The sequence below is a fragment of the Solanum dulcamara genome, chromosome 8, assembly GCF_947179165.1.
Source record: "Solanum dulcamara chromosome 8, daSolDulc1.2, whole genome shotgun sequence".
Lineage (NCBI taxonomy): Eukaryota > Viridiplantae > Streptophyta > Magnoliopsida > Solanales > Solanaceae > Solanum > Solanum dulcamara.
In genome coordinates this window covers 3,589,008-3,661,096 of record NC_077244.1, presented here as the reverse complement: position 1 = coordinate 3,661,096, position 72,089 = coordinate 3,589,008, and the positions used below count along the sequence as shown (strand labels likewise).

Sequence of the window (72,089 nt, the reverse complement as noted above, 5' to 3'; positions counted from 1 at the left end):
GACTACGATTTGTTTAAACTATTGTTATGATTCCTCTGAGTGGAAGTGATGTCTGTTGTGAAATGTTATATGTGATACATCTAAGACTAATTCTTAACTTAGCGCGTTGAATTACGGACTTGTTGAAGAAGCTATGTAACTCTTTAATAAATTGGAAACAAAGACAGAAAATATTGATATTGTATCTTACAATATTATCATTAATGGATTGTGTAAAAATGGTGAACTCGATAAAGCTCATACTATTTTTGAGAAGCTTTATTCAATGGGATTGCTTCCGGATGCGATAACATACAATACAATGATAACTGGATTTTATCTAAAAGGGTTGTTAGATGAAGCTAAAGATATGCTTAGAAAAATGGAGGGGAACAATTGTCTTCCAAACAATGTCACTTACAATGTTATTGTGCAAGGATATCTTAGGTGCAGGAAAATAAATGAAATGGTAACCTTTTTGAAGGAAATGACTGGAAGGGGCTTCTCATTTGATGCAACTACAGCAAAGTTACTGGTAAACTCTATAAGTGAGAATCCTTCCGTCCTTGACATGATACCAGAGCTTCATGCGAAAAACAAGAAGTGAATATTTCTTTCGCTTGGTTTATTTGGCTATGTTATAACTTTGATACAATTTTGGTTTATCACTTCACATGAAAAGGAATCCAATGCAATTGTGGAAGATGAAAAATGAAAATCAAAACGTTGCTTGGGTTTTCATGCTGGCTTATCGAGGAGGTACATCACTTCTGATATTTTGATTGTTTTTCCACTATTCTTTATCTTGAAAATCTGGTATTACTGGTCTCTTGATATGATAAATAGTGTGAGTTACCCTTATGTGTACACATTATAAGTTTAGGAATAGCATTTCCAATGCTATTTGTTATCTTCTGTATTGTCATTTTCTATCTATTTGAGTAGTATATCTCAGATAGGCATTCCATTAAATGATGTCAATTTAATTAGTGTGTGGTTTGCAGAACAGGTTCATCACGGTCATGCCTGAAACTGAAGTTCTGAAAGCGAAGCAACTGATGATAGGTACTACTTTCTGCTTCATTTCTTTTTTGAATGCCCTTTTTTAGTGTATTTGCTTTATACACAATAAGATTTGGAATAATGTACTATATGATGGACTTGAGGAGTAACATATGATATTCAAACAATTTAAGCCACGCCAAAAGGAAAAGAGAGTATACAAGAACAACAATTTTGAAAGAACAAATTTTGGAATACTTAGCAAGACTACTGGTTTTTAACTATAAGAGCCCATTTGGGAGTCTCGACAGGTAGCCGTGGCCGGCACCGAGGGGACTGGTGGTGGAATGGAGAAGTGCAAGGGAAGGTGGAAGCGAAGAAGATAGCGTATGCGAAGCTGATAGAAAGCAAGGATGAGGTGGAGAAGTGGACGAATAGGGAATTTTATAAGATAGCGAGGAAGGAGGCGAAGTCGGCGGTTTTGATGGCAAAAACGACAGTTTTTGAACGCCTTTATGCTGAACTAGAAGAAAAAGGCGGGGATAGGAAATTGTTCAAGCTAGCCAGGATGCGGGAGCGAAGGGCACGCGATGTGGATCAAGTGAAGTGCATTAAGGACGAACATGGAAAAGTATTGGTAGAAGAGACCCTCATTAAACAGAGATGGCAGTTGTACTTCCATAAACTCTTGAACGAAGAAGGAGACAGAGAGATTATGTTGGGAGATTTGGAACACACAGGGAGGCTTCGCGTTGGTGAGTGTTGCAGGAGTATTTCGGTCGAAGAGCTTACGGGTGCTGTGCGTAGGATGCGCTGGGGAAGAGCGACCGGACCTGACGAGATCCCTGGTGAATTTTGGAAGAGCACGAGCCAGGTAGGTTTGGAGTGGCTGACTAGGTTATTTAATGTCATCTTTAGGACAGCAACGATGCCCGAAGAATGGAGGTCGAGCGTACTAATCCCTCTATACAAAAACAAGGGAGATATCCAGAGTTGCAACAACTATAGGGGTATCAAGCTTCTAAGCCATACTATGAAAGTGTGGGAAAGAGTGGTGGAGATGAGGGTTAGGAGAGGCGTGTCTATTTCAGAGAACCAGTTTGGATTTATGCCGGGACGCTCAACTACTGAAGCTATCCATCTTATGAGGAGACTGGTGGAGCGGTATAGGGAAAGAAAGAGAGACTTGCATATGGTATTCATTGATCTAGAAAAGGCTTACGATAAAGTTCCACGAGAAATACTATGGAGATGTTTGGAGGCTAAAGGTGTACCGGTGGCGTACATTAGAGTGATCAAGGATATGTACGAGGGCGCTAAAACTAGGGTAAGGACAGTAGGAGGAGACTCAGAGCACTTCCCAGTTGTGATGGGGTTACATCAAGGATTAGCCCTTAGTCTGTTTTTATTTGCCTTGGTGATGGATGTATTGACGCGACAAATTCAAGGGGAGGTGCCATGGTGTATGCTTTTTGCGGACGATATAGTCCTGATTGATGAGACTCGTAGCGGAGTTAACGCTAAGCTGGAGGATTGGAGACACACCCTGGAGTCTAAAGGGTTTAAGCTGAGTAGGACCAAGACAGAGTACTTAGAGTGCAAGTTCAGTGAGACACCCCATGAGGTTGGCGCAGAAGTTATGCTTGGTGACCAGGCTATCCAAAAGAAAGGTAGTTTCAAGTACCTGGGGTCTATCATGCAAGGCAGCGGGGAGATTGATGACGATGTCACACATCGTATTGGGGCAGGGTGGATGAAATGGAGGCTCGCTTCCGGGGTGCTCTGTGACAAGAAGGTGCCACCACAATTTAAGGGCAAGTTCTACAAAGTGGTTGTTAGACCGACTATGTTATATGGGGCGGAGTGTTGGCCAATTAAGGTCACTCACGTCCAAAAGATGAAAGTAGTCGAGATGAGAATGTTGAGATGGATGTGTGGGCATACCAGGAGCGACAGGATTAGAAACGAGGTTATTCGGGATAAGGTAGGAGTGGCCTCAGTGGAAGACAAGATGCGGGAAATGCGACTTAGGTGGTTTGGGCATGTGAAGAGGAGAGACACGGATGCTCCAGTGAGGAGGTGTGAGAGGTTGGCCATGGATGACTTCAAAAGAGGTAGGGGTAGGCCGAAGAAATATTGGGGAGAGGTGATTAGACAAGAAATGGCGCAGTTACAGCTTACCGAGGACATGACCTTAGATAGGAGTGTGTGGAGGACCCGCATTCGGGTAGAAGGCTAGTACATAGTCGCGTTACCCTACCCTACTAGTAGGCGCATTAGCGCACTATAACTTCCTTCGTGGAGGACCCAGATTAGGATTAAAGGCTAAGTGATTCATCTTTTGCACCATAGTAGTTGTAGTTCTATCCATTGTTTATTGCCTTTTGATTTCTGCATTGTATTGTTGTTTATAGTTGTAGCGCCGTTGTACTTTGACTGTCTTATCTATCTTATCTTATCTTATTTATTTATTTATTGTAGTTATGCCTCTTTCTTCCCGTACCACTCTACCACGACTTTCCCTTTTGTTATTTCTGTTTTCATCTTGTTTTCTATATGTTTGCTCCTATCTGACCTTTTATCTTGTCCTCTCTTAAAGCCGAGGGTCTTTCGGAAACAGCCGCCCTACCTTTCAAGGTGGGGGTTAGGTCTGCGTACACTCTACCCTCCCCAGACCCCACATTATGGGAATATACTGGGTTTGTTGTTGTTGTTGTTGTTGCTTAAAGCCATTTTCTTTGACAATGGAAATTACTTTTATATTCCTTATATTTTAATTAAATTCCCAAACTACCCTTTTTATTCTTTTAACCCTAAAATTCACATTATTTTCCTCATTTCTTCGGCATAAGCATTTTTATCCAAACACTCAACTGCTTATTTATAAAAATAACTTTCATCACTTCAAAGTTGTAAAAGCACTTCATACATAAAAGTTACTTTTTTTAAGCCCATCCAAACGGCTCTAAAGCACACAAAATGAAGAAAAAAAAAGGAGAAACTTGACTAGAGTACTTATTCACCACAACAGAGTTGTCTGAGGATTTATCTTTGCCCTCTAAGGCTGATGTACTGGCAAAGAAAATTGTATCTCGTATTCCTTACACGCCCTCTGCAGAGAAAATTACACTGGTTGAAGAAATCGGAATAAAAGAAGAAGAGAACTTACTCCATTTTATGTGGCACTCTTTTTCTTTTTAGCATGTTTTTAATAGTACAACGCCTTTCTATAATTGAAAATAATTTAATTATAAATTTCTCATTTTACCTTTAATGACATGCTTTTTATAGCCACAAATATGACATGGCATGTTTAAGACTAGAAGTTCCTTCCTTTTTCAAACTCGGTGTCCAGTCAAACTCTACCACATAAAGTTAAATGGAATATGTAATAAGTTCCGTCTATACTTGCATATTTCCCAAGGTAAGAGCGCTCACGCATGGTGCTTAAATAACGAGATATTATTCAGGCCAAGGACCTGAAGCTCGTCCCCTCCCCTAATATCTTCAGCATATTCCTTAATGTTCTTAGCGGAATATTCAAGTTTAGGGCTCTCTACAAGTCTTTCAATTTTAATGAATAAATATCGCCGAAACTAGGCAGAATCTCCTCAAGCTTACGACATCTCCACTGTACTAATTTCTGATGCACGGGAAAGGATTCCTCCCCAACCTCCCACTTGGCAAGAGTAAGTTGGCTCATATTAAACAAAATTGAGATTCATAAAGGTGTCTTCCTCCCCCATGTTCCATTTTTCTCCCTGGATAATTGAGTCAACAAGGGTCAGCTCTTCAAGGTTGGGCAGTCTCCCTATTGTTGATAGTGAATTGGATGTCAGAGGAAAGTCAAACGAACACAAATTTTTCAAACTCAATGGGAAGTGAAAATCCCATGGCTGATTTGTCTCTACACTGTCATTTGTGTTTGAACTTATAAAACCTACTGTAAGCGATTCTAGTTCATTACAGACATCCAATTTTGGGGACCAATATCGCTTTGTTGAATAATCCCATGCTTTCTTGAGACTCAATTGAAGATTGGAAAACCCTTTGAAAATATCTTCTGTATCTTTTGAATAGGAAACCACAAGTTTATCTAAACATCTCAAGTTCTCTAACTTTGTATCCTCTGCTAACAGTATTGGTTCATCTGTATCCATATCAAAAAAAGAACAAGCACTCAAGTATACGTGAAAGTCATGCACAAACAACTTTTCATTTCTTGCTTTTCTCAAACAGAAGTCTTGAAGTTGGAAAGTCGGGTATTTACCTATCTCGTTGAAAAGAACTACCAAGCTACTGGAAATTAAATTATCCAAATAAACGCCCATTACTTCTTCCACATTCCTCATCTCGGTCTGTTCCTCAGCACACCGTACCATTTTCAAAACATTGACTGAATTTTCTCTGTCCTTCTGGAAAGTTGCAAGGTATAGAAAGCATGGCTTTTGGTGATGTTGTAAATGGTCATAACTTAATTCTATAATCTTCACCACTTCCACTTCACTGTTGAAAATAAAGGAACTCAAATTATTTTGAACTTCAAGCCACACAAGTCTTTTTCTTTTCCAAACCTGCAATGACTCCAGCAATCAGATCAGCCACCAAAGGAAGACGATGAAATTTTGGGCTATTTTCTTTTCCAACACCCAATAGTTCATCAGGGCAACTCTCTTTTCCAGATGCCCTTTTCTCTAATAACTTCAAACTTTCATCTGGTCTGAGCAATTGAAGGTGAAGTCACGTGTTGATTTCCATGCAAAGCCACTTTCTTTTCTCGAGTAGTAAAAATAAATTCTACTACCTTCTCAACGTCTGGAAAAGGTCTTGTTAACTCATCCCCTGATGTGGTATCCCACAAGTCATCTAAGACAATAAGATACCACTTTCCATATAGTTGTTTCCGTAGCTTATCATCAACATCAATATTCTCACTCAATTTCGAACCAATCCAGTAACTTGATTAAAAAATTTATTCAACAACTCCTCCTAAAATATTCTTGGTGGATTGTGCACCATGCGCGAATGTCGAAATGACTAGAAACTGATTTATCATTGTATACTTTGTACGCCAAAGTAGTTTTACCCGAACCCGTCATACCAGCAATCGTAATAATATCTAGATCTGCCGGTCCACTCGTGAGCTTCCTCATTATCCAATTTGTCTCCTCCTCAAAACCTACAATTATGTAACTCACAATTTGCTGCAGGAATCTTCAGTGAACTGGACTTGGGAGAATGTGAATTGGAAGACCTCGGGGGTCATTGGCTTAAGTCATTTTCCTGATAGCTCTATGCACACTGCTTTTGTCACTTAACATTCCTTGTTCGGCTTCTGGGGGCAGCTTCTCAGCTTTGGAGCGTCTAGTTTCTCGCTCTCCTCATTTAAGCACTCTTCGGCTCAATTGTGCTGTGGCCATCGAGAAACTTCCATAGCTACTTTGGCATGCCTCCCGGTTGGTTGAATATGGTACCGGATCCTCACTGCTGACATACAGGCTGATGTTCCTGAAGTTTCTTAAACGTATCTCAAGCTTTTTCAGGCTGCAATCAACTCCAAAGCTTGAGTGAGGTTTGGGAGGCCATGCCAGCCTACTATTTATCCAGTCCACTCCAAACTCACCTCTTTTAATTTAAGCTATGCTGCCATTCAAATACCTGGTCTTGGCAAGCATTCATTGTTATGTTGATTCTGAAAACTGCCAGGGATAAATAAACAGCATAGATAAGCTTTGGTGTATACCGAATAACGTAGCTGAACGATTAATGTCGAGTAATTTCTCTGAATAATTTGCTGGTCAGCCATATGGAGAATAACTTACTGTTGCATAGTTGTTGTTATCTGGATTAAAGACTTCTCAGTTATTTGATTTTTGATCCTACACTTTGACAATGAGGCTCTGTTGTCCAATACTTCAAAGTTGGAGACAATGCGATCCCTTTTGGTGTGTAATTGTGCAGTAAGTTTTGAAGTATGTAAGCTGCTAGCTCAGAAGCTACCCAAGGCTTAATGTTGAAGTTATAGAGGGGAGGGGTCATCTGTATACGAGGCCAGAAAGTTGCCCTGTGTATCCTATTTTGTATTATTATGTATCAATTTAACTTTCTCTAGTGACTTGTTCATCTGGTGGAATGGTGTTGTCATGTACTTCTGGGCATGTATGGTTATCTTTGGTTGTAATTCTCTTTGAAGATTAATGTGAATCAAGACATTCATTTAACCTTGCAACATGATGCAAATGGAATCCCATTTAGTGTTTTACTTTTATTATTAGTGTGAATGCAAAGAAAAATAAATAGAGAATGACATAAACATCATAGCATAGAAAGTATACTGATACTGTACTATTATTTAGGTCAAACAAATAAAATAATATTTCTAATTTTTTTTATACCGACCATGTATCACATCAAATAAATAAAATAATATTTGTTTAACTAAATTTTTTTTATATACCAACCACGTATCGCACGAATACTAATATTATGAGATAAATAAAATAATATTTGTTATAACTAAATTTTTCTTCGATATTAATACTACAACCTGTTGGATCTTGTAGAAGTTGCACCTTTCTTGGCAACTAGCCAAACAAAAAGGGCTCTTGGAGTATGAAAGACACCTAAATATCTTGCTAAACTAATATATCAAAAGTTTTGTTTAACATAAAATAGATAATATTATCTAGCAAAATACTATGGAGTCGGAATGAGATAAAGAGTGTGAAATTGTGAATTGATCTCTAATCCTTTAAGTGAATAGTTTAATATTCAATTAAGTACATCATTTAGCATGTCGGCCAACATATCATATTATATCAATTTTAATATTTTTTTTGCATAAAATATTTTATTTTACCGAGAAACCATGAATTCACGAGATGATATAATAAACTTGAAATGCCACTAATTTTTCATATTTCCATTAAAAAGGTCATTTTCTAAACTTTAGAACTTTGTTTTTCTAAAATAATATTCATAATAACAGTTCCCACTTAAAAGTCTGTTACAAAATTAGGTCACACTGAAAATTATCTAAGAGAGAATTTCTCTGCGGAAGTGTAATGGTATTTATTCTCTTATCTTCCTTTCATATTTCACATTCTTATTCTTCTGCATGCCCTAGTAAAACTTTTAGAATTGAAACTTCTTACATTTATGATGGATTAAAAGGTATTTATTATTAATTTTCATAGAAGTGACAAAATAAACTCAATTTGAATAATCAAACATTGAAATTTCAAGAAAATACAATTAAAAAATTTCCATTTTTTCACATTTTAAAATATATTTTTTTGTCACAATTATGTAATGCAGTTTGACTAGGTACGAAATTTAAAAAATATGAGAAGATTTTATAATGTTACTTTTAACATATCAAGAAAATATAATTACTTTTTTTTTACTCTCAAAATTAATTACTTGTTGTCCAAAATATTTTTTGACGTTATAAGATTATCCAAAAAAAAATAAACAACATAGCTTATAATTAGGGCACGCTGAGTAGAGCAACACTCACACATCCATTTAGCCATTGAAGATGAAGAGAATTTCTCTGCGAAATGGAAATGCTATTCCCTTTATCTCTTTCTTCCCTAATTCACATTCTGCTTCCGCAATTTCAGGAAAGGGTAAAGTTGGGTTAAACAGTAGCAATTTTGACAAAGTAAAGAGTTTAGATGATGCTGTGAATCTCTTCAATCAAATGGTTAGAATGAAACCTCTTCCTTCACTTGTCCATTTCTCTAAATTGTTTAAGAATATGATAAGTATGAAGTATTACATTGCTGTCCTTTCTCTTTTTCGAGAAATGCAGAAATTGGGTATCCCAATTAGTGAATTCATCTTGAATATCGTGATTAATAGTTATTGTCTGATGCATCGTTCTGATTGTGCATTTTCGGTGTTACCCATTTACTTGAAGAGTGCCATTCCATTTGATGTTGTCACCTTTACCACCCTATTAAGAGGAATCTTTGCTGAAAATAAGACTAAAGATGCAGTTGAATTGTTCAAAAAATTGGTGAGAGAGAAGATTTGTGAGCCCAACGAAGTCATGTATGCAACCGTAATGAATGGGCTTAGCAAAAGGGGGCATACTGACAAGACTTTAAGTTTGCTCCGTTTAATGGAACAAGGGAACACTAAGCCCAACATATGCATCTACAACATTGTTATAGATTCCCTTTGCAAAGATAGAAACTTAGATGCTGCTATCACTCTTTTGAACGAGATGAAGCAGAGAGGCATTCCTCCAAACATAGTCACATATAGTTCATTAATTGATGGTTTGTGTAGGATTGGTCAGTGGGGAAAGGTTAAGATTTTTTTCTCTGAGATGGTGAACCACAATATTTATCCAAATGTGTGCAGCTTCAATATACTAACACATGGACTATGCAAAGAAGGGAACGTTGAAGATGCCGAGGAAGTAATGAAACACATGGTCGAAAAGGGTGTAGAGCCTAATATTATCACCTACAGTGCGATAATGGATGGATATTGTTTGCATGGTCAAATGGATAGTGCGAGGAGAATTTTTGATACCATGATAGATAAGGGCATTGAGCCTAGCATTTTTAGCTATAACATACTAATAAACGGATATTGTAAGAAAAAGAATTTGGCTAAGGCCATGCAATTGTTTTGTGAAATTTCTCAAAAGGGATCAAAACCTGATATTGTTACCTACACTACTATCTTGAAAGGTCTGTTTGAAGTTGGAAGAACTGGTGAAGCAAAACAAATTTACGCTGAGATGCTATCTGCGGGGACCAAGCCTGATATATACACTCATGTCACTTTGCTCAATGGTTATTTTAATTACGGACTCGTTGAAGAAGCTATGTCACTCTTTAATAAGTTAGAAAGAAAGAGAGAATATACTGATATTGCATTTTATAGTGTTGTCATTAATGGATTGTGCAAAAATGGTAAACTCGACGAAGCGCGTGCTGTTTTCAAGAAGCTTTCTTTTATTGGATTGCTTCCAGATGTGAGAACATACACCGTAATGATAAATGGATTTTGTCTTGAAGGGTTGTTTGATGAAGCTAAAGATATTCTAAGAAAAATGGAAGACAATGGTTGTTCTCCAAACAATGTCACTTATAATGTTATTTTGCAAGGATTTCTCAGGTGCAACAAAATTATTGAAATGACAGTTTTTATGAAGGAAATGGCTGGAAGGGGTTTCTCATTTGATGCAACTACAGCTGAGTTTTTGGTAAACATTGTAAGGGAGAATCCTTCTGTCATTGACATGATACCAGAGCTTCACTCGAAAAATAAGAAGTGAATATTTCTTTTGTTTGGTTCATTCGGCTACGCTATCACTGTGATACAGTTCCCTTTTTATCCCTGCAAAAAAATGACACCCAATGCATTTGCCAAATGTGATGGCAATTAGAGCATCGCTTGAGCTTTCCAGTCATCAGTTTTGATTTGAGAAAAAATGGTGACCATACTGATTTTCTTAAAAAAGAAATAATGGTAAGTTCCCGTTTTGTACAAATTATAAGTCTAGTAATATCATTTTCAGTGCTATTTGGTATGTTCAGAAACATCAAAATATTCATGTTTCTGCGTTAACCCTCCCAAAGAAAAAAAATATCTGTTATATTTTCTTTTGCCGATTTCACCAGCATTGCTTGTAATTGTCTTTCATCTTTCTAGGTTTGCCCTTTTTAATGATTTTCATATTATTTAGTGTATGTTAATTTGTCTGCAGGTTGATGCAGGGCAAGTTGCTAGTACCGGAATGGTTGCACCGAGTTACAACAAGCTTTGTTTATGATGACATCCTTCAGCAGGAAACCATTTGTTATTATTTTTTCCGAGAATCTACCTTGATTTCTTGCAGGCTAGTGTTGGTCTTGACACTTTTACTATGTGCATTTCCATTAGTTTTGGAGTTTCCTGTTGGCTTGGAAATCTTTTTTCCTAGTTTCTAACTTGGTGGTCTGATCTTGTGTAACTGTACTATTTGCTACAACTGTGCACAATCTAGTGAAAAATGAAAGCTCTAAATTTAAGGCAGATAATTGGGGGTCTTTTGTAGAGAATCATATCTTTTTTTTGAAACTTGTAGTGAATCATATCTCTGCGTGTGTTTCTATGGAATGACTAAAGTGCTGGTATAAATGGCATCAAGAAGATGCAGGTTAGATAGTTACAAAAGTAGTGAGATTGTAAGCTCATTTACAAGTGTCCTATGCAATGGATTTATCAGTATAATATCATTTTTAGTTCTATTTAGTTATCTTCGGGTATTTTTATTATTGTTGTCATCAGGTATTATCATTTTCTATTTTTTTTTTAGAATCAATAACAATTGATTTTAACTTACAAATTGCTACCAGAATAATAATCTTCTTGCTGGTTTCTGAAGTCGTAGTTACATCATTGGCAAACCGTATATGGAATGCTAGAACTGACAAGATCAACCCAATCCTTACCAAGGGGTGATTCATTAAAGGAGAACTTTGGTTGCATGGACGTAGATGTAATGTTAAAATTGTTCCATGATCATGTCTCCACATGTTAGCTTCATCATAGTTGTCTTTATTTTTTTTAATGACGGTGGTGTTCGGGCCCACCTGTGTGTACCTTCTACTATTCATCAAGTACATGCTACCTCCCACCAACACAAGTATCGGGTATCTTTGACTATCAGATATATTCAGTTGTCTATGAAATATTGAATCTGTTGGACAATTTAAGCTAGGAGTAACACTACAGCTGAGTTTTTGTTAAACATCGTAAGGGAGAATCCTTCTGTCCTTGACTTGATACCAGAGCTTCAATCGAAAAATAAGAAGTGAATATTTCTTTTGTTTGATTCATTCGACTACGCTATCACTGTCCTGCAAAAGAAATGACACCCAATGCATTTGCCAAATGTGATGGCAATTAGAACATTGCTTGAGCTTTCCAGACAACCTGTTGAGGAGGTACATCAGTTTTGATTTGAGAAAAAATGGTGACCATAGATCATTCTCTTAAAAAAGAAATAATGGTAAGTTCCCTTTTGTGTACACATTATAAGTCTAGTAATATCATTTTCAGTGCTATTTTGTATCTTCAGAAACATCGAAATATTCATGCTTCTGAGTAAACCCTCCCAAAGAAAAAAAAATATCTATTAATATTTTCTTTTGCCGATTTCTCCAGCATTGCTTGTAAATCAAGCAGCAAATTTTGTTGGCATAAAACTAGGCCAAGATATATCCTAGTAGATCCTGCTTTTGGTTTTTGAGGCTTAAGATAGCTTACATAGTGTGTAGATCTGCTCTTAGTTATCTCAGATTAGCTCATCTGCCTAAGACTAACGTAAAATTGAGTGATGATTTTTTCTTATATTGTCTAGTGTGAAATTCTATTGTATTGGAGCTCATTCAGTTAGTCCAGATTGTCTTACCTGGAGGGTTGATTTTGTAATCTAGAACACCTAGTTCTACGAACAGCTTCATCCTATGGAAGCAAATCGAAACAAAATTTTCCTTTGAGACTGATGTGTCCAAACACTTATCTGCTCTCTGTAATTCTTTCATACAGCAGCATTCAGAAAATCAAGATGAATAGCTTGAGTCTGCTATATTTTTGGTGTAAACAAGATTTGGTGGGGGAGGTAGAAAGTTTAGTGGACTTTATAGCTCAATTGTAAAGTTTTTGCCCAGTTTTTGGCTTTTGAAATTACCCCCTGGGGGCTGTAAATCCCACCTGATCAGGTTTTGCTGTTGAGTTTTGAAGTGAATATAAAGTTACCTTTATCCAAAAAAATATAAAATTATTTCATACTGTTATAAATTAACTAACTTACAATTTTATAAAGGAAGAACAACAAGAGAATATGTATATAGAAAGTATTAATAGAGAGAGTAGTAATATAGAGAGAGTAATAGTAATTCTCTTTTTTTATGTGTTTTGTGTGTTTTTACATTGAAATTTAATGCTATATTTATAGCCATATTTACAAGTGGAGGAAAATATTAGTGGGCAATTTACCCACTTAAAAAGTAAATGGACTATCCACCATTTTAAGTGGACAACCATTTTACTTGGTTGATAATACTCCCCCTTGGATGTCCACGAGAAATGTGCCTCGTTAAAATCTTATTAGGAAAAATCCAGTGGGAAAAAGCCTAATGAAAGAAAAAGAGTACACATATCTGATAATATGCCTTGAGTGCTGCCTCATTAAAAACCTTATCAGAAAAACCCAGTGGGACAAAACCTTGACTAGGGGAAAAAGAGTACAGCGCGTATTTTGCTCCCCCTGATGAAAATATCACTTAATATCTCGAAGACGACGCATTCCAATTTTGTATCTCATTTTCTCAAAGGTTGAAGTTGACAATGCTTTGGTGAACATATCCGCCAAATTGTCACTTGAACGAATTTGTTGGATATCTATTTCACCCTTCTTTTGAAGATCATGAGTGAAAAAGAATTTTGGTGAAATATGTTTTGTTCTGTCTCCTTTGATGTATCCTCCCTTCAGTTGAGCTATACATGCAGCATTGTCTTCATACAATATTGTTGGAGCATCTTTTGTCAAAGAAAGACCACATGTTTTTTGAATGTGTTGAGTTATTGATCTTAACCAAACACATTCTCGACTTGCTTCATAAATGGCTATTATCTGTGCATGATTTGAGGAAGTGGCAACCATAGTTTGCTTTATTGAACGCCATGATATAGCTGTACCACCACATGTAAATAAATAGCCTGTTTGCGATCGACCTTTATGGGGATCAGATAAATATCTTGTATCTGCATAACCGATCAATTGTGATGTGGAATCATTTGAGTAAAACAATCCCATATCAATGGTACCTCGAATGTATCTGAATATATGCTTAATTCCATTCCAATGTCTGCGTGTTGGTGAAGAACTAAATCTTGCTAACAAGTTTACTGAGAAAGCTATATCTGGTCTAGAATTATTGGCAAGATACATTAATGCACCAATTGCACTAAGGTATGGTATTTCAGCACCAATAAGTTCTTCATCATTTTCATAAGGCCGAAACGGATCTGTATTAATATCAAGAGATCTCACAACCATTGGAGTACTCAATGGGTGTGTTTTATCCATATAAATTCTCTTTAAAATATTTTCAGTATATGTTGATTGATGGACAAATATCCCATTTGTAAAATGTTCAATTTGTAGACCAAGACAAAATTTTGTCTTTCCAAGGTCTTTCATTTCAAACTCCTTTTTCAGACATTTTACTGCCTTTGAAAGTTCTTCTGGAGTTCCAATAATATTCAAATCATCAACATATACTGCTATTATGACAAATTCAGATCCAGACTTTCTCATAAAGACACAAGGGCAAATTGGATCATTTTTATATCATTCTTTTAGCAAATATTCGCTAAGACGGTTGTACCACATTCGCCCTGATTGTTTCAACCTGTACAAGGATTTCTGAAGCTTTATTGAGCAATTTTCTCGAGAATCCTTGTATGCTTCAGGCACTTTGAACCCTTCAGGAATTTTCATAAAAATATCGTGGTCCAATGAGCCATATAAATAGGCAGTGACCACGTCCATTAAGTGCATTTCAAGCTTTTCATGAACTGTCAAATTCATTAGATACCTGAAAGTAATTGCATCCACCACAGGGGAATATGTTTCCATATAGTCAATGACAGGTCTTTGCGAAAAACCTTGGGCTATAAGTCGTGCTTTATATCTTACGACTTCACCCTTTTCATTTCGTTTACGCACAAAAACCCATTTGTGCCCTACTGGCTTGACACCTTCAGGTGTTCGAACTATTGATCCAAAAACTTCACGTTTTTCAAGTGAAGTTAACTCTGCTTGAATTGCATCCTTCCATCTTGGCCAATCATTTCTCTGTCTGCATTCATCGACAGATTTTGGTTCAAGATCCTTATCTTGTTGCATTATTTCAATGGCAACATTATAAGCAAAAATATTATCGACCACAATATCATTTCGGTTCCACCGTTTTCCTGTCGAGACATAACTTATTGAGATTTCTTCATTCTCATTATTTTCAGGTACTTGGACCTCTTCGGTGGTATCACCATTTGTTATATCTATGGGCTCTTCTTGAGCACTCGCCTTCAAATTATGATCATCTTGATCATTTATTCCTTTCCTTTTTCGAGGATTTTTATCTTTGGAACCAAATGGTCTTCCACGTTTTAAGCGTGGTCTAGACTCATTTGCCTGAACAAGTTGTCCTACCGGGACATCAACTCGAACTTGAGCATTAGCAGCTGGGATATGTGATTTAGTAACCCGTGGAAGGTTAGTAAATGCATCCGGCAGTTGATTTGCAATATTCTGCAAATAAATCATCCTTTGAACTTCTTGCTCACATTGATTTGTTCGAGGATCTAAATGAGATAGTGACAATGAATTCCAATCTATCTCATTTTTCAACTGCTTATGTTCTCCCCCTAATGTTGGGTATACTGATTCATCAAAATGACAATCAGCGAATCTTGCCGTAAATAAATCTCCAGTCATAGGTTCCAGATATTTTATAATAGAAGGAGATTCATACCCAACATATATTTCCAACCTTCTTTAGGGACCCATCTTTGTGCGGTGCGGTGGAGCAATTGGGACATATACCGCACACCCAAATATTCTAAGATGGGATATATTTGGCTCTCCAAACGCCAACTGTAATGGGGAAAATTCATGATAATTTATTGGCCTTATGCGCACAAGTGCTGCTGCATGCAAAATCGCATGCCCTCATACTAAAATAGAAAGTTTTATCCTCATTAGCAATGGACTATCTATCAATTGGAGGCGTTTAATCAATGATTCTGCTAGACCATTTTGAGTATTTACATGAGCGACCGGATGCTCAACTTTTATTCCAACCGACATACAATAATCATTTAATGATTGAGATGTGAATTCACCAGCATTATCAAGACGAATTATTTTTATTGCATAATCTGGAAATTGTGCTCTTAACCTTATAATTTGAGCTAACAATCTCGCAAAAGCCATGTTGCGAGTTGATAATAAGCACACATGTGACCATCTTGTAGATGCATCTATCAAGACCATATAATATTTAAATGGTCCACATGAAGGGTGAATTGGCCTACATATATCACCCTGTATACGTTCCAGAAATGCAGGGAATTCAATCCCAACCTTAGTTGCTGATGGTTTGATAATCAGTTTTCCTTGAGAACAAGCAACACAAGAGAATTTCTTAGATTGAAGAATTTTCTGATTCTTCAAAGTGTGTCCATGTGAATTCTAAATAATTTTGCGCATCATATTATAACCGGGATGGCCCAACCGGTCATGTCAAATGATAAAATCATTAAAATCAGTAAACCTTTTGTTTATAATGGTATGTGATTCAACAGTACCAATATTTGTATGGTACAACCCAGAAGAAAGTGCAGGTACTTTTTCGTGCACAATTTTCATCTCCATATTTATTGTAATAATATAAAGGTATTCAACTTTTCCTTCATTTGCAGTCTCAATATGATAGCCATTTTGGCGAATAACCTTAAAACTTAACAAGTTTCTTTGAGACTTACTACAATATAATGCATTATCAATTACCAATATCGTTCCTCCAGATAGTAATAAGACTGCTTTTCCAGAGCCTTCAATTAATTTTGTACTACCAGATATTGTATTGACATAGACCTTTTTCATAATCAAATAACAGAAATATTTCTTTTCTTTTAATATCGTATGAGTTGTGGCACTATCCAAAATGCACATATCTCCATTATTCATCTTGAATTCAATTGAAGACTGATAAATTTATTTATCTTCATAAAATAAAAATGCATTGTAAGAAATAAAATAAGTAACAATTTTGCTAGAAAAACATAAGTCCCTTTTTTTAAAAAGTTAAATTATGGTTATTTAGAATTTAAAAAATTATATGATTCAATTATGATGAATATTATAATAATTTAGTTTATCGAATTATATACTTATTAATCTTAAATAAATATTATACGTAAGTATTAAAAATAAATATAAAATATTATAAAACATTAATATAATATTATTCATCATGTATAGATAATTTGTTTATTGACAAAAATAATACAATCATTATAAATTATTAATGTCTAAAACATCAGCAAGAATAAACAATTAGTATAATGACATTAAATAAGGCGAATATTATTTTTAGTAATAATATGATATTAAGATTAAATATAGCACCCTAATAGTAATTAATTACAACATTGTAAAATAGCATAATGTAATAAACAATATACAATTATCATAAAAATGTGGCCTTAATTTTTTTTCTTCAAATACATAAACGTAAAAACACAATAATTCGAAGTACATGACAACATATTGAAAAACATGAAATTAAACATCAATTAAGATCCTTAAAAAATCTTCAACCTCCAAATGAGTAATATCATTGAGGTCATTAAAATTATCATCCCTTAAAGTCAGATTTGCTTCAATATTATCATTATTCAAAGGTCTTGCCTCAATATTGTTTTCGAACGCCAAGTGACTCTATCCGAGCATTAGAAGAAGAAACACCACCTCTATTTACCTTTCTTTTAAAAGAATTTTGATAAAGTCTTACAAAATACTCATGCGTCCGACATTCATTTTTCCAGTGGCCTTTCATGCCACAACAATGACAGTTACTTTTTGAAGGGCCATTTTGAGAACTGATATTGTTCTCCCTTTTATGTTGACCACCACCTCGACGATTATTAAATCGTCTTCTGTCATTGCCACGTCCACGCACATTATTGTGGCCATAATTTTTATTTTATCTTCTTTCAGACTGGCCATGTGCCTTTACCATATTTACCTCCGGTAATGGAGTAGTTCCAGTGGGATGGGCTTCATGATTTTTCATTAAGAGGGCATTATGTTGTTCAGCCACCAGAAGGCATGATATCAATTCAGAGTATTTTTTAAAACCCTTTTCACGGTATTGCTGCTATAATATTACATTAGAGGCATGAAAAGTAGTTAGTGTCTTTTCTAACATGTCCTCATCATTTATAATTTCCCTACATAATTTTAATTGGGAAGTTATTCTAAATAAAGCAGAATTATACTCAATTACGATTTTAAAATCTTGAAACCGTAAGTGCATCCACTCATAACGAGCCCTTGGCAATACCGTTGCCCTGAGGTGGTCATACCTCCCTTTTAAATCTTTTCACAATTCAAGTGGATCTTTCACTGTCAAGTATTCCATTTTTAGGCTTTCATCTAGATGATGACGAAGGAAAATCATAATCTTTTGCTTTATTCTGACTTGATGTTGTATTTCCTTCAATTATAGCATCACCAAGACCCTTAGCGGTAAGGTGAATTTCAGCATCAAGTACCCATGACAAATAATTTTTACCAGAAATATCAAGTGCCACAAATTCCAATTTTGACAAGTTTGACATGATGAAATTTAATTTGAAAGTAACAAAGATAACTTAAAAATTAAATTTCTTTAGTAGATATACCTGATATAGAAGTTAATTTTCTGAAAGATTAGAGCTTCGTACTGATAACGTGTTATAAATTAACTAACTTGACAATTTTATAAAGGAAGAAGAACAAGAGAATATGTATATAGAAAGTATTAATAGAGAGAGTAGTAATATAAAGAGAGTAATAGTAATTCTCTTCTTTTATGTGTTTTGTGTGTTTTTACATTGAAGTTTAAGGCTATATTTATAGCCATATTTACAAGTGGAGAAAAATATTAGTGGGCAATTTACCCACTTAAAAAGTAAATGGATTATCCACCATTTTAATTGGACAACCATTTTACTTGGTTGATAATACATACAGTTTAGTGGTGTTATTTAAGATTTGAGTCTTTACTATGCTTTTGTGACAATCTTGCTGTCGTTTTCATTTCTTATGCCATCATATCAAGTTCCATCATTGTAGTTCTGTTATCTTAACTTGATGCTTTGACGTCTGACTTTAAACTTAAGAGAAATATCAGTGAAAGAATTGTTGACTACGATTTGTTTAAACTATTGTTATGATTCCTCTGAGTGGAAGTGATGTCTGTTGTGAAATGTTATATGTGATACATCTAAGACTAATTCTTAACTTAGCGCGTTGAATTACGGACTTGTTGAAGAAGCTATGTAACTCTTTAATAAGTTGGAAACAAAGACAGAAAATATTGATATTGTATCTTACAATATTATCATTAATGGATTGTGTAAAAATGGTGAACTCGATAAAGCTCATGCTATTTTTGAGAAGCTTTATTCAATGGGATTGCTTCCGGATGCGATAACATACAATACAATGATAACTGGATTTTATCTAAAAGGGTTGTTAGATGAAGCTAAAGATATGCTTAGAAAAATGGAGGGGAACAATTGTCTTCCAAACAATGTCACTTACAATGTTATTGTGCAAGGATATCTTAGGTGCAGGAAAATAAATGAAATGGTAACCTTTTTGAAGGAAATGACTGGAAGGGGCTTCTCATTTGATGCAACTACAACAAAGTTACTGGTAAACTCTATAAGTGAGAATCCTTCCGTCCTTGACATGATACCAGAGCTTCATGCGAAAAACAAGAAGTGAATATTTCTTTCGCTTGGTTTATTTGGCTATGTTATAACTTTGATACAATTTTGGTTTATCACTTCACATGAAAAGGAATCCAATGCAATTGTGGAAGATGAAAAATGAAAATCAAAACGTTGCTTGGGTTTTCATGCTGGCTTATCGAGGAGGTACATCACTTCTGATATTTTGATTGTTTTTCCACTATTCTTTATCTTGAAAATCTGGTATTACTGGTCTCTTGATATGATAAATAGTGTGAGTTACCCTTATGTGTACACATTATAAGTTTAGGAATAGCATTTCCAATGCTATTTGTTATCTTCTGTATTGTCATTTTCTATCTATTTGAGTAGTATATCTCAGATAGGCATTCTATTAAATGATGTCAATTTAATTAATGCGTGGTTTGCAGAACAGGTTCATCACGGTCACGCCTGAAACTGAAGTTCTGAAAGCGAAGCAACTGATGATAGATACTACTTTCTGCTTCATTTCTTTTTTGAATGCCCTTTTTTAGTGTATTTGCTTTATACACAATAAGATTTGCAATAATGTACTATATGATGGACTTGAGGAGTAACATATGATATTCAAACAATTTAAGCCACGCCAAAAAGAAAAGAGAGTATACAAGAACAACAATTTTGAAAGAACAAATTTTGGAATACTTAGCAAGACTACTGGTTTTTAACTATAAGAGCCCGTTTGAATGGACTTATAAGTTGGTCAAACCGTTAATGGAATGCTAGAACTGACAAGATCAATCCAATCCTTACCAAGGGGTGATTCATTAAAGGAGAACTTTGGTTGCATGGACGTAGATGTAATGTTAAAATTGTTCCATGATCATGTCTCCACATGTTAGCTTCATCATAGTTGTCTTTATTTTTTTTAATGACGGTGGTGTTCGGGCCCACCTGTGTGTACCTTCTACTATTCATCAAGTACATGCTACTTCCCATCAACACAAGTATCGGGTGTCTTTGACTACCAAATATATTTAGTTGTCTATGAAATATTGAATCTTTTGGACAATTTAAGCTAGGAGTAACACATATCTATTTCCTTCTAAGTTTAGTTTATCACGTGACGTGATCATATTCTGTCATAAATTTAATCTCGTGTAAAGCACGTACACTTAACTAGTTGTCAAATATAAGGGTAAGCATTTTTATCACAAATTCAAAATTTATTATTTTCTGTCACATATTACCGATTCACATTATTAAAAGGAGATAAATATAAAAAACACACATAAACTATTCCTTTTTTTTGAAGTTCATACCTAAACTATTGGGAGTGTGAATTTCATACTTAAACTAATACTTATTAGCTTGAGAAACACACCTCACCATGCCCCCCCCCCCAATTTTTTTAGTTTTATTTTTAATTTTTAAATTTCTTTTATAAAAAAAAAATTAAAAAATCTTACTCCATCCCCCCCCCTTCAAATAATAATTTAGATATTATTTTAATTTTTTTAAAAAAAATGTTCTAACTGCCCCACCTAACCCTCCGCTTTCAAATTTTTTCTCATTTTGTGTTAGACATATATATATATATGATTTTAGAAAAGTATTTTTTACTTACCGCAAGACTTTTCTTAAAATACAATTTTTATTTCTTTTATATTTGATACGCTAGTAGATTTTTTTTTTCCTAAAAATATATATACATATCTAACTCAAAACGAGAAAAATGTAAAAAATAAAATAAAAAAATAATAAAAAGCGGAGGGTTAGATGGGGTGAGTATAATTTTATTTTTTCCTAAAAAAAATAGGAAGGAGTGGGGGAGGGGGTGAAATATGAATTTTCTTTAAAATATTTTATAAAAGAAATTTTAAAAAATAAAAGGATGGGGATTGTCGCGGGGGGGGGGGGGGGAGGAAGAGGGGGAAGGTGGTGGAGTGGGTGAGAAAAATATTTTAAATTTATTTTTAAAAAAAAATAATTTCTCTTTTAAGAAATAATTATTTTTGGGGGATAAAAATGCTTTATTATTTATCTTTTAATTAATATTAATAGTTTATTTAATTTTTGTCAAGGTGAAATATTTTATTCATGTGGAATGTCATGTGGCAAGATTTTTGCAAAGAATAGAGAGAGTGTATTACACACACCACTGATAGTATTTATCTCAAACTAATAATTGATAGTTTATGTATGAAACTCACACTTCCACTAATTTAGGTATGAAAGTAAAAAAAAATAGTTTAGTTGTTATCACACTCTCTCGACATAAGTGTGCTACGTCGGGTAACATTAATATTCTGCCCATGACAAAAACTCAAGTGATGGCTGGAAATGGTCCGAGCCGAAATCATGATTAAACATGACACTTGTTTGATTGACTTGATTAATTAGAAATAATGTTTATATTTTTGGTGTCAACTATAACTTTTGACATGAAAATAAATGTTTGATCATAACAAGTGATATTAGGGTAAAGGTCCAAAATGAGATTTTCAAAATCAACATGCTACATGTGACATATGTTGAGAGGGCCGAAAATAATTAAGTAAAACCAACATCTTATCTATGACAAGACTCTAGTCAGCAAATGATCAGAATAACATGCACACATCTCAACTAAAAAGGGCAAAAGGCTACAAGAGAGTTACAATATGCCTACAAAAGAACAGATAAGGGTCATCATGCCACTGTTGCAATACAAAAATAATCTTCTTATGTCTAGCATTTTTCTGATTTTATAATCAACCATTTTAATTTTTACAATATGTGATATATATATATATATATTCTCAAACCCTCTTCCAAATCATTATGGTCCAAGACATTCCAATAATTGAACATTTATTAAGGGTTTAGGGGTCCATTAACAAGGAATGTGTCTATTATTGCACATGCTCCATTAATAGGGTATTCCTAAGATTATTATTTTGAAAAGTCATATTTTTTTATTTATAATTTTTTTAATAGAAAAATAATTTTATAAAATAATAATTATTAATTGAGTGATCATCAATTTTCTATTTATCTTAGAAATCATTTATTCTAAAAACAAGTTATGTCGCAGTACAATGGCTAATAATGCAGGAGTTGTATGCAAAGATTATTTTTTATTTTTTATCGGATGTTTGATTTTTTATATTTTAAAAAAATGGATATATAGTGCATAAGAAAAGGTTTAAGGATACCAACAAAATTAGTTTTGGTATTTTTAATATTTATCCATGTATAACAAAAGGGAAAAGAGCCAAATTTGAGACAAAAGATAACGTTAGAAGCATTTATGAATCAATAGTCTAACAAAGAGCAAATATGAGACAATTACAAATGTTAAAGGATATTTTGAAAATTACAAATGTTAAAGGATATTTTGACATCTTTTCATACTTTATATAATTATTTGTATATTCAATTCAGAGTAATGAACCAAATACCCAATTAAAAGTAATTTATGTATTATAGTCTCCATATTACTTGAAAAATGAAGATATTCAATACCAATACTTAAGAAGTTTTCCATGTTCTTTAGATAGTAAAGCAAAGAACATTAATCATTCACAAGTTTCCTTTTGATCCTTTTCCTTATCCTAATTATTTTAAAGGGGGTGGGGTAGAAGCAAATTCTAGGGCTCAAGTTTGGACATGACATATAGAATTAGGATTCGAAATCAGATTGATTTAAAATTGAAATTTTATTAGACATGTAATTGGATTTTTTAAATTTTATTTTTTCTCATAAATGCGATAACCCCACAAATTGTGAAAAATTATCAAAAAATTTAAGTTATTATACAATCTTATCAAATGAGCAACCAATAGTTTATAAAAAAGATATTGGATTATTTCAAGGCACCGCATTGATAAATAGCATATCTCCGTGTCATTTATTAATAAATGTACAAACTTTCAAATATACATAATTTTATAAGGATCCACTCAACAATAGTAGTAATTAGTTATTCTTTAATATAATCCTCTCATATGGTATAAACAATCTCTTCACGCCGATCAAGCAAGAGTTTTTTTTGCAATATATTTAAAATGATGATTTAAAATAAATAAATTATTATCGATCAAATTTTACATGTTAAAAAATTTGAAATAATGATTTAGAATCTCAAATTATACTTTTTAAGAATTTAAAATATCTAATCACATATTTAAATGTTGATTTAAAATCATATGATATAAAATGTTGAAATTACATTTCTAAACGCAAACTTAAAATTTATAGGTTCATACATCCAACTTTATGTTAAAATATGACCATAATTGAATGAAGAAATCCAAATTCTCCTTTATTTGTAATCATTATATTTCTTTCTTTTTTCCCTCTTTGGCTTCAAAACATTGAAATTTTGTCCAAATTTGAGACCCCATGCTTAGTTACAAGTTGCAACTTGTTGAGACAAGAGGTGGTCACACTTAAAACTTTTTAGTCCTTTGTTTTCTACCTACCCATCCCTATCTCTCTTGGTAAGGGATCTTAATCGATTAAAATTTAAATTTTATGCATTGACAATATATATAAAAAATAAAAATAAAATGAGCATATGAAGGTCGTTTAGATGGTAATCAACCTTCATTTTCAATTTTGAGATTGTAAATTTGAATTACTAAGAAGTAAAAAAGGCTGGGAGCTTCTAACGAAGGCAAAAAGTAAAATTAGTAGTTAATGTTAAAGGTAAAACAAGGACAAGAGGGGATTGCTCGATCAGATGTTAAAAATCCTTCACCTTTAACTCTAAGATAGTGAATTCGAGTCACCAAAAAAATAAAACAAAAAAATCTTTAATAAACGGAAAAAATAACGTTTACTCATAAAGATAAAAAAATTGTTCCCGACCAACATTTAAGTTTACCTAAATAAACATGCCCATTAATCACTAAATAAATACACTTGGCTTTTGCAAGTTGTGGTGCGTCTAGAGAGAACAGTTGGCAAGCCAGCTAACTGCTTTTTTAGTGAAGAAACGGAAAATGGTTTGATTTTATAAATCGATGATATAAAAAAATTATCATCAATATAATTTTATCTATTCAACTAATAATTTATCTTTTAACAAAAATAATAATTAATAATTCCACCTTCTTATGAGCTGCTAGTATCTCTGTCAGTTTAGAAAACTTTACTGGTAGTCCCGGGGCGGCGACCCCTACGAGTGAGCAGAAAAGGGAGGAGGAAAGAAAAACAAAAATACTTAATTTGGGAGTGACAATATATTTCTTCGTTTCAAAATAAATGGTATTTTAACACTTTTATTTATTTCAAAATAAGATGTCTTTTAGAATTTCAAGAAGGAGTTGATTTGATTCTTCCAAAATTACATTTGTTTTAATATATGAAATTTTACACCATTAAGGAATCATTTCTTTCTTCAAAGCATTTAATTAGCGGTAAGTTAGTTAAGAATAAGTAATTTTTTAAGGGATGTGTTCAAATTAAAAATATCACTTATTTTGAAATAAAGAAAATATTAATATAGTCATAAATTGGGGTGTGTATCGATCGGTTCTGTTCGATTTTTAAATACACTAAATCAATAATAAAATCAATAAGATATTTTTTATCGATTTTTGGTTTATCAATTTTGGTCCTTAACGGCTCAATTTTTTGGTTTAACCAATAAGAAAATGCTCATAAAATAATTATGCGACTTCTCCACTAATTTGACGCGACAATAATATAACTTTACAGAATGTTCATAAAATAGACTAGACATTGGAACTCGTGCCAGCACGGGCCTAATATATGTTACTCATTTTGTCCCAATTTATGTGACACAAATGAAATTTGGAGAGTCTATTAATTTTTTTTATGATTTGTAAATATTTTAAATTATTAATAGATTTATAGTATCTTTTACATAATTTTTAGATAATATATGTTATTCCTTTTGTCTCAATATATGTGGTAATGATAGAATTTCGAGAGTCAATCAAATTTTATGTCTTTTAAATATTTTAAGTTGGCAATTATTGTGATTTTATAATACTTTTTACGTTATTTTCAAATCAAAATATTACTCCTTCTATCTCAATTTACATGACACTGATAAATTTCGAGATTCAACTAAATTTTATGTCATTTAAAATTTTAAATTATTAATTATTGTGATTTATAGTATTTTTTAGTCATTTCAAATAATATATGGTACTTTCTTTGTCCCAATTTATGTGGCACCGATTTAATTTCGAAAGTTAATCAAGTTTTTTTATATACCTTTTAAATATTTTAAGTTGTTAATTATTGTGATTTATAATACCTTTTATGTAATTTTTAAATATATAACATACTAAAAAAAGAAAACAAGACAAATAAATTAAAATATAAAAAGTACAAAATGACTAAAATGCCCCTATCTAGGAAGCAGACATGTTGACGACTACCTGTTTCCATATGGAGTAATTATGCTTAAATTTTTTGCCATATATAAATTTTTTCTTGAATTAAATATATCTTAATGGAATATAGATTTATCCAATAACCCAATATTAAAAAACAAATATCAAATCAATAACCCAACAATTTTTTTATATAAAACCATTAAAAATTTATTAATCCAATAACAATAATTCAATAACATCTTTTTCAATTCAATTTTTTAATTGATTTGATTTTTGCACACCCTAATCATAACACACAAATTGATACAGATGATAGAGACAAAAAGACTAATCACGAGTAATTGTTAAAGTAGAGTTCATTAATTACTTAGAGGTTAAATCAAACCCAAGTGGCTAAAATAATGACAATAATTGGTCCAATTTTTCAAGATTTAATAATTGTGATGAAATAAATTGTAGTCACGAGTCCACCTCCACCAGCCGCCTCTAATTCACTTTTTAGGGTAGTAACACACGTGAAGCATGTAAATCATTTTTATAATATTAAGGCGAAACCCATCGGTGACCCCTAAAATTGACATCAATTTTTACTTAGATACCTAAATCACGAGATGTTTATTTTAGACACCTCAAGTAAGGATCGAATGTGTCATCCTGACACTTTTTTGACAGTTGACACCTCGCGTGTTTTCTACCTATCTGAGGCGCGTAGAAACTGTTTTTCTTTAAAAAAAAAAATTGTTGTTGTTGTTCTTCTTCATTTTTTAGCATTGTTTGAAGAGATATTCAACTGAGTTTCCAAGAAATACCTGCAAAATCAATTAGCACGAATTTATTTTGATTATTTAGCTCCATTTTTGTCAACCATACCTCTTACTTATTAATTAACCTTTCATTTTCTCTATTTACTGTTTCCGCCGTTAATTAATTGGAGCCATGTGAATGAGGAGAAAAAAAAAGAAAAAAAACTTAAATTCATAGCTTATGCAGTGCATTGTCTCTGTTGACCACTGCTTTGGATAATTACTTGAGCTCTTTCAAACTGACAAAAGTAACATCTATTACAACTCAAGGTGGCAAACCTGGATGGATTCCAAACAACTTGAATAGTGGGCATCTCGATTATTTTTTCTTGGCTCTTGGTTGTACTTAGGTGGGGTGGAGGAGGGGTTGGGGTTGGGGTTGGGGTGGGTGGGGTTGGGTGGGGTTGGAGAAGACGACTGCGGGGTGGGTGGTGTTGGAAGACCACTGATAAGGTGTGGGGATGGGGGTTAATTAGTGAGTAATTTTAGATTTGTATTAATCTTGCTGGAAAAAATGAAGGTTCATCGAATTTTTTGACCCAATTTGATTTATATTTTTGTTTGCCATTATAGCTCCATATTTTTCTCTTTAGATGATATGGATAGCGTTGGTGGGGTGTTGGAGGAGAAGAAGATCTGGTGGGATGGGGGAGGGTTGGGGTTGGGGTGGGTGGGGTTGGAGAAGATGACGGCGGGGTGGGGGAGGGGTTGGAGAAGATGACGGCGGGGTGGGTGGGTTAATAGTTGTTAATTTTTATTTTTGGGGATAAAAAGATGCCACGTGTCATCAAAATATTGGTTATTTTTTTCTATTCAAAAGTCATTATTTGATATATATGTCACGTGTCTTTATTTAATTCGCTATTTTTGACACGTCAGACGAATGCATTACACACACTTAATATATTTTGGTGATTGTCAAAAAAGTGTCAAAATGACACATCAGAGCCTTACTTGAGGTGTCTAAAATGAACATCTCCTGGTTTAGGTGTCTAAGTGAAAGTTGGTGTCAACTTTAGGGGGCCACCGATGCGTTTCACCTAATATTAATAATGTAATTTAACATACTCCTTCCATTCTAAAAAAATAATTTAATTTAACTAGACATAGAGTTCAAGAAAATAAATTTTAAAAAATCATCTTATGGTCGGTCCTAAATTAAAGTTATGTGAAATATACCAAAATTTCCTTTAATCTTGTGACCTTAAACATTTCACGTGGAAAATTGAAATTATAGTTTTGCCAAAAAAAAGAAAAAGGGATCATTCATTTTTTAAATAAATTAAAAAAAAAAGAACTCATTCTTTTTAAAATGGGGGAATTATTATAATTTAGGAACGGAGATAGAGTTTTAGTTAGAAGTTCAACATAATTTATCTTTGATAAAATCATGTATTCATATTTAAAAATTTATTTAATATCTAAATTTCAGTAAATCGTCTTTCCTAAAATACAAAAAAATTCTCTATCAGAATCTATTCGTCAAAAGATAATTATAGCATATTTGGATTGACTTATTTTTAAACAGCTTATAAGTTAAAAAAAAAGTAGGTGCAGGGCAACTTTTTTTTGTTTGACTTATAAGCCGTTTTCAACTTATAAACTACTTAAAATAAGTTCATCCAAATAAACCCAATTATTTATTGAGGCTTATTTTAAGCACAAAATGACTTTAAGTTGGTCAGCCAAACACTCAAAAAAGCTGAAAACAGCTTATAAGCCAATCCAAACGGCCTCTTATAGCCTGTTTGGATTGACTTATTTTTAAGCAGCTTATAAGTTGAAAACTGCTTAAGAGTTTTTTTAAAAAAAGTAGGTGCAGACCAACTTTTTTTTTGACTTATAAACTGTTTTCAATTTATAAACTGCTTAAAATAAGTTCATCCAAATAAACCCAACTATTTATTGGGGCTTATTTTAAGCACAAAATGACTTTAAATTGACCAGTCAAATAATTAAAAAAATTGAAAACATCTTATAAGTCAATCTAAACGGCCTGTTAGTTTCACTTATTAGGTGCACCATGCATGTTTTTATTTATTACCAAGGTACTTTTTTGAAATGTTGCCAAAAAAAAATTCATATATAGTCAAACACAATCACATAACAGAAGAAGTATATATTATTGTTGCCATGGGCAGATCTAGGTGAATCGAAAGGGTTCAATTCACTTTGGTTGTAAAATAACATTGTATATATAAGATTAATTTTTAGCTTTATATATATATATATATATATATATATATATATATATAATGATACTTGCAGGAGCGTAGCCATCTTATGATCAGGGGGGTCAACCCCTTTTGACGAAAAATTATACTATATGTACATGATTAAAATATTTCTTTTTATGTATATAATAATAGATGTCGAATCACTTTCTACTAATTTATATATTTACTTCTTCAAATTTTAAATCCCCTAATTAAAATTCTGACTCCAATATTAAATACTTGCATTTAAAATTCTGAATCCGACTCCATTATTTACTAAGAATCAAAGTTATCTTCACATGCACACTAAGCAACAAAAATTCCCATTCCCTCCCTTGCCCATATCCTTTTATATAATATGATACTAGTACATGCATTAATAGTAAGTAATATTCTTTCTACTTTCCCACTTTTCTTTTCTTCTCTCTGTTGTTTTCTATTACTTCCAATGAATCTTTTCTCTTCTCTAAAATTTTCTTCTTCCTCTTCTACTAAATCATTTTCCTTTAGATTTCTGTTATGTCTTTTTTTACTACATTTTTTTTATGTACTTTCATTAGCAAGTTTAAAGAACCACCAAAATCATAAAAAGCCAATTATGATTTTGGCAAATTTAACTTCATGTTCTTTGTTTATGGGTAGTTGGGTTTATGATGAAACTTATCCATTGTATCAATCTTCTTCTTGCCCAATTATTGATTCACAATTTAATTGTCAAATGTATGGAAGACCAGACACTGATTACCTCAAATATAGATGGAAACCAGCAAATTGTGAAATTTCCAGGTAGACTACAAAATTCTATGCAATTTCTATTATTATCTGTTGTTTCTTGTATTTTTTTTGTTGGACTGTTTTTCTTGAGTGGAGGGCCGGAGGGTCTACAAGAAGAAGTAGGGAGAATGTTTGACTTCATTTTGTAAAACTATACTGAATATATTATTATTGTTATTGCACTGGTGATAAAATAACTTTTTGCAATGTCAATGTAATTTAACTTGTTTATGTTGTTACATAAGCGAATTCAGAATATAAATTTAATTTGTTTAAACTTTAGTTCTTGAATAAAGTTTTAGGTACTTGCAACTCTGTTTTCTTTAATAAAGTTTGGATATTTGAATGCATTTTGTATCTAACTTTAAATTTAAGTTATGTGTACTAGTAAACTTTTTATGATATTAATGTAATTTAATTATGTTTTAGCATAGTTACCTTTTTTAAAATTATTAAATAAAAGCGGATTCAAAATTTGAATTTGATAGGTTGGACCTTTAGTTCTTGAATAAATTTTTATTCAAAATTTAAATATAATAAGTTCAATTATATATATATATATATATATATATATTTATTTTTTTTATTTTTTTTTTAGGTTTAATGGTGTAGACTTTTTGATGAGAATGAGAGGAAAGACAGTGATGTATGTTGGAGATTCATTAGGAAGAAACCAATGGCAGTCATTGATTTGTATGATTTCAGCAGCTGTCCCACGAGCTCAAACACAAATCATCACGGGTGACCCTATTTCTACTTTCAAATTCTTGGTTAGCCTTTTTTTATTCTCTCTATCTAGGTCGGATTTAAGTTATATACATTCACGATTCATATACTATTAATAAATATAGTTGAATTTATGATAGCAAATTATTAACGTGTGTTAGTAAATTACTTGTAAATCAGGTATTTTATAAGTGATTTGATTGTGTAAATATGATTCGTAGGATGTGTGTTGCACTTGAGCTCTTGAATATATATTAGGATTAACTATTATACACTGAGGGGGTCGTTTGGTAGATACAAGATAAGATAGATATTTCAGAATTAAGTTTGAGATTAAATTTATACTTTTTGGTTGAAGATATAACTAATGATAATATAAATTTATACCTTAAATTTGATGTTATGTTATCACTCCTAAGAGTCGGAATAAATTAATTTCAAGATTATAATCTCATGACTATAACCTCGGGACCTTAATTGTATACGAGAAATTCTTACATATCAAATCACCTAAGAGATAACCATGTGTAATTGTCCATGACCCGTATATTGAATAGTAACCTGAAAAATAGGACAAATAATATGCTACAATGTATTAATATATTATACAGAAAGTGTAAACATATTCTACATTGTGTTAATGTGTACACTCTTTGTAATACATACATATATAATCCATTCGTATCAATTTATGTGACACAATCCGATTCAATATAAAATTTTCCATGGCTATAAAAAAAACTTCTCATTAAGCGTAAAATGAAAAAATCAATAGTAATATGTGTCCATATGTAATAATATATTATATTTTTCTAAACGAACTAATAAAGATATAATGTTACATAAATCGAAACAGACTGGAGTATATGTTCCCATTGTTTGACAAATTGAGTGTTAGTATTCAATAATTTGACCTTAAATTTTGTGAATGATGACAGGATTATGGAGTGTCTGTGTCATTTTACAGAACACCATATCTAGTAGACATTGATTTAGTGCAAGGGAAGAGAATACTGAGATTGGATGATATAACTAAGAATTCCAATGCTTGGAGAGGTGTAGATGTCTTGTCTTTCAATACTGGCCATTGGTGGACTCACAAAGGGGCTCTCCAAGGGTAATATACACATGCCTCACATTCACTTTTTGACATTCCTTTGCTCAACTTTCTTCTGTTCTAATTTACGTGATATTATCAGATATTTACTATTTCTAAGCCACAATGTAATTTGAATCAAAAAGAGACTACATTTTTAGAATATAACTAAAATAGGCTCAGCAAAACTTTTTTTTTTTATAAATTTTGTTATAAAACAGAAAAATTCTATCATTTTACTAACATGCCCTACATCACTTTTTGACATTTATTGCTCAACTCTTTCTCTTTCTTTTAAAATCTCAATTGGATTAAACTTTGTCGGTCACACTCACAGTTTACCTATATATATTTTATTAGTTTGTTTCTTTTTTAGACATCACTAAATGTAATTGAAATCCCCACGTCTTTGAATGTCATGTTAGTCTCATCCAAATAAAGTTACTTCATCTGTTTCAATTTATTTCTCTAATTCTTTTTTATTTAAGAAAATGTTACTTCTTCGTCTTAGTTTATTTAAAAAAATATTACATAAATTAAAATAGAAAAAGTACTTTTCTTTTTGAAAAAGCAAAAAATGCTACATAAATTAATGTGATGGTTGTGAACTTTTGAAAAGATGTTAGTATTCCGCTTTTCTTTTTCAAACTATATTAAGTACTAGTTGTGAATCAAATGAAGTTAGGATAATGTGTGATAATGGTTGACATGACTTAAGGTTGAAATTAAATGTGGTAATACTTTTTTAGTTTGTTTTTTTATTCATTACTCGTATTAGAACTCAACTAAATTTAGATTCACGAAAATAAATTTTACACATCAAATATGCAGGTGGGACTACATGGATTTAGGAGGCAAATTGTATGAAGATATGGATAGGCTAGTGGCACTAGAGAAAGGCTTAAGGACATGGGCAAGATGGATTGATGCCAATATTGACAAAAGTAGAACTAAACTATTCTTTCAGGGTATTTCACCTACACATTACAAGTATGTCTACACACCCTCTCTCTTTTGTTATTTAATTATTTGGTATATATTTGAAACCTATCGATCTGACTAATACAAAATCGCATTAAATAAATAGTAAGACGATCTCTATCAGAAGTTTTTTCATTCTTAAGAGGCTGAGACATATGCTAAAGATTGAGGTTGAGACCCACTTTAATATTTCCTCCATTCTAAATGAAAATGATAGTATTTATTTATTAGTTTATTTAAAAGAGAACACTCTTCTGAATTTAGAAATAATTTAACGTGAAGTTTTTATTTTAGCCTTAATTAATGACAAAATTATTATGATTATATATATTTTTCAAAATAACATATTTAAGATCATAAGCTTTTGAAGTTTATAACTACACAAATTTTATTAAATATTTAAGATTATAAGATTTAAAAAATTCTTTTTGGATATATAAGTTTCGTGTCAAATTGAAAAAGGACATCTACATATATATATATATATATATATATATATATATATATATATATATATATATATATATATATATTATTTTATTTTTAAAAAAGGTGTAATTGTCAAGGTAAAAAACAAAAAACTTTTACTTACTACTATTAGTTAAAGCCACTTGCCCCATCATAGCTGTCATGAATCATCTTAGCTATGAAATTATTAGCACTCACAAGTTGGACAAAGCCAACATTAATTATTTGAAAAGTATTTTGGATAAGATGTGTAGGGGAAATTAATTGTTTTTTTTTAAAAAAATAATTATTTCTTCTATTCCATTTTATTTGTCATATTTTGATTTGATATAAAATTTAAGAAAGTAAATAATATTTTTAAATTTTATAATCTTAAATCAAAGATATATTAAATGTATCAAATATTCTTTAATTTTATAATTTTAAACATATTATGTGAAAAGTCAAAATTAAAAATTTACTAAAAAGTTTTTTTAAAATAGACTAAAAATAAAAGTAAGACAATTTGTTGTAAGAATTATTGTGAAAGTTAGCATTTTCTCGACAACTATGACACATTTCAAAAATTAATTACGTCAATAATCTTTAGTATTTCATTGATATTAGCAATTTTCACATGATAATGTCTCTTTAATAATTGAAACTTCAATGAATTTGTGTTAATTATCGATGAGTTCAATAATGCAATACTCCTAATATGTCTAAATTAAAACTTACTGATCTATTAATATCGTAATGAGGTGATGTATAATCACACAAATATTCATTACTTATTTAAGATTATAGATTATTTTTAAGAAAAAAAATTATTCTTTTTTAAACTTTGTATAGAATCCAATAAAATGAGATGGAGGAATTACTAAAAATAAATAAATCCAACACATGACCTTGAATTACAATGGTTGCCTTAATGATTTGCAAGAATAATAATTAAAAAAAAAAGGGATCCTTCAAATTATGTGTACGTCTAGAAACTCAAATTATATACACTACAGCAAAAAAATATTCAATGACAATAATATGTAATATTGTCGTCAAAATTTTTAGTGGTAATTGAGTTAATATCATTACACTCAAAATTACTAAAATCTTTAGCAATATTTATATAAAGTATTGCTATAATATTTATATTATATTATTGTCATTAAATCTAATATAATATATTATTATTCCAAATCATTTATTTGTTATAGCATTATTGTTCACGTTAGTGTGTACAACTCTGTATATAGTTGTCAAACTATTTTGTTGATTTAATTAGTTGAAACAAGACGATCTAATTAAATCAGTTGTCAAACCGTTTTGTTTAATAATAATATTAATAATTCAAAACATTATTATTGGCCTATTCTAGGAGTAGTTATTGACATGTTTTGTCACTTGTCTGGTTGGTGGCATATTGACATATGATTATGCACTATGCACTATAAAATAATACTATTGGTTACCTATTATGTTATTGTAAATTGGAAACAAATAAATAATTTAAACTTTTTAGGTTAACTAGTTAACACAATCTTATATGGTATCAAAATAAGTAAAGATGTTATAATTTGATCGATAAAATGGTTTTACGTGTTTGATTTATGAGAGAGAATTGAATCTGGACGTATGTTGCAGCTTTATAATAATATAATAAATAAACAACAACTTTCTATCTAAACAATTTGAAATTTTAATTGAGGTTGTTAACATAATATTATATTTAAAATAAAGGTAGATTGATGCATTAAGTTCTTATTAGATAGAATCGGAACATAAAGAGTTTATTGTAAATAGTTGTATCGTACATTTCTACAAAAGATTTTTTTAAACACAAATAATTGTATATGACATATTAGTCTATTAATTTTGACACTCTACTCAATACAATGAATAATATGATATACTAACGCAATAATAATGCCAACTAGACACTTTTTAGCCTCGTAACTATAAAATAGCCACTATCATAAAATTCCACTTACGGAATCTAAAATTTCATGACAATAGTTATTTGCAAATTGTGCTTTGTACTAACACTTTTTCGAATTATGTTAGCCCAAGTGATTGGACCACCGGCACGTCGACCACATCATCAGCGAGAAGTTGTTATGGCGAGACCGTGCCGATGACCGGCACGGCATATCCGGGCACGTTCCCGGATCAAATGGTGGTGTTGAAGGAGGTAATAAGAGACATGAACAACCCTCCATTTCTTTTGGACATAACATTTCTATCAGCTATGAGAAAAGATGCACACCCTTCTATCTATAGTGGTGCACTCACTTCAGAGCAAAGGGCAAATCCTGATCACTCTGCTGATTGTAGTCATTGGTGTCTTGCTGGATTGCCTGATACTTGGAATCAACTATTTTACACTGCCCTTTTCTTCTAGCTTTTAGTAGTTGTCACCAATCAATAGAAAAGACAATTCCTATTGGTGTAAATGCTTAAAAGAAATGTAATTATTTACTTTTTGTGGTCCATTTTATTTAACTTTGGTCATACGATCCATATCCATTAAGTTGGTGAGCTAATCCATCCAATGTTATTTTGACAATTGTTCTCTTTGTTAGCTTTCTTTGCTGAATTGTTGCCTTCTTGACAAGTGGTCCAAAAGAAAATGGGGCAGCCTTTACAAGTGTGAGTTTTATGGTATGTATGGCTAAATAGGTCTTTCGCCCTTACTCCTTTATATGGGTGGGATTGATGCATGAAGTAGTATTCTACATTCTTGCAAGATTCGAGAAAGAATCTCACCCCAAGGGGACACTACTAAGAAAATGTTAAAAATTGAGGATCAAAATTGACTGATGATTGTGGTTTTTTTATCTAAATCGATTCAAAACCGACAGATTCAACTAAATTAAAAAATGAAGGAAACTAACGGACTACCTCGAATTTCTTACATAAAAAAATTATAAAAAGGCAGTTTGTGTAGGTTTTGTCGGTTGTGTTTTCATAAATATATATAAAAAAAATGTAAAATTTGGAATCCAACTCAATTAATTTTTTGTGGCATTTGAACAATTCTTCCACTACATCATACATGTTCTTTGTTGAAATATTATCGTTATTTTTAATTATACTTCTCAATTGCAATTATACACTTAAAAAATCGCAAAAAAAAGAGGGACATCCGTCGAAAAATCATCAAAATACCTATATAATCCATTAATTTTGTCCGTCATTTTTTTAGTAAAGGGTGATGTAGATAATTCACCATAATGCAAGCATATATGATTTATATATGATAGAGAAATAACTTTATTGTTACTCCAAAACGCCTTTTTATGCCTTAGATAATTATATATTGAATTAACCAGATCATCTAAAGTATGAACATAATCACCTTTGTTCAGGGGAGGGGAGGGAGGGTCACATAGCAATATACATGAACTCCAAAAGTAGAAACAAGAAGGATTACTATAACCAGAATTATACATATACTTCCAAAGTCCAGGAGGACACTCTATATAGTGCCAATAGAGTTAAAGGGTAAAAGGAAAACAGTACAATTATACATAAGCAGCAACTAGGAATCCACTTAGAGCCCACAACTTAGAACATTAGTGATGCTCAAGATCTTCAAAACCTATATATGGTTTCTGATCTTTTTATTCTACTTTAACATTGACCCAATGGTCTTTTATGCAGCAGGATATCTAAAAGACATGCTGCTCCTTCCTATAATAATAATAATAACAACAACCACCATAACACTAATATTTCAAACATGAAGTCATGGATAACAAGAGTAGTGCTAGTTAGCTTCTTATTGTGAGCTCCGAAGCCACGCCCACGCCTACCATCCTTTGGACGTTATTGATGATTGTCGCGTCTAAATTCCCATTAGCAACTTTGGATAGATGATCATCATAAGCAGAGTTATGTACACCGATAGCAGCCCTACCGGAAGGATCAAGGTTGTTAGACCAAGAAGCATCCCACTCAATTGCTTTAGCCGTGCTGCAAGCTATACTCGGTCCTCCAGGAACGGTCAAGCTTGCTGAGTTCTGCAAATCCAACAACCGATATGGTATTAGTGTTTCGATTTAAGAAATAGACACTGCCTCTATTCCCTATTTCATTTTGTATGACACTCTTTGGTTGATAGTCTATTCCAAAAAGAACCAACGAACTCTATAACTTTAAACTTTTGATTTTACCCTTGATGAAATGTTTTCGTGTATGGTATAACATTTTGACTTTAAGATCTCGCCTGCCTAATATTACCTGTGGGAAGAACCTCTCGAAAATCATTCTGTAATAGTATCCTTCCTTTGTAGTCGGAGTGTTATGTGGAAAGATATTAGCAGCATTAAGCATCATCCTATCAGTCACCTAAGATACATGAATCGTTAACAAGATCAGCAGATAGAACAAACAAAAACGATGAAAATTGAACGATAACATTTGTAATAGTTCTAAGCTCACATGTTGTTCAGCATGCGCTTTGAGTCCATCAATCCAACTATAGCCTACGCCATCACTGAATTGTTCTTTCTGCCGGTACAGAATATGCTGCAGGGCACAAAACAGGACAGACATGTTAGTTGACAGACATGTTAGTTTTGATCCATAACTATTGGCAAATAAGTATGAAAAATATTAACTTTCCACCTTTGGGAGGTAGGGTTGCTCCTCATCATCAAATGCCTTCCTAAGAACCCATTTTTCGATCCTACCTTGATCGCGCTTAATCTGAAATGGACGAAAACAATTTACGTCAAACCTCTCTACAAAACATTCCAATATCTTTTGGTTGTTATAGCGAAATGCTGTTATAGAGAACATATAATATAACATAACAGAAAATCTGTTACACAAAAAACATAGTTGTTATAGTGAAATGTTGGTATAGAGGATGATTCTTATAGAGAGGTCTTGACTGTATAGAGAAAGCATATCGAGTTATACTACTAGTTATCAACAATTCTAGTTTAGTTTCTTACCATCTTCCATTCAGGATCGATACTCATGGCAACATTGATGAACTCTTTATCCAGAAACGGTACTCTAGCTTCTAAGCCCCATGCGGATGTAGCCTTGTTTGCTCTTAAACAGTCATACTGGTGAAGCGCTTTTATCTGCACGTATAAACAAAGAACAGGATCAGCATTTTTTTAACTTGTCCTGTCTCAACGAGGTTCGAAACAAGAAGGCAATATTCCAAAATTGATTTATTACCTTGCGACATGTTTCCTTGTGGAATTCTTCCTTGTTGGGGGCTTTGTGGAAGTACAAGTAGCCACCAAATATTTCGTCAGCGCCTTCCCCTGATATGACCATCTTCACTCCGAGTGATTTAATTTTACGTGACATAAGGAACATAGGAGTGCTTGCTCTTATCGTTGTTACATCATATGTCTCGATATGGTAAATAACATCTTCAATAGCATCAATTCCATCCTGCAGAAATGAAACACGCTGTTTGCCAGAACGAAAACAGAAGAGAATCCCGAGATCAAAATCAAAGTAACAACGCGATTTACAAACCTGAACAGTGAAGTGAAACTCATGGTGAACGGTTCCTAAGAAGTCAGCAACTTCTTTTGCAGCCTTGAGATCTGGTGAGCCCTGTTCAGTCATAAAACACACAAATTTATGAATGCAACGGGTACATATAGGTTGAAACCATCAAGTTTAAATTCTTGATCCGCTTCTGGACTGACTCACCTCGAGACCAACACAGAAGGAATGAAGTTGTGCTCCCCATTGCTTAGCTGCTTTCGTTCCAGCCAAGTATCGAGCAGTGACAGAGGCAACCAAAGATGAATCAAGTCCGCCCGAGAGCAGAACGCCAAAGGGGACATCAGTCATCAACCGTTTGATAACAGCCTACATATTAACAACCACTCATTAAGATCGTTTGTATAGACAAACTTCTCCAGTTCTAAGACCCAAAGTCGAAAGGAAAACATCCTAGATCGTATGCTAGATTCATTCATACCAAACAAAACTAATACCAAATAATAACAAGTCCTCACATTTTCGAAGGCACGTCTCAGAACCAAAGGGTCATAAGGAGTGGAAGGAATAGCCTCAGAGAACCAAGCAGGATTGTACCATCTCCTAAGCCCGCCATTCTTGCTCGAGTACAAGTGCCCGGGAGGGAAAGCTTCAAAATGTTCACAATCATCATTCAAGCCCTTTAGCTCAGATGATATCCACACTGAGCCTGTAACACATAATAACATGTATCAAGATTCCCTAAGAGTAATTTGGAATAGCTCAGTTTTAGTTTGCTATGTTGATCGGACTCTCCAAAAGTCTTGCCACACCTGTGTATGATCCTCAAAAAATGCACTCGTGTCGACATTTTTGAAGATCCCAAGCAACATAATTAGTTTCTATTTGGAAAATTTGTATGGAAAATCTTACCATCAAGTCCCCAACCAATATAGAGTGGTGTAATTCCAATGGCATCGCGAGCAGCAAGAAAGCTGTTATCGCGAGTATCCAATAATACGAAAGAGAACACCCCATCCAACATGTCCACAAAAGTTTCTCCATATTCTTCATACTGATCAACACATATTAAAACTATTAGACACTGTATAAACTTTTCAATTATACAATGAAGTATTGTCTACATATTACCACTATGAGCCTGTTTAATTTTGAAGGGTATAATGGGAATTACAAAAAGTATTAGGGATAAAACAGTAAATACGTTCTCATTTAATCTCAAACAAGAGATAGCTGACAAAATGTAAAATTCATGTATAATTTATGTATAATGACTAGAAAAAATAAACAGTGAAATCCGTACGGCTATTTGGGTAAAAATTCCTTTAATGTTTTGGTTGAATTGACTTATAAACAAGGTGTTTGCCAAATACATTCAAGTAAGCCAAAAATTACTTACAAGTTAATTTAACCAGCTTATAAGCTTATCTAAACACTCAATATTTTCTACTATAATTCACTAGCCTAAGTTGGTTAACGTAGACTTATATACTCACAAGATGAGCAATAACATCACAATCACTTCCAGTCCTAAACTTGTGATTAGGCATAAGTTTTCGAAGTTTTTCATGATTGTAGATTTCTCCATTAACCTGCAAAATTTGATACACAATTAATCATACAAACAAATTTTTCATCCTTAAATAGTATAAAACTATGTTGCTTCCGGACTCTTTAAAAATATCGACTAGTGCCTGTCAGATCCTTCAAAAGTAGTACATTTTCGAAATATATGACATAGGCGCGACAACATTTTTTGAAGAGTCCGAGCAACAGTAAAGTAGAGACACTCACAGTAACAACAATCTTTTTGTCTTCATTAAACAGAGGTTGATCACCAGAAGCAGGGTCGATAATTGCTAGACGTTGATGTGCCAAATAACAATCACCATATTGAAATATTCCACTCCAATCTGGTCCACGATGCTTCAACCTATTGTTATCAAAATTAAAATTTTGTTCAATTTATGTCACGTTTAAAAGTCAAATGAAGAATTTAATCTTAATAGATTCAACTTGTTATAAGGTTTTACTCACTGTAGTTTGAAATTAAAGGTTCAAATCTAGTATTTTTGTTGAAGTTTCAATGGTTTTCACATTCTTCGTCGAAATATTGTATTTAGATGAAAACCTGACTTGTAATACTCAAGGGCAGATGGAACACGTAATTTCATGAGTTCGACTGAAGCTAATAATTTTGATATGGAAGATGGATATTTATAGAAAAAAAAAGTTACAAAAAAGAGAAAAGCAATAACCTAAATATCGGCTCACTCGACCGCCTAAACTAAAAATAATCGACAAATGTATAATATATGTATATTAATCTATGTAAATATATGTGTATACTGGTTTTAAAAAATAAACAATAAATTCAGACTACTATTCACGTAAAGATCCCTATAAATTCTAAATTCTCCTTTGATGTTGGATTCTTGTCCAGACTTGTGATGCAAAAATAACATGTTGTGTTAACTATCAAGGCTTTTCCCCCATCAACATCATGAACAAAACATAGTGATGGTTAGTCCAAGAAAAATAATTTTACTGACAATCAATCTAGACATATAGGTCCCAAAATTGTAATAAATAATTATAATGTATCCATCAAAAAGTTTTAATCTTATTTTTTTAATTCAAATATCCAAACAATCACTGCCAAGTTCCAATTGGCTATTAGTTACATCAAAATAAACTCTACATCACTTTATCATACTAGGAATTTTCCCTTTTATAATATTCATAAAGAAACTAGAACAATGCAAAAACATTAAACAAAGGGTCCAAAATAGACATGTATATATTATGCAAGCAACATAAAACTCTCCTACAACAAAATTCGGCGGATTCAACTGAATTCATTTATCTCGATTGTCAGCTTGATGCTCAAAAATCGGCACGAATCACCCTTAAAATAAACTAGTCTTTAATTTTCACCTAGCATGAGTTCTTTAGAAACTGAAATCATGTGGGACATATTTTTATTTACTTACGCTCCATAACTTTAATTTTTTTTAATGAGGGACCTATGTTAAAACCCATCACAAAATAAGGACATAAAGTGTCAAATGACCCCTTTTTGCAAATAAAGAGATCTACACATAAATTACGAGTTAGACATAATTCAATAACAATAACTTTAATATATGCAAAGATCTACACATAAATTTACGAGAATTTAATAAAAATAAATGTAAGGAGAAGTCATTGCCTGCGAGAAAGCTCAAGAACTCGAACCCTTTTGGCCTGAGAATCATCAGAACAACCCAACAAAGCCAAAATTCCACACATGATGATTGATCACTAACTTACTAAAGAGAATAAGTTCTAGTAAAAAATTAAAATGGATAACAATTTTTTTTCTTTTTGAATAAAAAGATAATAATAATAAAGAGGAGAAGAAAGAAATGAGTGAAGATTTGCAAGATTTTTGGAGAAGAAAACACGTAGTTAAGTGATTTGTAGAAAAATGATACAAATGTGATTGTGTGAATAAATCGACCGAAATGGACACGAATTTATAGGCGTTTTGCGGACCAACTAAACTACGTCACTCCTTTCAAGCGGCGACGTTTCCTTTGCTTTTTTCTTTTTTGTTCCGTTTCTGCATTGAAGTCTGATTAATTTAGATTTTTGCGGCGTAAAACTTATTTGGAGGAAGTACTCTATATGAAGAATTATTTTTTTTTCAAACTTGATATCTGTGATTAAGAGAGATCAACCTTAATTCAAAGGCTGACTTAAGTAGATTAATGACCTAAAATCAAAATTAAATATAAGACTTAAATTTAATTTGTTAATAACTTTTATATAATTTATTTCTTTTAATATATTTATTCTTCAATTGATAATAAGATCATTCTAGTTTGGTTTTAAATTATCTTTCATGAAATATAGTACACCAAATATGACACGTTTCTTTCATTTTACATGAAAATTTTGCTCTTTCTATCAATGGTATTCAATATTTGTTTTTTTAAAAAAAAAATAATAACCTATTATTGTTTAAAAAAATAGTGGTCATTAAATTTGGGGATAAGTTATATGCTTTTTTTTTAACACGGTTGAGCCACCTCTTAGCCTCATCCACTGTACGATATTTTTTTGATGGTTTTTTCTTTCCCTCTCATTTTCTTCTTTTTGAGTTTAATTTATATATTCTCATCATTTTATTTTATTTGTCTAATTTATATATTCTCATCATTTTGTTTTATTTGTCATTTTTTTTCTTTTTTTTTGCAGTTCTTTAATTATAATTTTTCGCATGACATGTTTAAGATAACAAAATTAAATGACATTTTAGTATATTTTATATATCCTTAGTTTAAGAGCAGAAAATTGAATTATTTTAACTTATGTAAATTCTGTGTCAAATCAAAATCAGACAGACAAATTAAAATATAAAGCACATGATTGATTTTAAAAATATAACAAATTCAATACAAAAATATATTTTAAAAATTGAACTCATATATTTAAATTTTGTCTCTACCTTTAACATATACGGGTTTTTTTCCATAATAAATAAAATTTTAAAATCCGATAAGCAAAAATAACTATCATTCAAAACTCATGAATTAGAAATTCAAACTATGCTTCTAATTAACAAAAAAAGTTAGACAGACGGTGTATATAAAACTCAGAATTGAACGTAATTATTCCATATATAATAATATTCCTAACATAGTTTATTTTACTTTAGCAAGATTTGATTAATAGGTTAGAATCCTTAGCCTCTTTGAGTACTCCGATTATGGTATATTCTGGGACCACTACCTCAATCACTATCAATAATTATTTTTATTGCAAATATTATAATTATTAGTATCAATCATTATTATTATACGTTAATTATCACATTGAATAACTATCTTTACGAGCCATTACCATTCGCTATCATCTTAAAAAATATCGTCTTTATTTATAATTATTATTATCTTTAACTACGATCCTCGCTAATTTTTTAGAATATGTTTCACCATATAAATAGTTTTCTATAACACTATTTATATTAAAATTTAGAAATTTAAATTGTAATAAAAGACAATTTGATTAATTAAACAATACTTGTCATAGAAATTTATCCAACATTACCTCTATAAATGACTATCATGTACGTATAAGATTTTTTTCAAAACTTTAGAAGATAAAGTCAAAAATATTATCCTTCTTTTTTTCCCTTTTGATTTATCCAATCTGAGTCAGCAACAGTTATCTACTTCAACTTCATTATTGAAAGTCAGTACTGCGTCGATTTTTTTCTTATATTTTCCAAGCTGGACACGTGTTTACATTTGGTAGCTCCAAACAAGTCATTAACTCTTATTGGTTCTTTTATTTGGAGTTTTTCGAACTCCGGAAATATCAGAGCGTCTGTAATAACTCGTTTTTCTATAAAACATTCTTACTTAAGAAATTGTTGTTTGTCCAACATATTTTTTGAGTTTATTTATGGTATAAAACAATTTGCAATTAAAATTTTTAAAAATTAAACACATAAAATTTAAATTTTAGCCATCTCTACTTATAGATAAAAATTCATAACTCTTCCAATAATTTTTATAATTTTATTAGGTATATTTAGATTATCAAAAAAGTAAAACTTGTGTAAATAAATTATTGACTATGATAACATAAGCTTGTATGTGTGTATATATAGTCAGATTGACACTGAAATTTTGTTTTATTTTGCTTTGAAGACTTTTAAAAATGAAGAACTACTTAGAAAATTATTATCTTTCTTTTTCACAAGTGACGTAAAACCATAAGGCATTATAACTTACATAATAATCAATATATGTGTACCATAAGAGTTTTTCAGATGTGTGTAGCTAGAAAGATAATCAAAGAAAGACCAAGAGGGATAACTAAAGGAACTTATCATTTTCAGTAGAGATAAGTTGTCAAAACATTTTTGAATTTGGCGCGAAGTATTAATTTATTTTTGAATTATTGACAGCTATAAAAACACCCTATAGCTTGACTAACTGAACTTAAATATACTATTGATCTGCCATATGGCATAGCAAGTTGTCTCAAACTCTTTAGGAGTGTGAGTCTCTTAATAAAAAAACTGAGAAAAGTGTTGAAAACACTCCTAAACTTGGTGAGAATTATTAGTTTTTCCCCCCGAACAATTGATAGCCTAAAAACACCCATTTATTACCACATGACATAACAAGTGATCCCTATTCTTTAAAAAATAATTCAGGGACTCCATCGGTGTTCTTATATCAAAAAAAAATTAAAAATTATATTTTTCACACAAAATCAACGGAGGTTTGTCAGGTTATTTTTTAAAAAGATTATTGGAAAACTGCGAAGTCCATCTATATAATGTATATAATTATACTAAAAAATGTATATAATAGTCCATTTATGGCGTAGCAATAAGAAAGAATGATTTAAAAAGGATTCAACTTGCCAAATTCTTTTGTTAGAAATTGAAATTTGTTTTGACCTAATGGACAACACCATGGTGGGCAACGGATTCTTTTTGACATTTTACTATTTTTTCGGTTCAAATTTTAACGTGCATATATATAGTGACATTAGTTCACGGCATTTTCAAGGAAAATATAAAAAATTTGGAAGCGCAAGAAAGTTAATGTAAAAGTAAATGTTATAGAATGAATAACGTTTCAGAAATTTGGTTCTATTTTCTCCTCCACTATAACTTTTAGAGAGAAGTATTGAAAACATCCATGAATTTGATGCAAATTATTAGTTCCGTCCCCAAATTATGGACAGCCTTAAAAATACTTATTTACTTGACTAGCTGAATTTTAAAACACACCTCTCATGTCATACAATATATCTATATATGCCACATAGATCAGCAAATCCGCACATTTGAAGTCTTGTTGAGGATTTTTTTTTGCAAGAACAGAAAATTCCACGTATACGTGTGTGAATAACACGTTTATGTGTAATGCATAAGAGGGATGTTTTAAAATTCAATTATTCAAGTAGAGAGGTGTTTTTTAGGCTGTCAATAGTTTGAAAATGAAACTACTAATACATGCCAAGTTCAGAAGTATTTTCAACACTTTTCTCTTTTCTTTATATTAAAAAAAATTAAGAATTTCATTATATGCAGAACGTGATATTGCAAATACTTTTTTTATTATTAGTATACGTAATTTCACTTATAATAGCAAGTTAATTACTCCTAGATTAGTATTATAAAAATTCACTTATGTTAACCATAGGCAAGTTAACAAGATACCATGGTCAAATAAGTTTGTTAGAGTTTGTTATGAGTTTGTTATAGGTTGTTGTGACTAGAAACTAATTATAGGTGCACTATAAATATACCACACTCATACACATGTAATACATGTTGAAGTAAGTGATATAGTGAGCAATGTGGCTTCTTCTTCTTCTATGCTTCTTCTTCTCCCTCGTCTGGCTCTTCTCTCTCTGTTATAGTTTTATACAAAGCTCCATTAATAGAGTTATCATGGTATCAGAGCATTGGTAAGGTCTTAGAGTAGAGCAAGCAGTAAAGTTGTAGAAGTAGTGCAGTACAGGTACAGGTACTTAGATTCGAATCTGGAAAGTGTTTGAATCGCAAGTAAATATCAGCATACTCAGTTTCGAAGCAATTTCAATGGTGAACTTAGGTGAAGCTGCATATGGAACATTAGGTACTGAGAACCTCCATTCAAACACAACAACAATGAATGCAGCATCTGACTTCATAGTTCCAAATATTGATCACAATCATCCACTTTTCTTGCACCAAAATAATACTTCAGGTAGTTCCTTAATATCTCTTCAACTGATTGGTTTAGAAAACTACGCAATCTGGAGTAGATACATGAGAATTGGACTGCTAGGTAAGAGTAAGCTTGGGTTTATTGATGGCAGATTTCCTAAGTTTAAGTTTGGACCTGAGTTCTCTGATGCGTGGGAGAAGTGTAATGTTGTAATCCTTTCCTGGATTATGAATGTTGTTCGATCAAGAGTACTAGGGACTGTTGTGTATGGTGGTGTGATGTACACAAAGTGTGGTGTAATCTGAAAGAAAGGTTCAATAAAATTAATGGAGCTCATGTGAGGAAATTCACAGTCTAAGTCAGGGGACTATGTTAGTTACAGATTACTACACTACACTCAAAGGACTGTGGAATGAATATGAATCGATTATGCCTTGTCCAGGCTGCTCATGTCCTGAGTCTAAGAAGTTTCAAGATCATTATGAGTATCAAAGGTTACTAGAGTTTCTAATGGGACTAAATAAAACTTACTCTGCAATCAAAGAACAAATTCTACTGCAGTCACCAACTCCAAATTTGAACAAAGCCTTTTCTCTTATCATAGATCATGAAAGTCAAAGGAACATAGCACACACTAGCTATGAAGACTCATCTCTTCCTAAACTGATTGAAAGTACTACATTGTTTAGTTAAAAAGGAAGAAATGGTCATAGTATTGGTAGTGGTAACTTTGGTCATCAACGTAGTGGTGGTGGTGGTAATCCAAGTAGAAATCACTATGATACTCAGTATAATCCTCAGAAACCACAAAAGACAGTCATCACTTGTGAAGTTTGTGGTTCCAGAGGTCACACTAAGGAACAATATTTCAAAGTCAAAGGTTATCCAGTTGGATGGAGATTCAAGAAGAAAACTGGTAGTTCTACATCTAGCTCTAGTTCTTTTGCTAACCAAGTTGCAGTTGCTCAAAGTGCAGGCTTATCACACAATAGAGAAACTAGTGCAGCAAATATGTCACCTGCAACTTTCTTCACAGTTGATCAATATCAATAGATCATGCAGCTACTAGCCAAAGAAAGTGACACTGGTGGAGAGCACTCAGCTAAAGCAGCCACTATAGGTAGAGTTCTATCTGCTCTAGTGTCCAAATATGTGAATAAGGAGTGGATAGTTGATACAGGAGCCACTAACCATATGACATCTCAGACAGCATTACTAGATAAGTACACATCAGTGTCTGAGTCTGAAAGAAGGCAGATACTTTTACCCATAGGAAATGTAGTATTAGTGTCTCATATTGGTAGCACAAAAGTCTTTGGAGATCAAGTTATTGAAAATGTTCTCTTTGTTCCTGAGTTCAAATGCAACTTGTTATCTGTATCTCAGCTAATTAAGGAACTTCAATGTATGGCAACATTCTTTCCTGATTTTTGTATTTTCCAGGATCTCTACAGTGGATAGGTCGAGGGGATTAGTAGAGAAGATGAAAGGCTCTACATCCTCAAGGAAGGGTTCAACCATTATGTTCCTACTCAAAGCTTATGTAATACTGCTCAAACATCCTCTACTAATGTTTCTGTATGTGGTGGTTCTGATTCCATTGCACTGTGGCATAGAAGGTTGGGACATGCTCCTATTGATGTAATAAGGAGGTCCTCTAGTCTTACTGGTTTAGATATCTCAGATCATTCTACATGTACTGTGTATCCATTAGCTAAACATACAAAAAATCAATTTCCTATAAGCACTCATACTTCAAAGACACTATTTGACTTGGTGCATTGTGATGTTTGGGATCCATATAGGCTGCCTACTCATAATAGAATAAAGTACTTTGTTACTGTAGTAGATGATTACTCCAGATTCACTTGGTTATTTTTTATCACATCTAAGTCTGATACAATAGTTGTGTTGAGATATTTCTTTACTCAAGTTCACAACCTATTTTCTACCTGTGTCAAAGGTTTTAGAACTGATAATGGGACTGAATTTTATAGCACAACTTTTCAATCTATGTTGTCAAGTCTTGATATATATCATCAAAGTACATATGTCTATATACCTCAGCAAAAAGTGTGGTGGAAAGGAAACACAGGATTATACTAAACATGGCTAGAGCCTTAAGGTTCTAGGCATCTATTCCTTTAAAATTTTGGGGAGAATGTGTTACCACTGCTGTCTATATTCTTAATAGACTTCCCTTTAAACTCCTATCCTATAAGTCTCCTTTTGAGTTAGTGTATCAACATCCTCCCTCCTTATCTCATATAAAAACCTTTGGTTTCTTGTGCTATGCCACATGTCCAATTATCACTAATAAGTTCTCATGGGCTTCTCTATGTCAAAAAAAGGGTACCTTCTATATGATTTGCATGCTAAATCCTTATTTGTAAACATGCATGTTATCTTTAAAGAGGACTTGTTTCCTTTCAGCTATTTTCAAACCTCATCCAATCCCATATTTCCAGTCTTAAATTTAGTACCACCTGATATTGATCCACCTACCTCAAGTTTCCCTGAACCTCTATCCAGTCCTACTGCACCTACAGTATATTCTTCTCCTACTTCTAACTATCCTACTGTGTCATCTGCTATTCCCTCTCCTCCTGCGGCAGTTCCTATACACCTCTCTGGCTTTAGGACTTTGTCACTCAGCCCAAAATCCACTTTTGTTTATTTCCTGTGTCTGATTGTGTTACCTACAGTCATCTTTCTCCTTCTTATAACTCTTGTATCAAGGCATATTTATCTATATCAAAGCCTTCTTCTTATAAAGAAGCCGTTCTTGACCCTCAGTGATTTCATGCAATGCAAATGGAAATAGATGTCTTAGTGGACAACAAGACTTGGAGTCTGGTAGATCTTCCTCCTGGTAAGAAACCTATTGGCTGCAGATGGATTTACAAAGTCAAATATAAGTCTACAGGATAAGTGGAGAGGTACAAGGCCAGGTTAGTAGCTAAGGGATATAGTCAACAGGAGGTCCTAGATTATGGTGAGCCTGTTAGCCCTGTGGCTAAGACGGTAATTGTGAGGTCTATAGTTGTTCTTGCTGCATCAAAGGGTTGGGTTATACATCAGATGGATGTCCACAATTCTTTCCTCAATGGTGATTTGTTAGAATATGTATACATGACCATTCCTCCTTAGTTTGCTAGACAGGGGGAGAGCTCTAAAGTCTACAAACTTCACAAGTCTCTATATGGTCTCAAACAAGCACTAAGGCAGTAGAACTTCGAGCTAACACAGTCCTTGATTCAGTTGGGATTCCATCAGAGTCATTATAACTACTCACTCTTTACTAGACATGATGAGGATGATATACTCATTGTGTTGGTCTATGTAGATAATCTTTTGATCACGGGTAGTAATCAGTCTATCATCAGTGACACAAGGAAAGATTTACAAAAATAATTCAAGATGAAGGATTTGGGAGAGCTTAGATTCTTCCTAGGTATTGAATATGCTAGATCAAGCAAAGGGATTCACATGTCTCAAATAAAGTATGCTCTTGAACTGATAGCTGAATGTGGCCTAGGGGGAGCTAAACCTGCAGGAACTCCACTTGAACAGAACTAGAAGTTGGCATCTGTGCAATATGATGAGTGTATCAAAAGTAATAAGGGACATGAAGATCATAAGCTGTAGGATCCTGGTAGATATCAAAGACTAGTAGGAAGACTTCTATACTTAACCATGACTAGGCCTGATTTAGCTTTCTCAGTTCAAGTCCTAAGTCAGTACATACACTGTCCTAAAAAATCTCACATGGAAGTAGTATTGAGAGTAGTTAGATACATAAAAGAAGCTCCTGGACTTGGATTATTGATGCCGACAGAAGACACTAACAAGTTCTTGCCTACAGTGAATCAGATTGGGGTGGATGCTTAGAGACAAGTAGATCTGTAACTGGCTACTTAGTTAAGTTTGGTAGAGCCTTGATATCCTGGAAGTCAAAGAAGCAAGAGACTGTGTCCAGAAGAAAGCTGAGTTTAGAAGTATGGCCAACTGTGCAGCTGAAGTTACATGGATAGTAGGGTTGTTTGAAGAACTTGGGGTACATATTGAGCTGCCTATAACTATGGTGTGTGACAGCAAAGCACAATTCAGATTGCAGCGAATCCTATCTTTCATGAGAGGACCAAACACATAGATATTGATTGTCACTTTGTAAGAGAGAAAATCAATCAAAGAATGCTGAAAACAGAATTCATACACATGAAGGATTAATTAGCCGACTTGCTCACAAAGAGTCTTAGTAAGGCACAACATAAGGTGTTGTTGAGTGAACTTGGAGTTATGAACATGTTCAAACCATGATCTTGATGGGGAGTGTTCACCATAGGCAAGTTAACAAGCTACCATGGTCAAATAAGTTTGTTAGAGGTTGTTGTGATTAGAAACTAACTATAGGTGCACTATAAATATACCACACTCATACACATGTAATACATGTTGAAGTAAGTGATATAGTGAGCAATGTAGCTTCTTCTTCTTCTTCTATGCTTCTTCTTCTCCCTCGTCTGGTTCTTTTCTTTCTGTTATAGTTTTATACAAAACTCTATTAATGGAGTTATTAACTTATAGTTTCTAATTATTTATCTCATATTGTACATTAATATCTTTTATATTGTTAGTGTATTTGTAAATTGAACTTGTGGTGGGAGGGGGTGGAGGGTGGGGGAGGCATTATACAACTTGTCTTGGAATAAAAAGTGATAGAGATTGCCCATAAGGTTGGAGGATTCTCAATAGGGGTATTTAGATTGATTGGTACCTATCAAGTTTATAGGAACCAGAGTGGATTAAATAGTTTGATATTTGTATATATCACGCTTATGGGAATGTGGATTAGGTTCTTGTTAGATTGATGTTGTGTGAATGATATCAATATCTATTATATTATATTCTAATTTACTTCCTTTAGTACGTTCCTTATTGTATGATATCAGTTAATCAATTATGTTGAGTTGACTATGAAATTACTTACGGATTATAAGTTTAAGCCAAAGACAGGTGAGTACATTCAGAGTATCCTATAATTTCATGTCTGAATATACACGGTGCCTTTTATACCAGCCTCAGTAGTTCATAGATTCGAAGGCCGATAGGTGTATTCAGATTATTTTTTGCCCCTTATTTGTATTTACATTCATTACTTTATTTGTATTTCCCATAAGGTTGTAGGATTGTCAATTGGGGTATTTAGATTGATTGGTACCTATCAAGCTTATAGGAACTTGAGTGGATTAAATAGTTTGATGTTTGGATCTATCTCGCTTGTGAGAAGGCGGATTAGGTTCTGGTTAGATTGTTGTTGTGTGAATGGTATCAATATTTATTAGATTATATTCTGACTATTTATTAGATTATATTCTGACTTACTTCCTTTAGTATGTTTCTTATTGTATGATATCAGTTAGTCAGTTCTATTAAGTTGACTGTGGAATTACTTACAGATTATAAGTTTAAGTCAAAAACTGGTGAGTACATTCAGACTACCCTCTAATTTCATGTCTGAGTATACACAATGCCTTTTATACCAGCCTCAGTAGTTCATAGATTCGAGGGCATATAGGTGAATTCAGATTATCTTTCTCTCATTATTTATATTTACATTCATTACTTTATGATACCTAGTCGGTTATTATTTGTGTTGCATACTCGCACATTATTTCGTACTAGCACCCCAAACCTGGGGGAGTTGCACTCGTGCCTGCAAGTCCTGACACATAGGTAGACAGGCCTCCTTCATAGTATTGTCGAGTTCCAACAGATAATTCGGCTCCATTTCTTTCGGAGTTGTCAAATTTAGAGGTTTGTCAATATTTTGATGTGTAGATAGTTGATTGGTAGGTCGGTACCCTTGCCCGACCAAGTATATCACTCTTAAAGGCTTGCAAACTTGGGATTGTAAAATAGTATGATGTCGGCCTTGTTACTTTTGTACTTTCAGTGTGATGACCTTGTCGGTCTTTGTATATACAACCTTTTTTTCATTCTAGATATCATGGTGGTCTCGACCTCCCGCATAGTGATTTTATGAATATAGATATCATGATAACCTCAACAACCCGCATAGAAATTTATATTTTGTTGTAAACTCATGGGTTAGTTGAGATACTTGCTATAGGATTCTCTGATTATGACCTTGTCGGCTAGGGCTTCTGATAAGTTGAGATAAACTTGTTAGGGTGTTTGTTGGGCACAGCTAGGGTGCGCCAGTAGCGTACATGTCCAGTTGGGTCAGCTCAGGATCATGTGTGGCACCAAATGCTAATTGCGCCACCCGAAAATGGGACGTGACAATTTTTAATGAGGGTGTTAAAATCATAAACAATATTTATTTTGAAATCATGAAAGAATTTCTTGAACATCAAAAGCTAGCGCAGAATAAGCCATATTGATGATCAAGGTGGAAAAGAGTGTTTGTTGGTAAAATATAGCAGATATCTTGCTAAATTAGTCAAGGTACATGTAACTCAACCGGACCACCAAGATATTTTTTTTAAAAATGAGAGTGTTCATTAAATGATAATTGCTGAAAAGAAGGCAATAATTAAAGGGCTTCTTGCCTAGTAGTTCAAGATCCCTCTTACTAACTGAAATCAAAGAATTAGTAGATTTGTTCCGCCCAAAATGGGAGTGGGTTGTACTTGTGATACCAATAGATTATACATAGGAAACTAGGGATTATTGCTCCAATTTGATTATGTCATGAACATAGGAATAATCTTACTGCCTTTAGTCAAGCAAAAAACAACATAAGAGATTCTTTATTAGCACCTTAACTTTATAGTATGTGTGACTGATTTTGATATACTCGTAAAATACAAATTTAATAAGCATCAATTTAATTAAGTTCGATATTATTAATTAATAATGATCCTTTCGTACACAAAAGGTCATGCCCCTTGTAGTCGTCTCCCTCCCACCTACTACCTACCCAAAAATTTGTCTTTGGCTTTCTAATTGTCCAGTATCCATATTGGGTTCGATTAATATGAATTCACATCGAAAAATTTCATATTGAAGGATTAAGCGTTTTTTACCAAAGATGACTTTGTACCTAGCAAAGTTTGAACTCTAAAAGTCTCTGATTAAGAATGAAGAAATAGTTACTAATCCACCTCCACAACAACCCTTATTGATTTTCTTAACCTTTATGATACATATTATGTATATAACCGACCCAATTTAAAAATATTATAAAATAAAAATAAAATTTAAAATAATAAGAATAATTTTAAATATATTTGTCAGCATTGTGAAAATAAATCGATATTACTTGTGAAAATTTAACATACGCCATTGATGATAGCTATATATGTAAATGTTTATTGACTATCGAGGTTGCATTCCCAAGTCTATTATTGTTTTTGATACGTCATCTCGAGTGTAATATTCCAAAGTGTTAAAGGCAAAGTTGACATATCAAATTTTCTTGTAGAAAAAAATTAGAGAGTTGATTATAAAGAACCCTCCTATAATTAAGTGCTTGTCACTATATATGATGCCAATTGAAAACAAGAAATGGACTAGTTCTTGTTGCCCCATTTTGATTATGACAATATGACATGTAAATAGGAATCATAACGTCTTTATTCGAGCAAAACAAAGAACAGAGGTTCTTTATTATTAACATAAACTTTATAATGTGTGTGTCTGATTTTGATTTACTCCTAAAATATCTATTCACTTTCATGAATAAAAGGTCATGTACTTTTCTAGTTGTATTTAAACCTGTCAAATGAACTTAGATTTACCAGAAAGATAACTGACTCATCAAAATGTGAACATTGTGTGGCAACTCTTCACACATTGATATGTCCTAAGTGTATATATATATGGGAAACCATTATTATATTTCTACTTGGTAAAAAATAGGATAAGTAAACGGTTACAACTGATTAAAACTGTTGATAACTATGGGTGGAGTCAGGGGGCGTACAAAAACTAGCGGTTATAGCTTTTCAAAATTAGATTAATTTGAATTCAGTATTTTGACGCGGTGCATAAATTTGTGCGTAAAAATCCATTAAAATTACAATAAATAATATGTGCACTACTTGGTGAAATAGGTTCTTTTAGAAGCAGTGGGGAGCATGCCCATCCCATTAGATATCATTTGAGCTTCCCCTTTCCTAAAATCCTGGACGTGGTACTGACGCATGAACTTGGTTACTGGTTTGACCGGTTTGTTGGCAAAAGGAAAGGTCTGTTCATTTGTCCAGAAATATGTTTTCGGCTTATCTATCGATTGAACCAGGGGCTGGGCTCTTGTTGACAGACATAAGAAATGGGATTAAAAATAGGGGAAGAGCAGCTCAGTATGACATCATAATATTAAAGATATAATGAATTCATTATTAAGAACCTTAAATTCTTAATCCATAAATTTTGGATCAACAATTGGTTCCTTCACCAAATAATTATATTATATAGGGTGAAAATCATTTTCACCCTTCAATTTTGTTTTAAAAATCAAAAACCTCATCAACCTTAAATAATAATCATAATTACGTACACAATAATTACAAGGACACTATGAATGTTAAGTCTTGAATAGATGGATGGGATTATTATTTATGCCTCTCAATCACCAAGTAGCCTTACTTTTATATCCTCAATTATGTGGCATATTCGGAAAGAAAGAAATAAAAATATGATTTAAAAAATATGTTTACCTATAGAACTTAAATGGCCATCTCCTCTAAAAGCATAAGTTATTAAAGAGAGCACAATATTATTTACTTGTATACTCAATCAGACGTACCTCAAGATTCACTATAGAACTACATATGGAGCATCAAATAAGGGTTACAACTAGCTCAAACGAACGAGCTTAGAATTTTTTAATATTTTCTATTGTACCTAAAAAAATGTTAGTGATTAGGTTAGAGTATGTCCAAACTGATTAAAATCCTAACCAAAACAACGTCGTTGAGATCGGGGAAGGGAGAGAGAGGCTAAGCCGATCAAGACCCTAGACCCGCGCCTGGATCAGCGGGTCTCGGGTCAATAGTACAACTTATATCCCTTGAAATACTCCTCCCACCTACTTCCTACTCCAAATTTCTTCTATGGATTTTGAAATGTTTAATATTATTGATAGTTATGAAAATAATTAACACTATATTAAAATAATATAAATAAATATCAACTTGAAATTATAAGTGAAATTTGAAAATATTTATTACCTTTTATTAAACTACAAATAATAATAATAAATTGATATTACTTGTGAAAATCCCACATACGTCACTAATAACAAGTATATACGTAAAAGTATACTGACCGTTCCCAAGTCCATTATTGTATTTTGTATGTCATCTTGTGTATAATTTACTCTAAAGTTGTTACAATAAGTTGATATTGCTTCTGAAAATCTTGCGTACGCTACTTATGATAGATATGGTTTATATTGACTATCAAAGTGTATTATTGTTTTTCATATATATGTCATCTTGTGTGTAATTTATTATAAAGTACTATGCAGATTCATAAAGTGATATCATGCATATTATAGAGTGCTTCACCTAATAGTGACATGCTCCCTTTCATCCCGTAATGCAAACAAATCTAAAACTTAAATAAATACGCGTTTTGATTATACCATTCGAGATTCAAATTTTAAATTTTAAATTGAAATCAATATTTATTTATAAAATATGAATAAAACTTTAACTTCAATTCTAAATAATTATTTAAAATCTCAAATTCTCCAAAAAGTAGAATTTAAATTTCAAGTTATGAATTTAAATTTTTTAAAATGTAAAATTTAATCTATAAGTTTTTAAAAAAAGAAGACCTATCATTTTAAATTTTGCAAAAAAAAAAAAGATTCATGATCAGAGTGAATAAATTGTTCGTAGCATGTGGAAGAATTATATTAAAGAATATCTAGTTACTATTATTATTTATTTTTAAATCAATGAATCTTTGTAAAATTTATGTGTTTTTATAATAACATGTAATCACAAACATTTATTTATAAAAGGAACATGAAAATATGTTATTTATTAATGCAGTACTTTAGAATATTTTGATACCTTATTTATAGACTATAATTTGCCCATTCGGTAAGATTATATGAATTGAAAAAAATTTGATAATTTTTACAAATTGTGAATTCGTCATATTTATGAGAAAAAAATACAACTAATTAAGAAATTCAATCCAAATAAAATTTCCATTTCAAATCATGATTGCAAATTATGTCAAAGCGGGCCTGAGGATTTTTTTTCAATGCGAGTATAGAGAAATTTTACACTACGAAGTAAAGGCAAATATAGTTGTATGAGTTACAGTTCATCGATCTTAACTCACTAACTTTGGATCAAACTTTATTAAATTTTATTAAATAATTAAATACAATTAGTAATAATAAATTTTGAACCTAATAAATCAAACAGGGAGGTTGTAGAATTTCGAACCTAACCCAAAGTGTTCAAATCCTACGTCCATCTCGTCTACGAGGCTTACAACTGTAACAACCTGTCCTCGTCGTTATGGATAGGCCAATGGGGAAGGAATTTGGGCCAGAAAACTTCGCGTAGTAACTTCGGAAAAATTGAGCCTAGGCCAGTCTTGGACGAATTTTGAGTCAGGTGAGGTATAAAGTGACCTTGTGATAGGTGGGCATGGAAGGTATATTTTAAGGTGTCTTGGGGTGAGGTTATGTTATGATATGGGAGACTTAGAGACTCTTTACGATCTCACTGTCTCTGCATATACCGCCAACACAAGATTATTTCCGCCAGAGCAGGATGGTCCCGCAGTGGCGAGAGAGTCGCGAGTTAATATGGGGTAAAAACCCCAAAAATAGTTTTCTGCATAGAAACTATTTATAAGACGTTAGGAGGCGACCCAGGGCACTTTTGATCATTCTCCACGATTTCTCACGCCAAAGGTAATATTACTACTCCCTAAACTCATAATTTGATTTCTAGAACCCATAAACTATGGTGGGTGATCATTGGAGGAGGGTTTTGGTCTGAAACTAATGGTAGAAATTAGCCCTAGATGGGGTTTAGGATCATGGGTTGGTCTAAGAGAAGAATTATATTATAATTCGAGTAAATTAGACCATTATATTGATCTTTTGTATGTATTTACTGTCTTTAGACCAAGAACAAGCTGAACGAACCCAGAAGGAAAAGTTCCTGCACTTTAGAGTGATTGAAGCTCGAATTCGACGAATTCAAGGTAGGTGATGGTTTTGTTTTTCGTATGTGACTCATGTACTTGCTAAATTACTTCATTGTATGCATATGCGTATATGAATAGGGAAGTATGCCAGGAATTATGTCAAATAATCACTTACTGGCTTGATTTGTGATGAACATGTTCTTGGTGATATGATGTTGACTATTGATTATAACTGTGGATGCTTTGTGTGTTTGGATGGGGTGTCACATTCCGACACATAATTGGATCGGGTGTCACGTTCTAACACACATTTGGATCAGTTCACGTTTCGAAACAAACTTTGGATCAGGTGTCACGTTCTGACACATAAATAAGTGTTTGCAAGTCCAATGAGATGATCCTTATATGAAATGGCATGGTATTGAGACTAGTGGATTGTGATCTTGTTGAGTACTGTTTGAGATGAAAATGATTAAGTTTATTCTATATATATGTGCTTACTCTGTTTGGTTTATTTGTCCATAACTCGCTTACTAGCTAGCTGCGTGATCCTACTAGTATACTATTGATTTTGTGTACTAATACTACACTAGCTCTGTTTTTATTGAGTACAAAGCATATTCAGTCGGTTGCGGAGAGACCTCGCTTAGAAGACCGTTAGCTGCCAAAGTCTAAGGGTGAGTCACTCCTTTAGGCTGTCGTGGACTTCCTACTCTAGTCCTTCTTTTAGGACTTGATTTTTAAACTCGGTTTGTTTTATGACTTGTAGGGATTGCATTCCCTTTTCTAGACTTTGAGATTTGCTAGAGTTTTAGTACGATTGACTTTCAGTTCCTAGGATGTTTTTCCTTATGTTTTAAATTGTTGACTGAATTTTGCTGAGTTTATGGGGACTCAAGCTTATTTCTCTAGTTAAGACTGCTTCTGCATCCTTGTCTTGAGCTGTCATAATGGTTCTCTCACCTGAGGGTTAGTGTAGGTGTCATCACGGCGCGGGTCGAAATTGTGACAACAACAATATATGATAAAATATAGAACTATAACTTGGTATAACTATATTAACGGTTGTGGTGGAATAATAAATATTTCTTCATTATTAATTAGAATTTTTAATCTGAACCTGAACCCTAATTCGAGTCCTAGTATAGAGTTATTTTCTATGGAGAATGGTTTATCTCATAATGAAAACTTTTCAGTGTGAATTTTGATTAATCGAAACCCAAAACAGATAGTAGATCTAGTGGGAAACCAGACCAAAAAAAGAAAGAGTTGGTATAACTTATCAAAATGCAATAATAGTGTAAAATATAATTATTCTTACCTTTTGTTTGCGTGTATATATTGAACACTTAAAAAAATAAAAAAGAGGGTAATGATAGGAAGAAAACAGAAAGGAAATTAATGTGATATGATTCTTATTAGATGTGCTATGCAATTGTTTAGAAAGATTCAATCAATAAGTCATTAGTATTTAATTAACAACCATGTGGGTGATTAATTAATTGTTGAAAAATATTACTTTCTGTGTCCACTTTTATTTGTTAAATGTAAAAATTCAAGAGATAATTTATCATTTTACATCTATTGCATCTTTACTATTAAGTACTATTCATTTCTCAATATTTAGATGATTTATAGTAATAACTCAAGGTAATATAGTAAACTTATAATTTTAATTTTTTTCTCTTAAAAATGTGTCAAGTCAAATGTAGACAAGTAAACGTAGACGGTGTAAATAGTTGATTGTTGCACAAATTTTGAAGTAATAAACAATCCTTCCCTACATTAACTTATGTCAATTATGTCATGTAATTAAGGACATGGACGTTTAATTTAAGTTGAAGAGACATTTAGTTAAAGTTGATTGGTTAATTAAAAACTCTTAAAGTTGATTGCTTAATTAAAAACTCTTAAGCGTGCTTAAACTATTGCGACCTAAAAACTCAATGAAACGCCAATACATTACCTATTTAAAAAGGAAATAATTTTTTTCTTGAAATTAGGAGGAAGAGAGAAAAGTGGCGGTGAGAATTGAACTCATATCTATTATTATATAGAAGATTTTTACTAAATTAAAGTCCCTCGTTCGACTTTAATTTAGCTATGGCTTTGGTCAAATGGCTAAATCGATGTTATTTTAAAAAAAAGAATTGTGTTTTGTTAGCCAAAATGCTTTGAAAAATATGTTATATAACAGAACAAGTTCTTTAAATATGGAGAAAATAATTTCCTTAATGAATTTATAGAAAAAAAATTCATAAATGATAATCAAAGTTCATTATCTTCTTTCTATCCGTCCAATGGCCCCAACTCCTTGACTATTAATTCCAACCTCCAAACCCCTGCTCCTCACCTCATTATCTCACCCCATCATATTTTGCTTGATTACGAATAAATGTTTTTGGATAATATTTTTTTGATTAATTATTTAATAAGCACTTTAAGAAATTTCCGTGCATATTTTACTAGAAAACATATTTTATGAAAAAAATAAATCTTGAAACTTCACATCAATCCTAGTAAAACACAACAAAAAAATAAACTAGCCTTATTTTTTGCTATACGGTTGAAGATTGTGATTTAATGAATTATAATACGTAATATCAAACAATACTTCCTCTTTCTCCTTCCAAGAAATATGTTCAAGTGCTCTTATGTTATGGATTTTCAATTCTCTTTTTATTTTATTTTTTGGATTTGTCAATTTTCATAAGTATTAGAATGGAAATTTGTCTACTTTAAAACTACGAAATAAATTTTAAAAAGAATTTAAAAGAAAACGTCCTTGGTACTGCCTAACATAATTAAGTAACATGCCCAAAAAAGTATATTGCTCTAATTAATTTGTATTCTTTGACTTCTAAAAAAAAAAAAGATTAACACGTAAATTAAACGATAAAAATTTAGCCATATCGGATATTTATTTTATTTGTATTATTTGTGGTAATTGCTATTATGTTTTTCTCTATTATCTCTTATATGTTTTACTTGAGTTGATGGTCTATCAGAAACAACATCCTACATTCACGACATAGAGTAAGGTTACATGTATATTATCATCATCACCAAATTTCACATGAGAGTATATTGAGTATATTATTATTATATTGTTGTTGAGTGTTAATTTCATTTACTTAATTATAATTAAATAACATGTATATTTATTTTATTAAATTACTTAATCATGGCAAATTATTAAACACATGAGTTCCACACGGTGACGAGTTTTTTTTCTTCTTCCTGATATGATAAACTAATTAAAGAGGAAAGAAGACGTGTCAAAATTTGAATTTTAATTCTAAATAGAAAGTTCTTGTTTAGTTAATCTAGAATATCTTACAAATTTTGTTGTTTTGCATGGTGTTTATAACAAATTTTAAGGAGATGGAAATTGACTGCATAATCATAAAATAAATTATGATAAAATAGAAATTTTATTGTTGAATATTTATGAGTATAAGAGCACGTTTGGATTGACTTATAAGTTGTTTATAAACTGTTTTCAGTTTTTTTGAGTGTTTGACTGATCAATAAAATAATTGGGTTTGTTTGGATGGACTTATTTTAAGCAGCTTATAAATTGAAAACAGCTTACAAGTCAAAAAAATAAGTTGGGCTGCACCTATTTATTTTTTAAAATTTATAAGCAATTTTCAACTTATAAGCTGGTTAAAATAAGTTCATCCAAACAGGCTCTTAGTTTATCTAAAGCAACTTATAAGCTAAGTCAAACAGACTCAATTATTTTTTGAGGCTTATTTTAAGCATAAAATGGTTTTAAGTTGGTCATTCAAGCACTAAAAAAAGGTTAAAACAGCTTATAAGTTGTTTTCAACAAAACAACTTATAAGTCAATCCAAAAGGGCTCTTAAATTCTGTTTGTTTTTTAATTCTTCTCTCCTAAATATTTTTCGTGAATCAACAATCTTTAATAGCTCATTTAAAATGGATTAAACTCGTTTTATACCGTCCTATTTTAAATCCGATAAAATTAGGATGTACGTCTACCATTGTTAACATTTAAGAATATAATACCCCATAACGTTTCGTGACACTAGATGCCTAAAATCTGGAAGGAAAATTCCGGATTAAACAGTAGAGTACGTAATATCGTTAGAAGTAAAGGAACAGTAGAGTACGTAATATCGTTAGAAGTAAAGGTATTTTTGGTTTATTTGAATAATTAGAGGGTATTTTGAGCAAAAATGTAACGATAATGACATTTTTTACTCAAAAATGTAACAGGGTAAATTTGATCCATTTTGAATAGTTTAGGAATATTTTTCGCCTTTTTCCTTATATTTTTATAGTTATATGTTCATATCTTTAAATAGGGCTATTTAAAACCAAATTAAAATCGATAACTCAAATTAAAAAAAATAATTATTGGTAACGAATTATTGATTTAGCAGTTTTGATAACGGTATTGATTTTCTTTATAACTATCGGGTTATAAATTTTTAACGTTTTGAAGTTTTTCCTTAACGGATTAACTGATACCCTAATAGTAAATTAATAAATTATATTTAAACCACTTGGTTTATAAAATCCTTGACTTAGGATTTAATTTCATACTTTTATTTCTGGATGTCTCAAACTCTCAGTTATTCTAAAATGTGTCAGTGTTTGCTTTTGAGGAAGATACAATTGTTAACTCATGTGCATGGTTCATTTGGTTTGTGATCTGAGTGATCTTCAAGGATTTTTCTGTGTGTTAAATCTTAACTGTTAAACCGGTATTCGATAACTCAATATCTTAATGGTGAGAACACACTTTTTATTATTTAATTGTATTCTCAACATGTCAGGAGGTGATATTTGTTCTCAGGTGCTCTACTTGCTCAGATATCGTGTTGAAGTATATGATCATCTTATCTAAAAGCTTAAGTTGTTAGAGAGAGCACACTTTTTATTATTTAATTGTATTCTCAATATCTACAAATCAATAATCGATAAATCAAACTGATAAACTTCAAAATCGAACCGAACTGTCCGAAACGAAGTGTTATCGCACAAACATCTCCCAAATAAACTAGTGAAATAAACACTAGTTAATTAACACTTGTTAATTCCTAAACTCTAATATTTCACCAAGATACATAGGACTTGTTAAGAACCCAAATTCTAGGGGTTTGTGAGGCATCGTTCAAAGGTAATTTCAGTTACTTCCTACTATTAAAATTAGAATCTTTACAATTCTAACGACTATAGATTGCAAAATTGATGGAATGTAAAGGTCGAAGTAATTGTTGGAGTCCCACATCGGAAGAATAAGATCTTAAATAATTTTTCTCTCGTGATTTAGGTTTAAAGGTTGTGTTATTCTCGAGATTCATTTGTTTTAACAGTGGAAGACAATAAGCAATTATAAATAGCAAAGCTCGAACTTAATGGAGGAAGTTAGTTAGATGACCTGAGTTAAGTTAACAATTTAAACTATACTCAATGTTACATATCAAAAGGTTGGGTATTCAAATTTCAAATTTGTTAGAGGAGAACTTGAACGTTAGTAGTTTGATCGTGACTTTCGATCTTAGTGGCTTTTATTTTCACTCTCCATAAGTTACGTTAGAATGAAGTTGTATGTGTAATTATTTAAAATTTATTAAAAATAAATTTATAAAATAATTCGGAAATTCAAGATATATTAGTTCAAATAAATATTTTGGATTAATATAATTGGATTGATTGTTTAAGTTCAATAAATATGGACTTTTTAACGGCAAATTACGCGGATAAGCAAACATATACTAGTTAATTAGCTAACATAGCTATGGTTTGAATTAATAATGGCTCACGGGAAACATCTAGCTATAATTATAGTTTGAGTTTTATATAATTTGCGCGATTATACAGTTGAGTTCTGTATAATTCGCGCGATTTATACAAATGTTGTGCTCGGATAGAATTGTATAGCGAAATATAGAAACACTACAAATTGTATAGCAAATTATACAAACGTTGTACATGAATTGTATAGTGGAATATACAAATGTTATGCAAAAACTGTGAATTGTATAGCAAATTATACAAATGTTGTGTGAATTATACAAACACTGCTATAACTATAGCTACGAATTGTAATTAGCAAACTATAGTTATGGAGCATAATTAAGATATTTTTAAATGGCTATATGCGAAAATTTCTCATTTTTTAATTAAAGCACAAATTCATTGATTTGGACTACAATAGATGAACTCACTTTGCCAAACCTAATGTTATCTCACCATAGAGGTCCGTTTGGTGCCACGTGTCAAACGACGTGGAATGCCAAGTAAAACGAATAAGCCAACATGATTGTGCCACATGTCAAAGTGACATGTCATGCCAAGTCAAACAAAAAAGTCAATAGGATCATGTTATGTCACTTAAATCTAATTGGCCAAAAGAAATTTGTTCTTATCACTACTCCTCCGCCATACCACTTAAATATGATTGACGAAGGGAAGCATGTTCTCATCATAACTTCTCTATTCTCCAACTATAAATAGTGATCCTCATAATTCAGAAATCACATCAGAATTCTAACAACAAGCCAGAGAGCCGAGCTCGTGGATCAAACGCCACATATTTCTCTATAAGCTATAAATTCTAGAATTCATATACTCAAGCATTCAAGTTCAAGAATAACTCAAGATCGAGACCACTAGATTCAAGAACAAGCTCAAAAGCCCTTGAATTGAAGTACAAGTCAAGATCAAGATCAAGTTTTGTAATGCTCATAATTAAAATCAAATAAATACGATTATTGCAATATTTTCCAATCTTAATTATTATTTTTTTAACGCAAATTTTATTATCTATAATATATTTCTTAATGTAATGTAGACCATCTATCTATTTCACCGTATTCTTTGATAAAAGAAAAAAAACAATGAATATGCCATGATGTATCCTTGTGGATCTACAAAAACCACACGACTTTATCCAATGAGTATCTCTTGTCTGGTGTTCAGAGGACTGTGAAATCCAAAAGGATAATAACAATAAAATGAGACAAAAAGATGTTCTAGGTGCACAAGGAAGCTTACCACTAATAATTGATAGGAAGAATTCGTAAAGTTTTGTCCCAAAAATACACTACTCTACTTAATTAAAGATTTTGAATTCAAGTATTTAAATTTAATTAAAGGGCGATATACTATGTGAATCTGAATTTAGTCAAGTCTCAGCACTTATATCAAATACCTTAGAAAAAAATGTTGCACTTGTTATTTTTTTAAAAAAAAAATTATTTTCACAATTTAAATCTAAGATCTTTAATTAAGAATGAAGTCCGTTTTTGGTAAGTTGAATGTTTCTCTATTTATTTTTTTTGGTTAATTACGTTTTTAAAAAAAAATATTAAAAAAATGAGAGTGGGAATCAAAGAAGTTATGATAGTTGCTTTTATCGTTATTTATATATTTCTGTGTGAAAAATCGTTGTGTCAGCATGCACTAATAATGGAACGATTCAAGATTGTAACGTGGAAGTTAAGGGCATGTGAGTCAATAAATTTTTAATTAAAAAATATATAGGTGATTAATTATCAGAGTTTATAATGTGAACAGATAATACATTATTAATTAATGACTCTTATAAGCAATTTAAGGGATTTTAATTACATAATCCGCTATTATTGACATTATTACGATGTAACTACTCTTTCAATATAACAACAATAACAAACATATCTAGTATAATCCCATAAATGGAGTTTGGGAGGGTGAGATACACGTAGATCTCATCCTATTTTTGTGCGGTGGAGAAATTATTTTCGATAGACCTTCAGCTCCAAAAATTACATCAAAGCATGATAGGAAGAAAAAATGACAGTAGAATAGCAAGATAAACCGGACAAATGAAACAATATGTAATAGTGCAAATTAGGAGAATTAGGTACTATGCGTATACTAACTAATACTATAACGTTCGGCTACCTATTACCCTAATTCTACTCTTACCCTCGACCTCCAAATCTTCTTATCTAGGGTCTTGTCCTAAGCTGAAAATATGTCATGTCTTGTTTAATCACCTCTCCCTAGTTCATTTTCGGCCTACCTCTACCTATCTTAAAATCTACTATAACCAACTTCTTCACTGATGCATCTATGTTTCTCCTCTTCACATGTCCGGAATATCTCAATTTCGCTTTCCAAGTCTTATCTGTCACGGATGTCACTCCCGTGTAACCACATTTTGAATCTTATATCCTAGTTATGCCCACACATCTATCTAAGCATCCTTATGTCCACTATCTTCACCTTCTATATGGGGACGTTCTTGATTAGCCATCACTCTATTAATATAAAAGCATATTTTAAAATGCTAACATATTACATGAAATGAGGGTTTCAAGTTTTTAAAGAAGGGGTATATATGATTTACACTTTAGGCAAATCGCACATTAATATGAGAGAGAAAATATCTTTATAAGACATATCACAAATTTGTATGATAGCGCCCTCTTGAGTTCGATGGCAATCAAATAATCGATTTGTGAGGTATGTTGGGTCAAAGTTTTAGTTGTGGACAATATGGTATCAGAGTTTAGTGTTGATCAATATAATGATGGGACGAATCTCAGTAAAAATGTTAGAGTCACTGAGAGGAATATATGTGACACCATGACGGAGGGCGATCAATATGGACAGGTCAAAAGAAAGGACTGACGGGCTTGGCAAACTTTCGAAATACCTAAGGCGAATCTCACATCAAAATGAGAGAGGAAAGTAAAAAAATTCATAAGACATAACATAATGTTACATGGTATATACACCCACAACCTGCAAACTTAGGGTGGTGACATTATTTCATAAGCCAAATATAATATAATATTTTTTTTGTGGGTAAGAAATGTAATATAATAAATATAATATTACTTGTAGATAGTTTGATAGAAACTAGAGGTTTGGGTCTTGTAACTTTTGGTACTGTGAAAGTAAGATGTAGTCGTACAATAATAAATTATAATAATGGCCTCCATTATTGATCTAAAAATAAAAAATTGAATCATGAGGGATAAAAATAAACAGTCATGAAATTAAAAATAATCTAGAGATAAAATTTTGTTTTCAAGTTTGGTTGTCAAGTTTGGATAACTTATTCCACTATTTATACCATAGCAATAGGATAAGTTATCCCATAAACATGATGTGATAACTTATCCCAGAATAGCTAATATCACGATAATTAATCCTGCAATAACTTGTTCCCAACCAACAAGTTATCTAATGGATGGGAAAACAAAAGAGAGAAGCACTCTTATTGTTTAAAATATAATGCCTATCAATTTCAGCTTAAAATACATGATATACACTGTTTGGATACTAGTATAATGTATCTCAAATATGTGTGTGTTATACATACTAATATATATTAATATACTTTTAGTTTTAAAAAATATAATACAATGTATACATATATAATAGACAAGTATGTATACTAACAATATGCATATGTATTATTTCACCTATAAAATACTAATAATATATCTTAGAGTTATACAAACTTTGTTTACTGAATAGTGCAAACAAAAATATAGGATATATTTTGATAACATATCGATTTTGATTAGAGAAATTTAAAGAGATTTAAAAAATGGAGAAGAAAGAAAAGTATTATGAGTTCGGAGAAGTAGAAACATTGCTAACTATCCTTCTCGTCATGGTTTATCTTATCTATGTAGTTCGAACTCTTCAAAATGATGCCGCATTCATGTTGAATTTTTCATAAACATTGCTGGCCCAGTTGCCAACGTATGCAAAGATTGTAATTCAGGTCGTTTGGTACAAATATTAATAACGCAAAGAATTAGTAATACATGAATTAGTATTGGTTTTTTTTTATCAAGTGTTTGGTTCATTGCTTCCTACGGTGTGTAATTTGTGGACTCAAAATTAATTTAACATTACTTTTTAATTACAAATTGCTTTATGAAATATTATTAAAGACACAGAAAGATGACTAAAGCCACATTTATATTGAATTCATGTCTCTGGATCCTAAATTTGACAATTATTTTAGGACAGATTTTATATGTTTGATGGCACAATTTTTTTTGACTTGAACTATATATACAAGAAAAAGTTAAATTATATACCTAGGATAAAATAAAATTAAGCTCATATTAAATTTACCAACTCTAGATACTAAATTCAAATCTGAACATGCAATGGACACTCTGATGTCATGATGTGTTCATTATTGTATGAAGTTAGTAACATGTCACATGTGCATTTGGACAATTATTGTACTCTCTTACAAGGGATTTATCCACGCACAAAAAATATATCTAAAGGTATTGATTCAATTTTGGAACACTTAACCTACATTTTATTTTTAGGCTACAAGTAAGTGAGGCACATGAAGCTTGTAGTTTTTCTTATAATTGTGGTGTTTGAGTTGATTTGGATGTATTTCGATTACTTTTATGAGATATTTGTCATTTTTTATCAACAATATGTATCAGATAACTATGTTCATCCACACTAGGACAAATTTTAAAAAGTCACTTAATATTTTCCTAAGGCATAATACATAAATTGCCCTTAACATGGGCATAAATGTTGGTCACTTTTTCGAAATCTTTTTAAAAAAACCATCATTGTAGATTTTTGAATTTCATAGATTAAAATTCAAGATATTGTTATGGACTTTTTCTCTAATTAATATTGATTTCAGTGAAAGATAAAAATATTAGGTAACTTAATTTCTTCTCATCTATTTAAGTCTTGATAGATAGAATTATGCGATACTCGTGTGATAGGAGGTAATTAACAAATATCTTGTATAATTAATCAAGATACACGTAAGTTGACTTGAACCTTACAATTATAAAATAAGCACTAATGTCCATCTCATATACAGGTGCGCGGACGAATTTGTACAAATCTGAACATGGTAGGAATATTTGTTCGCACCACCAAAACATCGCCACATGGCGCAAGGTCATTGGCTTTAGTATTTTAAGACTTTAGTGGAGCTTTTTTACTAGCTAAGGTCTCTCCATGGTAACCTATAACTAATTTACATGTTCACTTGTAAAGACATTTTAATTCCAAATAATATAATAGCAACACACTATTTTCTTGAGCTCCAAGCTTAGTTTTGTTTTGATTGAGTGTTTTCTTAACATATTCATGCGAGGATATCCTCGAAAGTTAAGGTCAGAGCTCTCAGACACACTTGCAAACATTTCTTAAATTTTTATTGTCTTTATTTTGTTCAAATCACTTTATTTTTAACAAGTATTCAAATCGTTGCTCACTAGTAAACGTACCAAAAAAAATGTTAGATCAAGACACTTGCTCTTCACCTCATATAAATTTAACTGTACCGTTTTTAGGGTAAACAATATGGGGCATTATAAGCTATCCATGTGATAGAAGAACTTTTGATAAACTTCATAGGATGAAATTAAGTCCAAGGTTCTACATTTTTTATTACCCTTCTGTGATAGGACTCTACTGAGGAAAAACTTAATTATTAAAATCTCTTAATATGAAAAATAATTTTCAAATATCATTAATTTATCAAATAATAACATACCTAATATTTATGATAATTTGTTATTATTTTCCAGACTCATTCAAAAAAGTAGTACTTAGTTTTGTCAAGTTTAAGGGGGCAACAAATAGGGTGCCACGTAATACTTCCATTAACTTATTAAAATTTTATCAAAGATAATTGTTTCTTCTATTTTCTCCTTTTCCTCTATTCATGAACATGCTATACCTCAAAATCTTCAAATATGGAAGTTTATAAAAGGAATTCCTACATTACACAACAGCCCAACAGAGATTACAACAAAAAATAACTTAATATATATTTTTTATAGTTAATCTACCGTGTATAATTAATATATAATCACAATATAATTAACATGTATACATTATATATTGATTATAGACTTCTTTTATACTGAGTGTACACCAATGACTATTATGTTATTACGGCTAGGGGTGAAAAAATTGTATATATGTACCGGAATTGTATATACAATATACATTGCGTTTGTCCTAATGTATTATTAGTGTATCTAGAGCATTTTTGTGTATACAATGTTCTATAAGGCATAAAATGAGAATACATACTTTAATCTTGTGTATGATATGTGTACAACATATACATCACTTCCTTCTTCTTTTTCTATCATGGGTATTTATGTTTATGACGGGAAAAAAGAAGGTATTTTATGTTTATGCAAAAACTAATTTTTAACTATTTTATTAGATATACATCCATACCATATGTATTAATTTTATCTATACTTTTAAATAATTACATATATTTCAACTAATTAAGAATCGTGCATAATATTTAAGTTAGATACATTGATATACACCATTTTCTAAAAATTAGCTTAGATTAGGGCAATTGAGTATCTGAACACGTATTATATCCCACAATTAACTCATTTGCCCTAATCAACTCACTCTCACTCTCTCATCAACCTCCCATCCCACGTTCATCACCCTCATTCTCGCTCTTTCTTTCTTCTTCTTCACACGATTTTTTTCATTAAATCATAAAACTGCAAACTGAAAGTTTGGGCAAATCTAAAATTGAAGTTATTTCAACTCAACTCCAAATCAATCAATGTCGTAAAGATATAGAGATCATATAAACATTAGAATAAATTCGATTTTAATGGAGATTTGGAACGAGATGGGCATGAGATGTTTTTAGATTTCAAAAATGGTTGTTACTTTGGAGAATATTTTGATAAACGTTTAGATGTTTTTACATTTATTTTTTGTTCGCGGATTTATTTGTTCAAAATTTCGACATTATTGTTTCTTAACTAGATAAACCTTTAATCGGAAAAAATAATATAAATCATAATCATTAATTATTTGAACTAGATACATGCATTTATACTAATGTATCTAAAGTATGTAACTAATTTATGCACCTAATTTCATTAGATGTATCTCTTGTGTTTCCAAATTATGAATTGTCAAATGTTTTCCTGAAATTTAGATGTATTTCTCGTGTTTCCAATGAATCAATGGATACCATTGTATATATTCAATTTTTCAGATACATGCATCTGATACATATATACTTCGTGAATTAGATAGATTAATCATGAAGCAACAGATATATACATGAAGCAGCAGATGAAATTTCTATATAGCGGTGGGCATTCGGTATTTCTGCTCGGTTTCAATTTCTTTTTTTTGGTTTTTTCGATTTTTGGCCACAAGTTTGGGTGTACGGAACATCGAACCGAACTAATTTGGTTCAATTCAATTTTTTATAATTCGATTTCGATATATTAAATTCAGTTTTGGAAATTGGAATCGTCGTTCACCGTTTTTCGCTCACTGCTCGTCGTTCGCCCTTCGCCGTTTGCCGGAATCGCCGTTAGCACTTAGCAGTTTGCAGTGGAACAGGAAAATGAACTGAACAGTACACACTAAGGAGAATTAGGAGAATTGGGCCTGTGCTGAGTGTTTAGCGTTGGGCCAACACTCTACTAAATTACCAAGGCCCATTATTTTTCTATTCATTTTTCTCTTTCACTTTCTCTCTCTTTTAAAAATAATAATCAATTATTCTAATTTAAAACTTAATTTTGAAATTAAATATTATAGAAATGATATTTTTACTAATTTTTAAATTAATTTTTTTTTTTATATAAATACATATATAATGCATTTCTAACAGAATAAAAGAAATAAATATAAATGAAAGTATAATACATTTTGAATTCAATAAATTATACATATTATAGACATGTTTCAATGCACGTAGTGAATATATAACTAAAATATTTTTAATACAAATGTATTATAAATATTATGTGTGAACTTCAAACATTCTAGTATTATTCAAATTCATTTACGTTGTTAAAAATATATTATATTTGTTGAAATAACAACAATTGAATCCATAACAATGTATAATATTGAATTCTAATGGTAATACATTTTAAATTTAATATATTATACATATTATAGAGACGTTTCAATGCACGTGGTGAATATATGACTAATACTTTTAATACAATAATATATTCTGTTAATAAGAGAAAAAATAAAAAATAATTATAATAGACTTTGAATTCAATATATTATATACATGTTTCAATGCACGTGGTGAATATATAACTAAAATATTTTTAATACAATAATATATTACATTAATAAGAGAAAAAAAGAAAAATAATAATAATAGATTTTGAATTCAATATATTATAGACATATTTCAATGCACGTGGTGAATATATAACTAAAATATTTATAATACAATAATATATTTTAGCACTATTAATAAGAGAAAAAATAAACAATAATTATAATACATTTTGAAATTAATTTATGATACATATTATAGGCATCTTTCAATAAATATGGTGAATATATAATTAAAATGTTTTTAATACAAATATATTAAAAGTATTATATGTGAATTTCAAATATTGTGGTACTATTTAAATTAGTTTTAAATTAAGATAGTTAATTATTATTTTTTTTAAAAAGGGAGCAAGAGAAAGGAAAAGAGAAAGAGAAAAAATAAATAGAAAAAGAAGAAGAAGAAGCACGCTGGAAGGGAGAAGAGAGAGAGAGAGGGGGGAAGTAATAGGTGATTTTAGTTATGAATTAAGATGAATATGCTATAGATCGTAATTAAAAAAAAATCCCTAAAAATGATAATTATTAATCTAAAAGAGTTCATTTATGTAAAAATTCCAATTACCAATACCCATACTAATGTATAAATTTTGATTAAAACCGAAATACCGAACTACATAAATCATGTAATCGAAAACCGAATCGTAATATTAAAGTTACAAAAACTATGAACCAATATAGAACTGAAATCAAAATATTGAAACTGAAAAACCGA

At 31.8% G+C, this 72,089-nt stretch overlaps 3 protein-coding genes and 1 pseudogene across 4 annotated transcripts; 2 read left to right on the top strand and 2 right to left on the bottom strand.

The window, feature by feature from the left end:
* Positions 1 to 5,523: 5,523 nt before the first annotated feature.
* Positions 5,524 to 6,195, bottom strand: LOC129898583 (putative late blight resistance protein homolog R1A-3; annotated as a pseudogene).
* A 2,277-nt stretch (positions 6,196 to 8,472) lies between these two features.
* Positions 8,473 to 11,234, top strand: LOC129901206 (putative pentatricopeptide repeat-containing protein At1g12700, mitochondrial). Of its 2 annotated transcripts, none has more exons than XM_055976333.1 (2): positions 8,473 to 10,473; positions 11,072 to 11,234. In XM_055976333.1, the coding sequence occupies exon 1, from the start codon at positions 8,522 to 8,524 to the stop codon at positions 10,277 to 10,279; it is 1,758 nt and encodes a 585-aa protein (XP_055832308.1). In that variant the 5' UTR covers positions 8,473 to 8,521; the 3' UTR covers positions 10,280 to 10,473; positions 11,072 to 11,234. The 2 variants fall into 2 exon arrangements, with proteins under 2 accessions (XP_055832308.1, XP_055832307.1); XM_055976332.1 differs by having other exon boundaries at positions 10,712 to 11,234.
* A 17,965-nt stretch (positions 11,235 to 29,199) lies between these two features.
* On the top strand, positions 29,200 to 35,466 carry LOC129900645 (protein PMR5-like). The gene is made up of 5 exons (XM_055975658.1): positions 29,200 to 29,665; positions 30,252 to 30,423; positions 31,318 to 31,496; positions 32,307 to 32,465; positions 34,965 to 35,466. The coding sequence occupies exons 1-5, from the start codon at positions 29,238 to 29,240 to the stop codon at positions 35,299 to 35,301; spliced, it is 1,275 nt and encodes a 424-aa protein (XP_055831633.1). The 5' UTR covers positions 29,200 to 29,237; the 3' UTR covers positions 35,302 to 35,466.
* An 848-nt stretch (positions 35,467 to 36,314) lies between these two features.
* On the bottom strand, positions 36,315 to 41,840 carry LOC129899088 (asparagine synthetase [glutamine-hydrolyzing]). Its single transcript, XM_055973891.1, has 13 exons — positions 41,590 to 41,840; positions 40,173 to 40,311; positions 39,875 to 39,970; positions 39,291 to 39,432; positions 38,897 to 39,087; positions 38,586 to 38,747; positions 38,406 to 38,486; positions 38,097 to 38,318; positions 37,862 to 37,996; positions 37,530 to 37,610; positions 37,344 to 37,430; positions 37,143 to 37,250; positions 36,315 to 36,922 (listed from the first exon to the last, which is right to left on the bottom strand). The coding sequence occupies exons 1-13, from the start codon at positions 41,667 to 41,669 to the stop codon at positions 36,674 to 36,676; spliced, it is 1,773 nt and encodes a 590-aa protein (XP_055829866.1). The 5' UTR covers positions 41,670 to 41,840; the 3' UTR covers positions 36,315 to 36,673.
* Between the last annotated feature and the right edge of the window lie 30,249 nt (positions 41,841 to 72,089).

Excerpts from the sequence above, each read along its gene's own strand:
- LOC129901206 (XM_055976333.1), top strand. The coding sequence starts at position 8,522 with ATGAAGAGAATTTCTCTGCGAAATGGAAATGCTATTCCCTTTATCTCT.
- LOC129900645 (XM_055975658.1), top strand. The coding sequence starts at position 29,238 with ATGATACTAGTACATGCATTAATAGTAAGTAATATTCTTTCTACTTTC. Across the intron at positions 30,424-31,317 it reads TTTCTACTTTCAAATTCTTG|GATTATGGAGTGTCTGTGTC; the intron begins GTTAGCCTTTTT and ends GAATGATGACAG. Across the intron at positions 31,497-32,306 it reads CACAAAGGGGCTCTCCAAGG|GTGGGACTACATGGATTTAG; the intron begins GTAATATACACA and ends TCAAATATGCAG.
- LOC129899088 (XM_055973891.1), bottom strand. The coding sequence starts at position 41,669 with ATGTGTGGAATTTTGGCTTTGTTGGGTTGTTCTGATGATTCTCAGGCC. Across the intron at positions 39,433-39,874 it reads GTGATGTTATTGCTCATCTT|TATGAAGAATATGGAGAAAC; the intron begins GTGAGTATATAA and ends TGTGTTGATCAG. Across the intron at positions 36,923-37,142 it reads TCGAGAGGTTCTTCCCACAG|AACTCAGCAAGCTTGACCGT; the intron begins GTAATATTAGGC and ends TTGGATTTGCAG.